Source organism: Castanea sativa, chromosome 4 (assembly GCF_040712315.1).
Source record: "Castanea sativa cultivar Marrone di Chiusa Pesio chromosome 4, ASM4071231v1".
NCBI classification, from domain to species: Eukaryota; Viridiplantae; Streptophyta; class Magnoliopsida; order Fagales; family Fagaceae; genus Castanea; species Castanea sativa.
The window spans coordinates 44125666-44197754 of NC_134016.1; the positions used below are offsets into that span (position 1 = coordinate 44125666).

Consider the following 72089-nt stretch of genomic DNA (forward strand, 5'->3'; position numbering starts at 1 on the left):
GTCAGAAACGTTTACGAGAGAGAGAGAGAGAGAGAGTCTTTGTTGTTGTGTATGGGTTGGTTGGTCCAGTGGGAAATGGATTGTGAGAAGTCAGAAGGTGTTTTCTTGCTTCGTAGCGCACGTGCGAGGCGAAAGGAGTCGGTCTAATTTATTTTTTGAGGTGGAAAGGTTGGGATTCTATATGGGCCAGTTTAAGCCCACAAATCGTAATACAATTAAAAGGAACCAAAAAAAAAAAAAAAAGTTTATACCTTATTTCAAATTAGGTCTTTAATTTTTAGTTTTGTTAATTATTGTCTTAAAATTGCTTCAATTCCATTCATCTTATATTATTATAGAGAGTAACAGAAAGAACGACAAAACTAAAAATGAGAAATTGTTGTTAAAACTTAACTAATTATGATATATATATATATATGGGTTGTGTTAACAGGTACTGTAAGGTGCCCGTTAATAGCAATATTTTTATATTTTTTCTGACAAAAGTTTTTGTCTTTATTCACTTTTACGTCAAATTTTTAACTTTTTAAGTACCATATGATCTTTTTTACTATTTTTCTGTCATTTTTCTTGTCATTTTTCACCTTAACAAGCATTAAACTTAACAAATCCCTATATATATATATATAATTTTTACTTTCACTCTTTAAAATAAAATAAAAATCTCTCTTTAAATCAAGCTTTCTCTTCAAATTAATTATAAAGACGTTATAGGTGAAACCCAAAAGTTTTATTAATGATTTCTTATTCTTGTTTGGACGTTTCTCCATCAAAATATTAAAATGAATAATAAAAAAATAAAAATAAACATAAGTTATAATTTATTTCATAAATTTTTAATTTAAATTTAAAAAATTAAGAATTTAAATAACAAAAATAAAGAATATATGACTTAATATGAAACTTGTGAAGTTTATCTTCATTTATCCAAATTTTTCTCTCCCTACTTCTTTGTAGTCTTAGAAAGTAAAAGAAATCAACTTGCATTTTTTTCACGTAAAATTCAAACTTCTCAGATCTATGGATTATATTGTAGTAGGATTTTTTTTTTTTTTATTCATGCCTGGCTCTTGTCACAATCCACCCATTCTTATCTCATAATTTTTTTCATACCTTCATTCCTTCTTTTCCCTTTCCTTTCCTTATTATCCATTTTTTTTAAAAATCCAATATGGATGCTTCAACGAATGTGTTATGGAAAAGTTTCACCTTTCTAAAGAAGATAAAGAGGTTTGGCCGTTAGCTCTCAGGAAGCGGCTCTCTCTAACAACAAGCCCAATTTAGTCTTCTATCAAGCTACAAACCAATAAAGACTTTAACAAGGAAGCTTTTAAATCCACTCTTCAACAACTTTGGTGCTACTCACATGGTGTAACTATTAAAGAAGTTGGGAATTATTATTTCTAGCCATCTTTGTTATGGAGGAGAACATATCGAAATTCAAGACAAAAACCCTTGGTCTTTTGATAAAAATACATATTTTATCAAAACATTTCAATGGTGATCGTAGCCTAGTAATATTCCTTTCCAATGTTCTCCTTTCTGGATTCAGGTTTTTAACATTCCAATTAAACATATAAATAGAGCTATTGGTACTCGTATAGCTAATGAAATCGATACTCCTCTTATGGTGGATGCCCCTAACAATAGTCTAGCTTAGGAACCCTTTCTTTATATCCAAATTTATATTGATATCCTTTGATGAGAGAAAAAACTGTTTATATTGAAGATGTAGAAGAAGGGTGGATCTTTTTCAAATATGAGAGGCTACCTATCTTTTACTAACTTGAAACTTGAACAATTTTCACCCTAAACTCCAAGAACTTTGGGTATGAAAAGGTGCCAAAGTGATAATCATACTATGACATTATATTGCAAATGCCAAAATATAATAAGATAATACAACAATAATGCTATCTGTTTTGTTTTGTTTTTTTTTTTTTTTTTTTTTTTTTTTTAAGGATTAATGCTATCCTTTGTGCCCATATCGTATTTCAAACATCCTCCCCAGCCATGGTCTACGCATTTAAAAAATATATAATTAAATAATTCCAATTTCCAAATACACCGTACAATTATAGAGGCTTCTATATTTGTAAGTCTAGCCCCTAAATCCAGTCGGCCCTACAAGTAACAATATGGGCTTAATATATGGCTTACGTTGAGTTATATTAACAAGTACACAAATCTGTGCCCATTTGCTTATATATTCCTTCCAGCCCAAGTTATTGAAGGCAAGATACAGACCAGCCCAATTTTTTAAAATTTTAAATTTTAAATAAAATAAAAATAAAATTCTGTGTCCATTTGCTTATAGACTATATTCCCAAGAACCAGAAAATTCATTGCCTACCAATAGGAAAAAAAAAAAACACCCAGCAATTAATATATAAGAAATCGCCAGCCAGCCAGTTATCAATAACAAGCAGAGTAATATAAGAAAATCAGATGGGCTAAGTGTCTCAGGTAGCTAGGCTAGGTTGCCCAATTAATGTGCCCATGAAATGGAACCTCAATGATAATTGTGCCATCCCCTTAAACAAAAACTGCTGGATTGGAACAACAAGCAGATACATGCATGCAAAATTTCCTTCTAGTGCTTCAAAGCTTGGAAGTTGGAACCAACTTAACACCAAAAATAGTAGTAATAGAAAGAAATACACAAGGAATAACAATTAATTTATTTCAAAAGATACAAGTACCCACGTACCCCAACAGAGAACCTTAGAGCATCCACATTGAATAGGGCATATGGCAAATGTAAGCCCAATTTGCAATTGAAGCCCAAAAATAGCACTCCATCGATTATGCTAAAACCCAACAATTGCAAATTTTTTTGCAATTCAACTACAGTGTAATTCTAAATGTAGAATACACTGTAGCTGAATGGTAAATGAAAATAGTATTATTTAATTCTCTCTCTCTCCTCCTTTTTATTAAAAAATTCCTATTCTTTCTCTCTCCTTTCTCTCTCTCTCTCTCCCGTTATTTCTCTGATCTCTGTTCCTTCTCTCTTCAGTCTTCAGACCCAAAACCATCTGTTCCTTCTCTCTTCAGTCTTCAGACCCAAAACCCAGAAACACCACACCACGGCGAGACACCACACCACGGCGAGCCACCACACCACGGCAGATCGGCCTGGCTAACGGCGGCGACGTGGCTTGGTTTCTCTCTCTCTGGTTGACGGCGGCGACATGCATCGGCTATTCTTTCTCTCTCCTTTCTCTCTCTCTCTCCCGTTATTTCTCTGATCTGTTCCTTCTCTCTTCAGTCTTCAGACCCGAAACCCATATTTCTCTGATCTGTTCCTTCTCTCTTCAGTCTTCAGACCCAAAACCCAGAAACACCACACCACGGCGAGACCACACCACGGCGAGCCACCACACCACGGCAGATCGGCCTGGCTAACGGCGGCGACGTGGCTTGGTTTCTCTCTCTGGTTGACGGCGGCGACATGCATCGGTGTTGGTTTGGATTGATTGGGTTGGATTTTTGGAATGCTGTGTATTTTTGGATTGGCTTGCTGTGTATTTTTTTTTTTTTTTGGTGGTGTTGATGATCGGAGAGGGTGGTGTGGATGGTCTGGGTTTTTTTTTTTTTTTGGGGGTTGTGTTGTTTTGGTTGTGGTTTTTTTGTTGGTGTTGACAGAGAGGGTGGAGGTGGTGTTGTTGTGTTCATGGTGTGGTTCTGGAATAGAAAGAAAAAATAAATAATGTGTTTTTATAGTAGATGATGGTGATTGTTTGATATATTATTTTATTGGGTAGAAATAATATTTTAATAAGTAGGATAGGAAAATAAAAGTTTGGATGTGGAAGTGTTGTAAAATTGTATTGTATAATTGATAAAGTGATTTTTTAAATGGTAAAATAGGATAGAATTAGAAAAAATGAATGTGGATGCTCTTATAAAGAAACAGTAATATAGCTTTACATGCCCTTTCATCACTTGCACCATTTTTATTCCACCAAAAAACTCTTACCCTGTAAGACAGACTTGTAAAACACCAACAAAGGCAAACAAAGCAAAGACATAAAGCAAAACATAAAAGATAAAGAAACCCATTTCAGATCAATAGCCCACAAAGGCCTCTCTTTCTATGGCCTCCAACTTCTCCACTTCAGTACCCCTACGCTCCTCTTGAGTCCTTCCACTGCCTTCTTGGGTTCTAGCTGTAACCTATCTTCCAGTTTCCTGTGCTTTTTCCTTCACATTGTGGCCCATCTCCCTAGCTCTCTAATTATAATAACCAACCGTGTCCTGCACCAGCCGCTTTGCATAATCCATGTGCTCCGGCACCCTTGTTTGACGCAGATAGTTAGCTATACAAGACAGTGAAGAAAGCCCTGTGATTCCAAAAGCTCCTGAGGTTAAAAATCCAGCCACGGCCAAGCCAATGACTATTGCTGCTGGGACAAGAACAGGGCTGAAAATCACAAGCAGTGGGGTTGAAACAGCTAGGCCTATGAGTGTCCCAACAATGTGAGACCAGCAAAGATGAGAAGAAAGCCACCAATGGGTAAGAGAGTCACAACTGCTAGTACTTTTGAAGCTGAAGGACCCTCTTGATTATTTTCAGAGAACATGCCTTTCATGGCATCACCGGGGCGTTGGTGGTGTTGCTGTTGTGGTTGATAGTGATGTGGCTGGTGGATCTCAGCCATTGTTTAGGGGTTGCTTTTTTTAAGCTTTTTGGTTTGTGGGATTTGCAGTGTTTTCAAAAATTGTGTATTGAAGAGGTGAGTGAATGAAATGGAGCTAGGGGTTTGAGAATTTTATGGAGAGGGTGGGTTAGACACGTGGGGATCAGTCAGTACACTTGTTTGATGAATGGGGTTTGCATGGGAAACATGTCGGTTAAGATGGATTTTGTTGTTGGTTTCTAATGGGTTTGGTGATATAAATGATGATGCTTATGCAATTTTGGAGCTTTGTGGTTGTGGCAGGCCGGCTCAATGCATGATGCAACGAGGGCAACCGCCTAAGGCCCCCAAATTTAAGCAATAAAAATATCTTTTTTCCATTGTGAGATTAATTAGGCCTCAAATATTAACTAACAAAAGTAAAAGGAAGCCCTCAAATTTAAGTAATAGAGATTTTTTTTTTATCATTGAGAATATTAATAAAGTCTCAAATATTAACCAATAAATTGAAAGTATAATTAATTTTTATATAAAAAATTAGAAAAAAAAAACATTGAATGTGCAACTAAAATGTTCGATTCTTTATGTGAGTCATTAATCTCCCACGCCTAGAATCTGAAAAATCACACTCTCCCTCTCTCTCAACAAAACAAAACAAAAATCAAAAAACAAAAAAATAAGAATAAAAATCAATCTCAAACCTCAAACCTCAAATATTTTTAATGAATTGTTGGAGAGTGACTTTTTCATATGTTTCTTAGCAGCGCATTGGACCCTCCTCTCCGTTGAGCGTTGCCCTCCTTCAGGTTTTTGCACTTCTCTAAAATGTCTTATTCTTGCTTACTTATGTCATTATTTGGTTCTGGCTACTTTGTCTTATTTTCTCAGAGTGTTTACTTGGTTGTTTGATATTTAATTGCTTCACTGTGAAGCTTTAACCTTCTGACAAAGCATAGGCGTGTCAAATTGGGTTGGACTAGGGTCCTTGGGAAATGTGGTAGCATAGTAATCTCCAACCACTCATCACTACATACTTATCTCTTAGGGTTTTTTTTTTAGTCAAAAAAAGTTTTAATTTTTTAAATAAAATTTTACGTTCAATATCTTCTTTGTTTCTATGTATATATTTATATATATTTTTTCGGTTTCTTATTATAATATTCTAATTGTTAACAAAACAATTAATTTTGTGAATAAAAAAATGTATAAATAATCAATTATGCCACAAAAAAATAAGTTGATTAGTTATATTGAAGAAAATATTAAGGAAACTTGAATACAAAATATTTTCCAATAACTTTGTATCTTAAAAGGCAGGAAATATATATTTAAATAAAAATTGATATAAAAGGTTAAATAAAAATTTTATTAATTAAATATTATGATATAAGAAAAGGCCCCATATAACATTTTTGTCTTAGGCCCCAAAATATATTGAGCTGGCCCTGGGTTGTGGTCATCGGCTCACCTCTTAGTAAATTGAACCGTACGGTTTAATGGATCAAAAGTGATGTTGTCGCACTGTGAAAAAAATACACATGATGATCTTTCTGATGGACAAAAATTAAATTTTTAGATCTTAGGTAGTAAAGCTTAAATCCATAATGTGATAAAACTAGAATTCACCAAAAAAGAAAATTGATAAAAGTTAGTGTTTATTGATAATAGTCTAATTTGCTTTTGACGACTATAAAACTTATAAATACTAAGAAAAATGTCTAAAACCTTAATTCGCACTAATTACATAATTAGGTGACAAAGTACCAAAATTTACCAAAAATAGCAAAATTGAGTTAAATGCAGAATCATAAACTACTGATTTTAAGGATCGTTTCAAAACAAGCGAGACCTTATTCTGACTTTTAAGTAAAAAGTTATTAAAAAACAAAAATGACTATAAACTGCATAATCGCAGTTTTCGAGGCTTAAATTGAGGAATTTGCCATTTTGAGAGGATACCTCATAACAAAGCAATGACTATTGCTCAAAGGCCATTTCACTTCAACTTGTTAAATTTCATGCAATTCCAACTTTGTCGCCCAAATGATTTCTACTAGTATCTTTTTGCTTTGCGTAATATTAATTAGGTGCTCTTGAGACTCTAGAAATGCCATGATGGTATGTTCTACATCAAAAAGAACTTCGATGTATTATCCAAAATGTGATGTTGGTCAGCACCAGCCTACAAAGAAAAATTCACACATATAACTTAACATTTGAGATTGATGATGCAATAAATTGTTAATGAGTTAATTGTTCAATCACATAGTCGCTAAGGGTATCTAAAAAATGAAAGACTTACAGAGTGCACCAGTGTAGTGCCAACCAAAAACTCTTTGAAAGTTAAGTTAGCAACTCAATGATTTCCAATGACTCTAAAAGTATGAGAGAATTGGAAAATTCTATGTACCTTAGAGAGGAGAGATACTTGGTGCTTATAGAATGGTATAAAGCTAACCAAGTTTTTGTGAATTTAGGCTCTTTCCTTACAAGGTACATGCATAGTGGCATAATGGAGTTAATATCCCGAGATCTTGGACCTAACTTCCCATACTTAGAAGATATAAATGTCTAAAAGGATCCTTAAGTATGGTGTACAAGTTCTTTCTATATGGAGATAGTGAAGCAGAGGATATGCATGTGGCTTGGAGGACTAAGTGTAGAGGAATGTCTGTCGAGCCATGTTCGTTCGTCGCAATGGTGTATAGGATGAGTGGGTGTAGGATGGATTGAATTGCAGGGTACTAGGCATGGATACCTGATGATGCTCGCGTACATGATGATCTAGTGCGAGACATGATGACTCTCACGTGTTTAGTTTATTTTGTCTTGATGAAAATATTCCCTATCAGAGATAGTACTCAATCTTGATATTGAAAGTTTCACCGATTTTTTTCACATTTCAACTAAATGAGTGAGATATGAAAAATTCAGTTAATTCTTTTTGTGTATAGCATGACTGTAAAAACGCAAAGAAATTGGTAAAGAATCAAAGAAACTTTCGGTGTCAAGAAAATTGGCATTGGGTGGCCAAGCTTTGGCATTGGATGGTTGATTTAGGTGTTGGCTGGCTAAGAATCGGAGTTGAGCAGTTGAGTTTAGTCCTTGGGTGGTTGATTTTGGTTGTTGAGTGGTTGAGCTTGGCCATTGGATGGTAATTTGGCCATAATGTGGCCAATCTTTGTATTTGAGTAGCCAATCTTGGTTGTGTGATGGTGATGACCAATCTTAATAGAATTAATGGTCGTCAATCTTTGATTGTTAGATTTGGAGTGTGTGGTTGTAAATTAAAAAATAATAAAAGTAAATAAGTAGTTTTTTAGTTAAAATTTAGCGAAAAATGCTGATGTGATTTGTTGGCATTTGAGCCCGTTGGCAAGGCCCAATAGACGCAGCCCACATGGGCAGCCCATTGCCTTAAGAGTTTTTTATGTGCACACTATATAAGTGCACTATTCCATTTATTTCAAATGATCAAACTTCAACTCTATAGACATGATAAATCAAATTTAGCCTTACTTATTCACTTCCTTCCCTTTTGTATCAAAAATTGAAGTGTCATTCTATCTTTTGGTTTGGCAAATCATTAAATTAGAATGAATAATAATCGATACCTTTCAGTTAAATTCTTCTGGGCTTGAGCAAACTTGCTTGAACCCTTAATACTATGGTATTGGGTAAGCTTGGGGGCTTAATGTTAGAGCCCAGTACCGTAGTACGTTTGTGTATTTTGCTTCGTCCAGGTATATATGCAGTGTGGGCTGCTTTGGTGTATGTTTTGGCCCAATGTTAATCAAATATTTGAGCAATTCGATACTCGCTAAAAACTTAAAAAAGTTTTGAAGTGTCACGTGGTGAAGTATTAGGTACCTAATCAATTTTGATGTAGCCTGACTGACGCAACATCTAGTGATATAACATGATGTAACTCTCGTTGTTAATGTTGTCTCTTTGTCCAAAAAAGGGAATTTTCTGTGTCTTCTCTGTAAAAAGCTAGCAGGATTTGAGTTGAACAGAAAAAAGAATATTGCTTAGAATTCCGATGTGAAAGGCCGTATTCCCAGAACTCAAGAAGAGAGGAAAGTGATTTATTTATTTATTTTTATAAATAGTATTTCCAATACATCATGTCCACTCTTCCATCATGACAGTGTGTTTAATCCCACAGCTTCGGGCAAACATTTTTGTTAGTGTCCACTTCAAAACAACACGAATTTAATTCTAAATTGTTACTTTCATAAGTTATTATTAAACTGGTTCCTATGTGCAAAACTGCAAATCCTCAAATTTTAGCTAGTTAATTTGTAGTGATTTGGCTAAGGATGGTAGGACAATTTGTTTTCCACTTTTGACTTTTAAGCCTCACAATCTCAACCTTATCATAAAATAAGCAAGGAAAATGTATAGGTGAAAGAAACATTGTCAATAAAAAATAGAATAAATATATGGTTGTAAAAAAGAATAAACATTTGTTATATAAAAGAACAATTGTGCCTAAAAAATGAGGTTTAAAAAAGTTATATCTCCATATTATTTTCATGTTTAAGTGCTTTGGTAATCGAATACTAATTTGTCAAAAAGTATTGCATAGTTGATAATTAAGAATTAAGGCATTGCTCAAAGAAAAAAGCATATGCATTTCTTTTTAATCAGTAGTATTAGTGAGTCATTTTCATCAAGTAAGAATAACCTTAGCTCTATAAACACTTTGTGCATGCATGATTAGATCCCTCCTCTCAAGTTCAAGGGTCCAAAACTAATCAGAATATGATACTTATTATTTGGAACAAAATCATAATCTTATATCTTCCTAACAAGATCCTTGTGTAATATCTTCTTATATAAGAAATGATTTTGTTAATGTGTGCACTAAGGGCACACAATAATAAATCACTTTTAGAAATATTTTTTCGGAAATTGAAAAAGTATTGACAGCTTATTCAATTTTCGAGAAAATATTTTCAAAAATAGAAAGTTTAATGTGTACTCTAAGGACACATATTAATCAGACCCTATAAAAAATGTGTATTTGACTTCATGAAAGAATCCTCAAAGGTAGAATATGTCTTTAAAAAAATGGGTCATTTCTTTAACCCATAATCTTGTGTTTCTTTATAATCGCGTTGATAGCAACGATCATGGCAATAATCATTGGCAATCTGACGAAAACTACTTTATGTATAAAATATTAAGGCATTTTTATCATAAAAGAATATATAAAGCAAAAAATATATATATGAGAGAATCACTGGTTTTTAGCCACATAAAACTTGTTTTTAGAACTTGGGCATGTGACCTGGTTCAAAGACTTTAGGTGCCAGTTTATTAAAGTATGGGATGATCAATTGATAAAGATTAGAGGACAATCTATGTTCATGAGTCCTCTAGTTGAGTATGTATATATATATATATATATATCTAGAAGTTGTGAAGTTTGAATAGCTTTGATATTACAAAATTAAACATGAAAAAAAGCATATCCATTGCTAGATTTGAGTCATGATGCACTCGCGGCGCACAAATTGTTTGATGCATGTATATCATTACAATCAATATTGGCATGATTAATTGTACATTTGTTCATTGGATCTGACTTTTCCTTTGATTTAGATCCTAACTCATTAATTTTCTGCTTTTCTAGATATGTTTACATTATCATATGCATAAATGCTTGTTTGACTTGGTTTTCTCAAGGGAGCAACGTTCTTTTCAAATATCTTCCCCCCTTTCAATTCATAATCAAATTTAGAAATGGATTCAAAATGTCTTTGATGACAGAAAGAAAAAAACTTAGGTAAGGCAAAAACGAGTTGTTTTCATGTGGGAAGACAATGACTTGGGCCCATTAGTTTGTCAAGAAGAAATAGGAGGACTAGATAGCTAGTAAGGGCCTTGCTCGGAAAGGAAACCAGCAAATCTTCCTCTTTGGCTCTCTTTGCACTCCCACTGAGTTTTGTGTCCCAATTGGACCTTTCTTTTTATTTTTTTATGAGATTTTAACCCTTACCTTTACCTCTCACATCTCACAAACACTTAACTTGTAAAGTAACTATTGCATTAAAGGTGCATATTGATTATCCCAATTACATCTTAAAGGTGAAGTAAATAGTTATGTTTGTAAGGCCTATAAGGGTTACTAAAAATATTTGCACTATATTAATTTTACAAATTGGCGTATATCAATTATTAAAAAGTAATTCAAACATTTAATATATATATATATATATATATATATTATGTTATTAAATTAACATCAATCACATTTATTATTACATCAATTTGTAAATATTATGCAATAAAATTGGTGCTAGTTTTAGCATCTTCCGATGCAATTAATTTTTTTTTTACCTTTTTGAGATATGTAGAAGGTGGGGGAGAAGATCTGATGCTGCATATAATAAGACTATAAAATATGTGATTACCACTTAGCCAAGGTTATTACTTAAATCCAGAGAATTGTACTGTTACTCTTAACGAAATTTTAGATTTTTCTTTTTCTTTTTATTTACTTGACAAATTTAGTCACACACAATTTGATTGGCCTCTTAAGTCCTAATCTTGGCGGCGTTCCCATATTTATGAAGGAAGGACTATTTGACCCAAAGGTTAATTATTGGCAATATTTTAAATGTTTCCAATAAACAATTTTTTTTTTGTTGAGAAAATCCAATAAACAAATTTGATTCCAAAATCCAAATGCTATAACAATAACGAGTCACTTTAAATTCAAATATGGCATATGCATCATTTTGGATATGTTCTACCGTACGTCACCGTGGGTGTAAATGATGAGTTACATGAACCTATTATTAGGTTTGAAAAGTCTATATAAGAATTTCCTGAAAGATAATTTATTTTATCGAACCATTGGAGAAATCCTATGTAGTCCTACATTCGTTCAACTTTTTTATGCTTTGAAGCATCTCTCTTTTGTGTGCATCTTCTATCACATTGAATTTGAAAAGCCAATTTCCAAAGTAATATCAAGAAAATCTCTCTTGAAAGAGAACAAAAATAATATAAGGATAGTAATAAATTTTTTCTCACCGTTGTTCAATAGATAACTTGTCCCCAACCTCCCCTTTCCTAGCAATAAATATAGCCCCCACGTACTGAGAGTTTCATGTGTACTAGTTAACCAGTATTACATAGAAGTACTCTTAATTGGTGATGAGAACAACAGTGACCTTGGGCCCAATAGCATGCACAGACAATAATTGACAATCATGGATTTAGTTATATTTCACAATAACAGGATGAAGGAAAAATATAGTATATATATATATTTTTTCATCCTTGAAATATAGTCTATATTTTGTTTTCTAGTTTAAAATTAAAAACTCTCCATATTTGAAAATATTTCCTTGTTTTTTCATTCTGTCCACTTTTATTAAGCTTTTTTGTTAGCGTATTTACCAGAATATATATATATATATATATATATATATATATATATATAATATAATATAATATCATCAAGATTCTACTTTTTTTTCTTCCATCATACATATGGAAAATTTTAATGGAAGAAAACAGAAAACAGAAAAAAGAAAAAAGAAATATTAAATATTTTAAATTTTCAAAGAGAAATAGAATTTTTTAGCAAAAAAGAAGGCAAATAGAATTTAAAAAAAAATATTTATTTAAAGACAGATATTGACATTGTTTATATTTCATGAATGAAAAAGAAAATTAGTAGTAAAATATTCAAGAGACTTATTAGGATTGCTCAACTATACTTAATCCAATCAAAACCGTCCAACCTAACTCGACTCGATTTTGCATGGCTTTTGAGTGAAGTTGTAGTGTCTTTATGTTAAAGTCTCTTTCCCTCTCCCTTGTGTGTGTGTGTTTGTTTTTCAAAAAAAAAATTTGAGTGAAACTTCAAAAAGTAATGGGTTTTAATAAATAAAACCAACTGGATTTGGGTCAAAATGTCGAGTTTTGATACAAATTCATAAGTAGAACTTATCCTAGAAAATTAGATTGTGAGGAGAGGGTGCCTAAGAGTTTATATACACATAGTTAAACTTGCATTTAAGCCATGTGAGATACTTGAATCGTAACACATACCATCATGCTCCATAGTCGATGACACTAAGTTGATGGTAACCTTTTGTTGGGTGGCTCCACTCACCTATATATTAGTTATTCAATGGCTTAGAAAAACATTTTAATCTAGCCTCTAAGTCTGCCTCTCTAAGATTTGACCATAAAATCACAACTCATTTGATTTGGGTCAATTTGGGTCATATGTCAGGTTTTTTATACAAACCTATAGGTAGAACTTACCCTAAAAAACCAACTTGTGAGGGGAGGGTGCTCAAAAACTTATATACACATGATTATGAGACACTTGAATCGTAACATAGATACCACCACGCCCCATAGTTGACATCCATGACAACTTACTCAATATGGTGGTTGACTTTGATACTAAATGATACAAAATAACCCATGGACAGCTTGCAAGGAGAGGATCTCTAAGGACTTATATGAACATGCTTAAGCTTGCACTTAAGCTATGTGGGATACTTAATCCTAATAGTTTCAATCAAGGAAATCCAACAAACCCAACTCAATTTCTCGAATGATTTTTAAATTTTTATGCCATTTACGTGTTTGTATATATGTTATTCGCTCTTCAAAATTTTCACTCCTCATGATGGATACTTTAGTCACCTTATTTCCATTCCTTTCCCTATTTGATTAGCTCCCGAAGTATCCAGTGTTTTAAACACCTTGCAGTACGTGCATATAGGTTATGTACAACAACTATTTGATTTGGGTAACTCTAATAGATAGGGAATTAAAATTAAAGTACAAAAACAAATATATATGTGCTTTTAAGGTAAAAATGTGTTAAATTTAGTTTAACTTTACTAAAAAATTACATCAATGTGATTGGTTTTACATTAACAATTAACAACACAATAAATAATTTTCTTAATTACTTCTTTATTTTTGTTTAAAAGATAACACACCAATATGTAATATTTATATAATAAAATTTGTAGAATTATTAACATCGATCACTCTTTCACAGTTTAAGTAATTATTAATATATATTGGATACCCGTGAAGTATAACTAATGTGGTACTCCATACTAATAAAAGAAATCATTTCATATAAAAATCAATAGGTTAAGGATATACAAAAATTTACAAAAATTTCACACCCCCAATTTGCACATAGACCATTGAAAAAATAATTTTAATTTCTGATTTTTTTTTTTGGATAGGAAAATTTCAGATTGAATGAACTAAGTATAAGATGATAGAAAAATCAAAACTATTATCAAAATAATTGTGAATTTTTAATTTTATCCTAACTTTATTGTATAAAAGTATGACATATATAAAGTCATCATGAATATGTTTTTGGGTAATGTAAATTGTTTTTATTAATACCACCTACCACATCAACTGTGCTCTATTTGTTGAAGGATATAAAAAGCTCCAATTATATACACGCCGTGCCATGAGTTGTGTCAGTGTAACTGTTGTATACTGCTTACTTTAAATATTGGGAGGGAGTGTAGAGTCCATGAACATCAAAAACATCCAACCTAAAAGAAACAAATCCAAAGTCTCTTCTCCCTGGATTTATTTAAACCACACGAGGGTCTTAAAGCATTTCATGTGGGGGCATCAAATAGGACCATTGATCCTGTGTTGACCTGTTGTGTTTGTCCTTTGTAATAACACTTCTGCCTGCCTTGTTTACCTGCTCTTTGCTTCTTCTCCACGTTTGTACAGAGAAGAAGGTTGATGGGTTTGATAGATTCTGAATTATATGCAGTGACTATGGCAACACTCAGAGAAAAAAGCCCCACAATATATTCAGAAAGCCATGCTTCTTTGCTCTGAAACCCAACAGTAAAGTAAATATCGCTCCTTATATTTTTAGGGAAAAGTATGTGGATATGACTTTGTGAAAGTTTATGAGTTACATACATGTTATTAAATTGTGTCGAATAGTATGGTAAAGTGTCTGGTTGTAAAAAAAAAAAAAAAAGTATTTTTATATAGCCAAAATTAAGGAAGTTGCAATATTTGTTTTTGGAAGATATGGTTGGGAAAAGGAGATCAGATGATTAGATTTGATGCACCAAAATTTCCAAGAAAGAATAAGGGGAGGCTTTTGGTGATCTCGAGGAAGAAGGGTGAGAGAGAGAGAGAAAGAGAGAGGTGATGAATTGAAGGACAGTGGATGTGACTCCCACTGGGAACTTCTGGCAGACCAGATCCAGAGAGCCATCCTTGTGAGAGAGAGAGAGAGAGAGAGAGCAAAAGAAAGAGAACAGTTTTAGCTTTACTTGATTTTATTATGTGTGTGTAACAGTGTTTGTGCATTTGTGTGTGTCTAAGAGAAAGAAAGAGAGACTGACAAAAGTGAAGGAAGAAACAGAAGCTAGACTTTGGCCTGTGTTTTATGATGATGATAGCTTTGTACTGCAACAGATTGTAAGTTTGTAAGGATCAAATGAATCAAAGAGAGAGATAGAGAGAGAGAGAGGATGAAATGAAAAGAATTAGACAGTCGAAGAATTTAAGGATAAAACACACACACCCCCCTCTCTCTGTCTCTCTCTCTCTCTCTCTCTAACTCAATCTAATCATATACTTCTCTTTAGCTTAAAGCTTTTAATGATAGAATGACGGCTTTGAAGGTTTGGATGCAACCCTTTTTCTGGGAGTAAAGAGAGAATATGCTACTGACCTTGACAGACTATTTTTTTGGTTTTAATATTAAAACCCTAACCCTATTTATCAAGAAATAAGAAACCCTAACACTGGTTTTACCCTTTATTTTTGTTGAGTGGTTGGTGTTTTTAATTAGTTCTAATTCATATTTTAGAAAGGTACGCAGTTAAAAAGCTTAGGAAAAGGTAATACACGCTTTTATTGAGCTCCACAATATCTTAAGTAACACATGCATGCATTAGAGTACTCAATATTACAGGTAAAGTATATAGACGCATAAGAGTGTGTGTCACAGAGAGAGAGAGAGAGAGAGAGAGAGAGAGAGAGAGAGAGTTTTACAGTAGAGTAACTTTTTGTCTAAGGTTTCACTGTTTTGTCTGGAGAGTGTTGGAGGATGATAATAGTGAAGGGGGTGAAGAAGGAAAAGCTGAAAACCCAAATGGCAGAATCAACTTTATTGATCGGAACCAATGAGGGCAGGAACGCAACTGTGTGACTCACTGTTTAGGATATTTGCGCCTATGAAAACAAGAGGTGGAGCTGAGTTTCAGAAAAAGAACTATATAACTTTCAGGAAAAACAGATTCAATCTCTATCAGTGCTACAAGATAAAAATAATAACAACAATTCAAAGAATTTTGAATTCAAGCAAAGTTCAAAGATACACTGCAATTCATACCATCTTTTTTAATTTTTAGTGATCAGCAACAGTAGATGTTTTTATTGAAAAATAGATATATAATTTTTTTTTAAAAGAAAACTTTATAGAGGACCAATGGTAGGTTTTCTACTCTGAAAATATCAGTGATTTGCCATCATAATTATTCTTTTAAGAAGAAAGTTACAGAGATAAATGAGAATCAGTATAAATTATATGGTCAAGTAAGTGCAACTTGGAGTTGAATTGAAGACATAACAGTGGTCCTCAAGAACAAAGTAGAAACAAAGGTGAGAATATATAGGGTAAAAGAGGACTATGCCATAGACTTAGGCTAGAGAATCCTCTTTTAAGAACAACTAATATATATGTTATATGTAATTTTATTATTAAACATAAACAGTTATGACAAAATAACATGTTTACTTGGCATGCGCATGCCTTGAGTGGTAACTTATAATGACACAATAAGAGATCTAATTCATAGCCACACTGTCTCTATGTTCTACAGTCTTATTTAGGTTCCAAATCCCACACTGGAACACCCATAAAACTAGGGTGCTTAATACTTTAAGTTCTTGGTTTTATAGCCCACCAAATAAATTACTAGGAAAATATATAAGAAATACTTAAGTGATCTAGCTAGGAGAGTACTTACTCCATGTGCCACTAGCTAGAAAACCAAACTAAATATATATAACACCATACCTAGAGGGTACTTCTTCAGGTCATGATGCCCCTAAAGAGAGAAAACCCTAAGTGGGAATTCCCCATTTGTGAGAGTCTTTAACTCTTAGTTCACATATGTCCTTCTCCTCCTCCTCCTTCATTCATATCCCCAGAAGGGTTATCGTTCCATGGAAGAGGATAAGAAAGAGGGAAAGAAGGTGTTTGATAAAATGTCCCTCCTGCTTCATTACCAATTCTTCTACTAAACTCAACTGGCCTTGCTGCTCGAGGAGGCATTGGTTGAACTGGGTTATTGACAATCCCATGTGGTGGTGGTGGAGGCAAGGATGTTGGAATGTCATTGCAAGCAAAGCGTATTAAATCAGCATTAGCTGAATCAAGTTCCTTTTGGAGCCTCTGGACTTGTCTCTGAAGAAATGAGATAGCACCAACACAGCCATAAACTGGGTCCCTTATTCTTGCCTCAGCCTCATAGGCAAGAGAGTTCACTGCATCCTCTCTTTGGTGAGGGAGAAGCTCATTGAGGAGCTTAGTCACATTGCTTGCACCAAAGATCTTGTGGACATTGGCAAATTTTTGGGGCTCCTCTGGTGGGAAATAAGGTGCAAATATGCAACCTGGCATGCATTTTCTCCTCAAGAACTTGCAGGCGGCACAGGGAGAATTGTAGGAGCTGGATGAAGCCATTTTCAACTGCACCAAGATAATTAAACCAAACCCATTAAGAATTTTTTTGTGAGTTTTCTTTTTGTCACTTTAGATTAATAGATTCCTTTTTTATTTATTTTTTAATTAAAAAAATAATATTAATCTTTCCCTGTGAGTGATTGCTTTTTTATAGATTTCAAGTAGAATTCAATGGCAACTCTTGTTTTTTTCCCCTTCTATTCTTTCTGTTACATTAATAATTTTACTTATTGGAGTCAAACAACTTCTGTTCTAGGGTTATCCAGGATAATTTTAATTAGTGAGGAAAATTTAGCAACACAACTTGGAATTTTTACATGCTTTCTCTAGTTGGACCACAACAGCCAAGTCTTAGTCACAAAAACCTATAAATTAAACACTAATTTGAAGAAATTACTAAGAAACCACCACTCTCTCTCTCTCTCTCTCTCTCTCACACACACACACACACACACACAGCTATTAAGAGTCATGCACACCTGCTTGGACCGGTAAATTATCTCTCTTCCTGATCACTCTGATAAAATCTTTCTTCCTTTTTCTCTTTCAATTTTAAAGAATCTTAACTATAATTAACACTATACACACAACCATATTTCCCGGACCTTCTACTTGGCTCCTTAATTTTCTTTTAAGTCTCTCACTCTAAATTTGGAAGAACTCAGTAGCATGTGCAACTATATTTAGAAAGTAATGATATCCTTTAGAAAATTTGTTGAATATATATAGGATCTGAGTGGTGCAACTTAGTAGAATTTTGCTCACACAACTTAGCTTCAATAAGGTATATGAAGTATGAACATAGCAAAGCCCTAAACAGAGGGATCTAGTATCTCTTTAGACTTTAGCTTACCCAAAAAATAAAAACAGGAAAAGAATTAGTAGCACAGAAAAGGAATAAAGAAACTACATATGTTTACCTGTTTGTGATCTAAGTGATCCTTTGATCAAATGAATAAAAAGGAAGTACCTTTTCCCTCGCAAGAGCTATTTCAAGAGCTGTGCTTTGTCCTTCCAAGATAAAAGTAACCTTAACAAACCAAAGATGTGAGCATTACAGATTTGATAAGTTTAGCCCTCAATGGGAAAACCCTAATTGGAAGGAGGCAGAGAGAGAGAGAGAGAGAGAGAGAGAAAGAGCTGCAAATTCAGTGACAAAAAGTAATGGGGGATGAGGAGCAAGGCAAAGAGTATTTAGTGGATGGAGAAGGGAATGGAGGCAAAAGACAAAGGTAATAAATGGAAGGTACACTAAAAAAGAATAATGACTATGACCTTGCATCTAATAATAATATCAGAGAGTGGGGATGTCTCCCATTCTCATTCCTTCCCATTCTCATGCATTGACACAACAGGTAGTTTTTAACTTTAAGAAATATAAAACTGATTAACCATAAACTAATAGCTTTAATCAAAATAGGACTTTTTGTTGCAATATGCACTTGTATTACAAAATGAAAAAAGAAATAGTATAATACCTTACGTATATGATTAAATACAAGTAGAAAGGAATAACCAATAGCTGTGTGACTTAATATTTTAGTTGCATGTCTTTAAGAAAGCAAGATCTTTTGTCCACTATTTTACTTTCACCATATGTAATTCATGTACGTATTTTAAGCCAATTGTAGATAATGTAATAGCGGATACATCATTAAATTTGTAATTTTTTAATCTAACCCAAAAAAAAAAAATAATAAATAAATTGAGATGATTCTTTTCCGGTTCAAATCCCTATTGAAAAATAGGACCAATAGAAAAATAAAGAAAGGAGTGGCTAATGGGTATAGAAATAGCACAATCATGTTAACTAAATCATAGAAATTTACATAATCATTCATGAAAGTCAAACTAGGATCGTTTGATCGTTTCATTAATACATGGAAATAATGCAGAGTCCAAATTTATGTATTTTTGCTCAAAATCAAAGTAGGACATCATAGGCAAATAAGCTCAAGACCCATTCTCAAAACGTTTTAATGTAAAGCATTAGTGAGATCTTTGCAAGCCATATAAGTTAATACTACCCCTTTAATGTTAACAGTTAGAGATTAATCAATATCATCAGTGTCCATGGCTTGCTCATAATTCTAAATTAAGGAACCATCTATTACACTTACTGGTTCATGCATGAAAGAAAAAAAATTCAACTAATATGATTTAAAACCAACCTCATTAAGGAAGTATTATTAGAAAATCATTCAAAAGTTTAAAACCAAACTCATTTTCATGTAAAAAAATTATGATTAGAAATTAAGGTGGATTAACACATGAATTGTTAAGAAAAGTCACTTAAAGGTGACATGAGGGTTAAGATAAAGATCCTGGGGATTCAAATTTTGATAAGCAAAAAAAAAAGTCTAGACAAGAATGAAAAAGATGATACTACTCACACCACATGAATCTAGCGGGTATACAATTTTCTTATCCATATGGAAATCATTTTAACATAAGCTGAAACCCTAACATTCTGCAATTATATATCTTTTTCCTTTAAAAAAGCTAAAAGCAAGCCTTGACTACCAAAAAAACCAAAAGCACATAAAAGAAATGATGGTAGACCAATGCAGTATGCACCCTAAAGGAGATAGAGCGGGAAGAGAGACAGACATGAAGGCTAGAAAATGTCAAAAAGATGGACATGTTGCTTTTTCTGAAGTTTTTTCTTGTGAGACATGAACATGAACATGTGGCAGATTTTTACTAGCTAGAATGACAAGAAATTTTCATAAATAAGGGACACTAGTACTTACTACTTAATGCTAATGGCGGGGTTTTTCGTGTACTTCTTTCAATGATGGTTGAGAAATGAAGGATAACAAGCATTGATTGAGCAAAGCGACTCATCCTTCAACTTTTAGGCAAAAAAAGATTTTGAAATCAAGTAGGAAGCATCAATTCCAAAAACTTAAAAATAAGTGAGTGAACAACACTCTAATTAAAAAGTACAAAATCAATTAACAATTTTGACTAATCTTATAATTAATTAATCACGTGTTCAATATTAATGCATATGTTTTTTTTTTTTTTTTCTATATATTAATAGCTTTTGTTACATATACTTTAATTACCCTATCCTTATTTTCTTTTTTTTACAAGTTTGAAAATCTGTTTTGAAGCAGAATGATTCAATTATTTAGCCTAGCACTTCATAGATCTCATTCTCAATTTGATTGTGGGGTTTCTTTTACACCTACTCCTATCAAAATCAAGTTTAAAAGTTAAAACCTTTATAGGAAGAATGTTTGATTTGAAATCAGTGGACATAAAGCTTTTTAGGTGATTACTATTAGCTAGACTCAAAATATGTCCTTTTCAAACAAGGGTGATTTGTTAGGTATTCTTTTTTCCCCTCCCAATATTCTTATTATTTGTTTGTGTCTGTGTGTGTGGCTATAGAGCTTACTTAATTACTTGTATGCTGAAACTGGACAAAAATTCAGCTTTATCTCTAGTGTAAAATTTGATGAACATAAAAACGAGCATTCTTTCTAGTGTATTTTTTTTCCTTAATTAATTTAACAAATAAACAGGATCATTATAAGAGCAACCACATTAGCTCGTGTAAAAATTTCATTTATTTTACACAAAAAACCTCATTTTAAAATTTTACACATTCATTTTTACAAATCACCCACATCAGTTCATTTATCCCACCACCTCTATTAATTAAATAATAATTTCCTGACTTTTTTTAATTATATATCGCCAACTACCGCGCGCATTTATTTATTTTTTTGGTAATTTCTCTCTCTCTCTCTCTCTCTCTCTCTCTCTCTCTCTCTCTCTCTCTCTGTCTCTTCATTTCTTCTCTTCATCATTTCTGATTCATGTCTCTCTCTCTCTCCTTCTCTTCATTTCTCTTTCGCGCTCTCTCTCTCTCTCTCTCTCTACCCATCTCTCTACCCATTTTCCAGCTCCGATCTTCGATCTACAGCACCGATCTCCGATCCCTGCCGAGCCCAGCCGCGATCTTCGATCCACGCCGAGCCCAGCCTCGATCGTCGATCCACGCCGAGCCCAGCCGCGATCTCCGATCCTCGCATCGCCGAGCCCAGCTGCGATCTTCGATCCTCGCACCGCCGAGCCCAGCGCGATCTCCGACCCACGCCGAGCCCAGCCGCGATCTCCGATCCTCGCACCGCCGAGCCCAGCCGCGATCTCCGACTACCGATCCCAGCTCCGATCTCCGATCCCCAAATCCACGCCGATCCCAGCTCCGATCCGCAGCTCCGCCAACCAAAGCATCGTGGGTGTGTTTTTGTATCTGTGTGTTTTTTGAGTTTGTTGAGTTTGGATGATAATGAGTTTGTTGAGTTCGTTGAGAACGGAGAAGAGAGAGGAAAAATGGAGCGAACGGAAAGAATAAAATAATCCATACACGAGCTACAGTACTCGTGTATATTTACACGGTACTGTAGCTCGTGTATGGATTTTCACATTTTTAGCTATTTATACACCCACTGATGTGGGTGTTTTTTTGCATAAAATGTGTAAAAATTGTACTTTTTTTATTTTACACAATTTTGACTGAGCTGGTGTGGATGCTCTAAGCGTTCTATACTGACATGTACTGCCTCCCACAAACAAAAAGTTGATAAGACTCGCATAATGGGGTATATTACAATTTACAAGAGCAAAACACACCATATTTGACCTAAATAATCCACTAATGAAAATTGATAACAATGACGAGAGACATTTCCTTACGTGTTGTTTTCTACAACACCACCCATTCATGAAATGTCACAAACCCTCCTAACAGTTGCAACTTTTACCATAGGCTGTAATTAAGTATTTGTTCACCAAGGGTCACAAAATTTTACATTGTTATGACTTGAAATTAGCGGAAGCAAATTCACACAAACAATAATATAAAATAATCATACAAAACAATATTTTTTAACGTGATCTGACCAATTCTAAGCCTACCTTCACAAGCAACACCAACCAAAATCCACTGTCAATATAAATTAGATCCACTTTCAATCAAATCACACAAACCAAATTCACAAACTCACACAAGCATAAACAAAAACTCCCAGATACACAAACTAACTCACAAACCTCACACACACAAACTCACAATCCCAAAATCCCAATACATCCAATAACTCTCTCAAACAACAATAGATCCACTCAAACTACTCTTCGAAGAAACTTTATGTTTTTAATTGTAAGAATCTTTTCCTCTCCTCATGTGTGAGAGGACCCTCTAGCAAATATAGAACTTTTTGCAACAATACATATTTATAAGGTTACAATTTTATTTTTTGATGGACTAGGAATGCCCAATTACTTCTTTAAGAATTAGGTTTAGTCTAGTCCAATAGTTTTAGTCTAGCTCAATAGGTTTAGTCATTAGGTTTAGTCTAGCTCAATAGTTTTAAGAGTAACTAAAAGAAGTAAGACATTATAAAATCTGTTCATAACTAAATGAGATATTTACTAATACTTGGTTTGCAGGGTTCGTATCAATAGTGGATCCAACTTTGTCGTGATGGAGGTGACAACATGATTGTGACATGTACATGGCAATGTAATTTATAGGCTAACAAAGGTTAAGGTAGTGTCATTGATCACTGAATTGGTCAAGGTTATGATGGCAGTTAGTTGCGGTAAATAATTTGGTAAAAAGTTAAATCTCACTGCTTTATGAAAAAAATTCTAAAGAACATATATATTGGTGAGTCTTCATAATTAGTGAATCTTAAGCCCTACTAAAGAAGAAAATCTTATTGCTTGCTGACTTATTGTGGGTAAATTGAACTCTGTTGTAAAAGTGGGTATAGTTTTATATTCATATATACTAAAAAAACTGTACAGAAAAGATTCTTTAAGGCAGGTTTGGCAAAGAATTCATTAGTGAAACAAGAAACCAGTGGGTTTTTGCTTTCATTTAAAGCAATGACTGTCAATTACGGGATGGCTTAGGAAGGATTTGCAATGCACAATTGTGCCCACAAGAAAATATATTACTTTAATATAGTTGCCTTCTAATTAAAAATATAATCAAAAGCAACCATCTAGGGACCCAACAGGGCTCACAATCTGACATGGGGTAGCTCAAGTACGGTTGGAATATATATAATTATAGTTGCCCCTGAATTATACCAAATAAAAACACTCGCAACAGTGCTTGCATAATAAATAATGAATCATATTTTAACTAATTAAACTCAAAATTTATTTATATTAATTTATGTAAAATTGTGTAAAATTAAATGGTTATTATATACAATGAAAGTGTAAATTTACCCTTACATATATTTTTTATATTTTAAATATGAAAGATCTATATAAATAAATTTACACATGGACACTAACTATTCTGCATTTAGTTTTTTATTCTTTCTTTACGTATTTTGATAATAAAAGAAGAAAATAGACACTAATTGTTATGTATATAGAAAGAGAAGTAATTAAAAAAATTAAGAAAATTTGATATTTTAATGAAATATAGTGTAAAATAGATAATTTGATGTGTGGTGTTTTAAAAAGTGAGTATGTAAAAAATAATTAAAAAAGTAGCTCTTAATGCTTATACTAATATAGATATAAATTTTTAAACGAAGCTGAAATGAATTCTTTATGTACATGTATCAATTAGGAATTATGAAATTCACAAAATTTAAAATAAAATAAAATAAGAGCATCCACATCAGTGTATCTAAAATCATGTATAATGCAAATTTTTTTCAATTTTACACATTTTGGGCTACATCAGTGTATCTAAAACTGGGTAAAAACGTGGAAACTCATCCCCGAGCTACAGTACCGTGTAAATATACACGGTTACTGTAGCTCGTTTATAGCATTATTTTATCATTTCCGTTCCCTCTTTTTTTTTTTCTCTCTCCTTTCCGTTCTCAACCAACCCAACTAAAACTCAACACAGACACTTGCTCAAAAAAGAAAAAAAAAAAAAAACATAGATACACAAATATAGATCGGCGCTTGATCGAAGCGGTCGGAGCTTGGATCGGAGTGGATCGGAACTCGGATCGGTGCTCAGAGCGACTGGATCGGAGCGTATCGAAGTGGATCGGTGCTCGGAGCGACTGAATCGGAGATCGGATCGCGCTCGGAGCGACTGGATCGGAGCTCGGGTCGCGCTCGGAGCGCTGGATCGGAGCTCGGGTCGCGCTCGAAGCGCTGGATCGGAGCTCGGATCGCGCCCGGAGCGCTGGATCGGAGCTCGGATCGCTCGATCGGAGCTCGGATCGCGCTCCGAGCTCGGATCGCGCTCCGAGCGCTGGATCGGAGCTCGGATCAAGAAGAGAGATGATCTGGGTAGAGATGATCGGAGCTCTGGGTAGAGAGAGAGTGAGAGAGATGATCTGGGTAGAGAAGAGAGATGATCTGGGTAGAGAGAGAGTGAGAGAGAGAGAGAGAAATGAAGAGAAGAAATGAAGAGAAGGAGAGAGAGAGAGAGAGAGAGAGAAATTAATCAGAACTGAAGAGAGAAGAAATGAATACGCGCGTAGGTTAGTTGAGAGAATTAATAAAAAAGTGAAAAAATTATTATTTAATTAATAGATGGAGTAGGATAGATGAACTGATGTGGGTAATTTGTAAAAATGAATGTGTAAAATTTTAAAAGGAGGTTTTTTGTATAAAATAGAGGAAATTTTTACATGATCTGGTGTAATTGCTCTAAGAAAGAAGGAAGAAGAAAGGGGCCGCCTAGGCGCCTACTATACATTGCAATGCATCTTTAGTGGGGGAGTCGAATAGACTACTCTAGGCTCTAGCTAGCTAGAATTGTCAGTGGGACCTTCACAATAGGAGAGAGGTTACCCTGCCCTACCATTGTTGTTGTTAGTCCTTATTGCTAGCTCCGACCATTCTTTGTTGCTCCTGTCCTCTACTCTTAGACTATTCCCTCCTTCACCCCGAGGACAAGGGTTTCTGTGGCCAGTGGAAGAATCAAAGATGAGACTGAAAATATGTCTCAGCGTATTCAAATTTTTTTTATGTCTTTATATATTTTTCGTTTTGAATTTCAATAATTAATTCTTTTTACATGGGAAAACAGCATTAACTTTGTTCACATATGGTCTTAGACAACTTCAATATTAATTTAGAGTTCAGCAACTTGCACTTTTCACACCTAAAGAGCATGTTTAGGTGCACATTAGTGTTTTGAGCTTTTAGTTAATTACAATATATAGTACGTTAAAGTTTCGAATTTATAGACTTCTTTCCCCAAAACCAAAAAAAAAAAACTCCAGAGCATGTATATATATAGCTCTTTTTGGTTAGCTACACTTTTTGTGGGGGTAAATTTTGGTGAGTTAGCTGACACTAGCAATTTTTTTTTTTTTTTTGGGGGGGGGGGGGGGGGTGTTCTCTAAAAGCTCCGTAAGGCTCTGCTTAACTCAAAGCCAAAAATGAGGTTTTTATCTTAAAATTTCTACATCTAAAACTATACTTTCTATAGCAATACCAAACGAACACAAAGTTGATACCATTAACATTTGTATGACACAAAATGCATTTGTTATCTTTATTTATGACAAATTGACAGTTAAAATGAGGGATGGGAAATCCAAATCCCTAGATGTCTTCACTCGAATATTAGAAAATGCCAATTAAACAACAAAACTTTTGACTCTTTATTGTTAATGATATAATATAATAGTGTAATGATATAGTATAGTTGTATACTACTTAAAGACAAACTATAATGACTGTTAATGGAATGAACCTAAAGTTTTTGTAAAATGGAACTAACAGAACCAAGTTCGTTCGTCTGAACCTACCTAGTTGTAGCTCCCACCTGAGTACTCTTGTGGCGAAGGAGCGACTTGCAGAATTCTTAGCTGTCCAACATCCCCCACGGTCTCATCCCCTTATGATACGATCTTAATGGCATCTTCCTTCAATGGGCTTGGTTAAAATCAATTTTGACGGGGCCATTTTCACCAAGGAGCACATATCTGGCATTGGGGTGGTGATATGTGACAACCAAGGTTTGGTACTGGTGATATGGATGATATCAGATTTGGGGCTGGGTTTTTTCATTAATTACGTTACTCTCATGTTAAGAGAGAAGGTAATAAGATTGCTCATAATTTAGCTAGGCATGCTTTATGTATTTTAAATTTTGTTATATGGATGGAGGATGTTTCACTACCTTTTCTTTCTTTTGTTCAAGCTAATATTGTTGGCTTTTATTAATAATATGCATTATGTTCCTCCTAAAAAAAAAAACCTAAAGTTTTTGTAAAAAAAAAAAAAATTACAACTTATGAGTTATGACTATATGTTGCCAAACCAAATTTGACTAGGATAAAGATAAGTGCTATTATTACTGCTAGTTTTATTATATAAATCTTAAAAACTCATTTTTAACTTTTCAAAACACAAAATATTATAATTTACTTAAACCAAAAAAACATTAAAATGTACCTCATTATTGATCTCTCCTATAATGAAGGGTTTAACTTACCTCTAGTACTTTTTTGAATTGGACATATCTTTTTGTTTCAAATATACAATGGTAAGTGGCAGTAGATTTCAATCTTCACATTTTATTTAATTAGTGGGTGACGTGAGTCTCTCATTAAAACAAAAATGAGATCCCAGTTAAAAAAGTACTAGAGGTAAACCAGACTCTATAAGGAAAACTTGGATTCTCTATAATAATTGTTTTTTTTTTTTTTTATCATCAAGCTATGATACTAATTGATTTTTGGTGTAATAGGGTTTGAACCACTGATTTCTTATTTGATAATAAGAGATTTTACCAATTAAATTAATTATAATTCACATTTTAAAAAAAACCATAGTAAAATTGATCATAGTTTTAGCATTTTTCTATCATAAATAGATAATTTGCAATGTACAAAAATAGTTCTCTATGAGTCATGCTGAATTATATTTTGAAATCAAATACTTTCAATCTTGCCTGTAATATGTCTACAGGATTGATTGATCCACAACTTCCACCCAATTAATTTCATCAAGATAACTGGCACTCATGATTATCCAATTTATGGAGATCTAATGACATCTTTTTAGTGTTTCTTATGAAGGCATCGAGAGTTTGAAACTTCGAAACCCCCCTCCCAACTTAACATATATATCAAAAAAATAACTCACTACCATGTTTGACATAAGAGTGTGAGCATGTTTAAAAAGAAAAACTTGTTAGAGTATAGAATAATATAAACAAATACTTTACACAAACTATTTTTATATATGACATCTATAATTGGGTGCATAAGCAAATAATATATTCATGCAAAAACATAATTCAAAATTAAGAGTAGATTGTGCAATCATATTAGCATTATCTCAGTCTGCTAATCATGATTACTGTTTAGTTCTATTTTAGGGTTACGAACAAGAAAAGCAAACATACCCAGACTCACCGACTGGACGGTCTCTGATCACGGTCAACAACATAGGATACAGCCATCGAAGTTTTTTAATAGCTACTTTGTTTTTTCCTTTTCTTTTCTATTCAATTTGGTACTTTCTTTTTCTTCAACTTCTTTTGTTTAGGAAAAAGTAATACCGAGAGACTGCCATTTTGGCACGCCTGAACGGTTTTCCAAACACATCCATGTGGTTCATGGGGTCACTTAAAAGGGTATTATAGATAAGACTAATTAAAAGATTACAAGATAAACTAAATTAATTTAGAATAAAATTAATTGGCCCAAATGATTGGAATGCACACTAGGATTTGTCATCATTAGACGGGGTATATTAAATTATATTGAAATGCTACGTATGATCGATATATCTTCGTATCTTCTAGATGTGTGGTACATATATAACATATCATATGGAACTTCTATATATATAAGTGTAAAAAAGAAATAAAAAGTGAGACAAGGACATTGACACACACTCAAATACACATCAACATCCAACAACCTTTACATGATCATATGATTTTGACATGTCTGTTGTTGTTATTATTATTATTATTATTTTTATGTTTTCATTTTGAGTTTGAGGATTGTCAGATCCGAAGAATGTTGTGATTAATGCAAAGCTAAGATAGGATAAACTGATCGAGTTGGGGTTGAGGGTCTATTCTTGTACTGAGGTTGAGTTTTCATCCTAAAGAGATAATGTAAACATTTCATTTTGTACCCTGTGTCCACAATTAAGGCAAGGTGTTTTAGACTATAAACAAATTTTTTTTTTTGAGAAATGACTAAACATTGCTTTAGTATAGATCTCCTAAGGTTTAAAAAAGTAACAAAAATTTGTTTTTTGGATGGCCGAAATGTGTGAGCGGGGGGCGACCATTGTGGTGGACCTCATGGGTGTGACAACTAGGGCACTCATCCGCTAGGGAATGTTTGATTGAATCATAGCTACTGCTGTCCGGAGTGACCACAGATCTCACCATAGCCCCACGAGAAGGTTAGTAGCCTTGGGCTAGCTGCAGGAGGGAATTCCCACATTCCGCCCATTGGGATTCAAATATGGGACCTCAAGCAGTGCTGCACTCTTGCGTTCGCGCCAAGACCACTAGACCACCCTTCTCGGTGGTAAAAAAGTAACAAAACTTCATGGTTTCAAGAATAACAATTTAAACACTCAGTTTATATTAAATCCCAAACATAATACAATTCCACTTAAATGGGTCAAGGTAATTTATTACTTTTTGAAAACCTCGAATTTAATTTGTTATTTTTAGAATTCCAAATTTATCATTTTTTACATCATATGATTTGTCAAGATTTTTGTAACTCAACTAGCACTTTTTTTGTGTTTTCATTAAAATCATATGATTTGTTAAAAATTTTGTAATTCAACTAACACTTTTTTGTGTTCCTAATGAAAACGTCCAAAATTCAAAAAATTCCTCTCTTATTATAACTATCAAATTTATAAAAAAAAAAAATCATATAATTTAATTTTTGCTACATCTTTAAAGTTAAACTACTCGGTTTAGAATTTACTTTTTTTTCTAACCATTTTTTCCCATGAGAGGGAGGGGTCTGGATTTGAGAAGACATATGGTTTTGCAGAAGTTGCAATTTTGGGCCATTAAGATTAACTTTACTTGCAAACATAAAATGGTTTACTTAATTTGGCAAAGATTCGAGTCCAAAAATAAAATTTCATTGGCAAAGATTAGAGAACCCCTAGATTTGCAAAACTGCCAAAGCCCAACAGCCAGAGGTCGCTTTCTAGGCTGACGAGGTGAAAACCATGAAATTCTTTGCCCTACTCAACAAGATTCTGATTCTCATTCAAAGAGGGACCTCATATATCAGACCTATATTCGCCACAACCTAGGCCTCTTCATGAAACCATTCAAGAAGGGGAAAATAAAGGTAATACGCAATTGGTCACACTTTTCTCTCTTGATTTTATTAAAAAACAACAGTACATCTGTACTTGTACTTGTTTTTTTCTATTTGGAATAAAGGAAAAGAAAAAAAGGAACATCAACTCCCAATGTTTTTTACAAAAATGACCGACCTCCATATGGGGCTTCAACAATATGTGTTAATTTGGGCTCAAACCCAAAAAAACCTTGTTAGCTAAGCCCAAGGATTACCCATTTTCAAACTTCCAATTTTGGACCATGAGACTTGGTGGCATATTTTTTCTCTTTTTGTACCAACTTTGTAAATAATTGCTTAGACAATCAGGTACAAAGTAAAGCTCAGAAATCACCATCATGGCAACGTGGCTTGAGCCATTCAAGTACTGGTATAATACACAGACACAAAGACATGCAAAATGCAATTTCATGAATTGAAAGTCAACTTGAATATACAAGCATGCTATAGACAAAGTAGATTTTTTTTTTTTCCCAAAGGCATGAGTTAAACTTGTAAAAAATGAAGGGTCCGGTTAACACTTTTATGGTAAAAGCTCGGGGTGGCAAAATTTGACACGACCCGCGAACCCGACACGACACGACACGAAATTAGCAGGTTATGGGTTGAGGCTTAACGGGTTCGTGTCATATTCGGGTTGACACGACTAACCCGTTTAATAAATGGGTTGGGTTAGGGTTGAACACATAGAACCTGTTTGACCCGTCTGACCCGTTTAATTAAATGATATTTTACCAATATACCCTTCAAACTCTAGGTATATAAACTTATTAGTTGTTGTGATTTATTTTCTTTGACATATTGTGATTGATTATTTGTGATATTGGGATATGCTTTAACTTTGAATGATTATTTGTGATGCAGTTACTCGTTAGTTCTAAATTTTATATTAAAAATATTTATTTGTTTGTTTTTTCATTAATTTTTATTTTTCATTTTGATAAAATCTGATAAACAGGTCGACACGACTGACCCGTTTAATAAATGGGTCGTGTTAGGGTTGAGAAATCTTGACCCGTTTAATAAACAGGTCGGGTTAGTGTTGACCTATGTAGTCGAATACTCATGACTTGACACAACACGAACCCAACACGCGAACACGAATTGCCACCCCTAGGTAAAACCATCTATTTATGGTAAAATTTTCTTTGAAATTGAAAAAGCTGTCAACACTTTTTCAATTTCTGAGAATTTTTTTTTTTTTTCCAAAAATGAATAATTATTGTGTGCCCTTAGGACACACATTAGCAAAATCCAAAAATGAAATGTATTTATCAGCAAGATAGCACCATTAAAGTTGTCAGCATGTGGTCCAAGTGAGAGTAACTCAAGTACAAATGATTAAAAGAACAACAGCTTCAAAGGGTACCTGGCTGATTTATCAAAAAAATCATACAAAAGTTGAACCTGGCTGTGGGTATTTACATGAAAAACTACCTTTAGGCCAGGGGTTAAAAGAATTTGGTAATTTAGCTGTGAGTTATAGCGCTTAGCCGATCTCTATGTTACTCGATATATTTTGAGTGGGTTGCTTATTTCCAGTAGCTTGTTTACATAGTATTTATCAAAAGATATATTTTTTTTTTTGGTAACTTTTATGTTAAATGTTTGACAAAAAACTATATTTAGATTATTTGAAAAAAAAAAAAAAACAGAGACAAAAACTTTAATCTTTTAAGCAAAATCACAACACACTCCTGGTAGAACAGGAAAAGATCAACACAATACTCAACATCTTTAACAATAAAAAGATGCCTTAAGTCAATTAAACCATGTATCAACCTTTTTGAGTCTTCTGGAATAGCCATTTCTGTCTATATCCAGAGACATATATTATCTGCCTCATTATGCGCTTTCAAATATGGAGTCTATCACAAAATACATAAGGTAGGAAGAACAGACTCCTTAAAATAGGATGGAAAGCATGGGTACCAAGTTGAAGGTATATAGGAAGGAGAAGTTCATGAGGTACTGAATCATAATCTTTGTTCCTACAGGGCTGATTACTAGATCTAGGCCTCAAAATACATGCCATGAACCACTGAGCATGTAAGGAACAAACCAAAAAGGACAACCAGAAGTGTTAGTCCTTAAAAGAGAAATGACAATTGAATGAACTTACTCACTGTAAAAAGAAGAATCTGTCATCTGTCTCTGCAAGAAAACAAACAAAAAGACAAAAGATAAATGAAAAAAAAGGCAATCTTTGCTTTAAAATAAAGGATTTTACTAACTTGTGCCCTAAGGGCACACAATAATATACCATTTTTGGAAAAAAAATTTATCGGAAATTGAAAAAATTTTGACAGCTTTTTCAATTCTCGATAAAACTTTTTCAAAAATAGATAGCTTAATATGTGTCCTAACACATTAACCGGACCCTAAAATAAAATCAATTTATAAGACTAAGGTCTACTAAGTGTAGAAGACCAGAAATACTGTGCTTCAATTGCCCTAGATTGGAAATGTACAGCTTAAATGCAGTTTTCAAATAAAGGTAGTGAATGGCAGTGTGATATTGAATGAATCAATCAGTAATCAACCATTTAAGAAGGAAAAATGTAATATGCAATTGGTCTCTCCAATAGCATGACTGCATGAGTGAAATTATAAAATTTTCTCTGTTTATTTCATTAAAAACCCAGATTACATCTGTACAGGTACCTTTTTAAAAAAAAAAAAAAAAATTTAAATGAGAACATCAACTCCCAATTTTATAAAATAAGAAAAAAGAACATCAACTCCCAAAGTTTTACAATTATGACCAACCTCCAGATAGGGCTTCAACAATACGTGTTAATTTGGGCTCAAACCCAAAGCCTCGTTAGCTAAACCAAAGGATTACCCATTTTTAAACTTCTAATTTTGGACCATGAGGCCTGGTAGCATTTTTTTTTTCTTTTTTTGTACCAACTTGGTAAAACATTGCTTGGACAATCAGGTACAACTGTACAAGTAAAGCACAAAAATCACCATCAGATTGCCTCGTGGCTTGAGCCATTCAAGCACTGGTAAACACACAATAATACAACAGAGTACAGACACAGGCTTACAAAATGCAATTTCATGAATTGATAGTCAACTTTAATATCCAAGCATACTATTGCCATGTGCATTTTTTTTTTCTAAAGGTATGAGTAAAATTTGTACAAAAAGAAATGTATTATCAGCAAGATAGTAGTGCCGATGCTGTCAGCATGTGGTCCAAATGATAGTAACTCAAATACAAATGATTGAAAGAACAACAACAGCTTCAAAGGGTACCTGGTATGGGTATATACATGAAAAACTACCTGTTGGCCAGGGGTTAAAAGAATTTGGAACTTTAGCTGCTAGTTATAGCACTCTATTTTACTCAACATATTTGATAGAATAAGAACAGTTAAACACAATATTCAACATCTTTAACCATAAAACAATGTCTTATGTCAATTAAACCATGTATCAACCTTTTTGTCTTCTTGAATAACCCGTTTCTGTCTATATCCAGAGACATATTATCTGCCTCATTATGCACTTTCAAATATAGTCTATCATGAACGTACATAAGATAGCACGATCAGACTCCTAAAACTAGGATGGAAAGCATAAATACCAAGTTTAAGGTATTGAATTGTAATCATTCCCACGGGGCTGATTACTAGACCTAGGCCTCAAAATACAAGCCATGAACCACTGAGTAAGTAAGGAATAAACCAAAAAGGATAACCAGAAATGTTAGTGCTAAAAGAAAAATGACAACTGAATGAACTAACTCACCAAGAAAAGAATCTGTCATGTCATCAGGTGTCTCCGCAAGACAAACAAACAGGAGGCAAAAGATAAATGAAAAAAAAAAAAAAAAAACTTTGCTTAAAATGAAAATCAACTTATAACACTAAGGTCTACTAACTGTAGAGGGTCAGATAATGCAGTGTTACTACTGTGCTCCAATTGCCCTTGATAGGAAGTGTACAGCTTATATAGAGTTTTCAAAAAATGATTTTGTTAATGTGTGCCTTAAGGGCACACATTAACCGGACCCTTCAAAAAAAGGTAGCAAATGACAGTGTGATATTAAGGGAATCAATCAGTAATGCCAAAGTTCATACTATATCACCATTTAGGACTTGAGAATTGAGATCAACTTCCACAGCTATCTTTGGTAATTATGCAGCATTTATAAGGCAAAATAGGAGTATAAATGGTGAACTAAGCATGAACAACACATGCATAGTAGTAAAAGTACCTTGTGCAGCTTAGATGCAACGGTCAGAAAGGAGTGCAGTCAAGCTGGGAGACAAATTTGAACAAGTGGTTTCTGAGTCACTAGCATGTGTTACCTCAGAATGTGTATCACATCCCTCATAGTGCAAGGGATTCTGCATTTGTGGAACATAATTCCTGATAGCTCAATTATTCACAATTCCTGTATCAATCATACTTGGCATCAATTATTCTTGTAGTGGTCTATGTGATGTGGAATTCTCCATCAAAATATATGTAAGCCAATGAAGATTACAAAGAAATAATTCCTTTGTGACCTACAATGACTTCCATCAGAAGAGATAAACTTAGATGTAGATGAAATTTCTGATCCTAAATCTTGATATGGAACCCAAAATTTATCATGTCCTTCAAGCTCTCAAACTGATGAACACATAATTTCAAAAGCAAAATCACTGTATCACATCCTTCAAGCTCTCCTGGGGTAGAAACTAGAAACATGAAAATATATTACAAAGTTTCAGAAATCGATCACAGATATTTCCTCAATCTAGCCATATAAGCCCATTAGTTAACAATGCTCTTCAAAATTGTGATATCAATATGGTACAATCTGTTACATGGACTCGCATGTAGAGATTATATTGTTTAGGTATAAAAAATTTCTAATCCAAATGTCTTAGGACAGGGTGATTTGGCTGAATCTTCAAAGCTTCAAATTTTAATGTCTGCCATAAAGGTCTTATCACTTATGTAACTCATCTTGCTTTCTATGGTTACTCCAGTTACCTTGAACTAATCCCAAAAAAGTTGTCCAGGGGAACTTCTGGTCAAGTTTGAATGCATTTTTTCTTCCTTTATTGGACTCCTCAAAATGTCTCAGAACAGGAATCACGACAACTGATATTGATTCATGTCCAGCATCATTAAATCGCTCATATTGAAACTGTCCATGTGACATAGGGTATAGATTTTAGTAAAATTAGTCAAATCTTTTGAAAATGGGTCCGGTAACAAATCCGGTTTTGGAAAAAATTTATCGGGAATTGAAAAAGCGGTCAAAACTTTTTCAATTCCCGATAAAACTTTTTCCAAAAATGGTATACTATTGTGTGCCATTAGGACACACGTTAGTAAAATCCTTTGAAAATTTATGAATGATTGTGGATCTCAAGAAGCTGAGAACCAATTGACAAACTTTTGGACCTGCAGAATCATAATAAATACTAAATACAACTGCAGTTATATTGGATAAGCATTTTGATGTAGGTACAAAATAGAAGCCAATAACAGCGAACCTAGTTAGAGTTAAATACTTAAGCATATAGACAACAGCTTGAGCCTCTATCACCACGGCATTGATTCAATAAAAATATATGAATTAATGTTTGCTGACAGCAGTGCTGGTTTGTGTATGGAAAGATAGCCTACTGCAGCCAGTAATGTTTGTCCCAAAACATTAGTAATGCACAAAACAGGATGCTTTCAGCCAGCTAATCTACATTAAAGTTTATCCGTTGTTATCTAGATTATCTAAAGAGAGGTAGGCAGAGACTAGGATGATTCTCTTTTTTTAATTTGACATTCCAACTCCAGAGATTATTTATAAGGATTCTTCTTGTCACACTAAAATAGCCATATAAGTAGAGTTTTATATGATAATGTTTGGGCTTCAACTGCAATCCGTTAATCCACACTGTAAGAAATGATAGAACAGAAAATAGTAAGAAACCCTCACAAATGAAGAGCAACAAAAGCCATGGAACACAAAACCATTTTGGAACATCTAACAGGGAACAAAATTACGCATCATTACTGAAAAAATGTAAGTTTAAAGCAATTTAAGGATAAAAAATATATATTTAAGTAACATGATTAAAAGCTCCCTTAGGTCAAACAAAAAACACTTTTCAACTTCAATTGAAATTATGGCAAGCTCAAATGTGCTTGATATCTTTTTCTTTTCTTTTCTTTTTTTTCCCTCAGGAAAAAAGGAGAGTAGCAGTTTCAATAAACAACATGTGCACCATGCTACACCAGAAGAATTGCAACCTCAAGTTCAAACAGCCTATAAAATCCTGCTTAGCTCATCAGGAGTGAATGGCCACAAATTTTCTATTAAAAATGTGCAAAGGTGCGCTGAAGTAGGGATTAGAACCCTAGACCCCAGCCTCTTTTAGAGGCTTAGTTTCACACACCAACTAGGCTAGCTGGCTTAAATGCGTCATTGGTTTCAATGTTTTGATATTTATTTCACTTATATATATATATGATTAATAGTTTTCATTTTATTGTATCACCTCTCTCAATATATTATTAGTTTTTACCAATAAATTTGTATAGTTTGCTAAATTTATTTGTGCATGAAGAAATATTCTTTTACATGTGAATGTCCTATCTATAATATTATTTTGAAAATGTTCTTATTTTTAATTAAAATGCATCCAATTTGAAGAATTACTAAACAAATTTTTCATGCTTTTTTATGCATTTTTATTTTCTATTAACCTTATAAAAATTGTGAAAATTCATTTGAAATTTGTATAAATTTCTTTAGATATATAATTTTTTGATAATTTTGATACTTTTTTTATAAACTTAATACATTTATTTGTATTTTAAATAGTTATGACATCATCAAGGTTCGTTTTCCAGTCAAACCCTAGTCCAACTTCAAAAACTTTAAACCTCTTCATTTTTCGGTTTTGAACAGTTTGGTTTTAAAACATTAGTCTTGGATTACCCGACAACAAACATGTGGGGTTAGTTGCTCACAAATTTTAATGGTAATAGGCAAGTTTTGAACAGTTTGGTTTTAAAACATTGGTCCTGGATTACCCCAACAACTAACATGTGGGGTTAGTTGCTCGTAGATTATAATGGTAAGAGGCAAGTCCACAAGACTCTTCTCTAGGAAGGTTTCATACATTTCTATATATAACTATATATAAAAACCATAAAATCTAAAAGATGACAAGGGATATTACCAAGGACAACCATCCAATCAAACAGACAGCTCAACAAAGATTTTTTTTATGACATGAATACGATGTTCAACACCATCAAACTTTGCTAAATTACCCCTATAACACACATGGAACGCCTTCAATATCTTATTGCTTCTATGATGATTATATTTCCCTCACCAATTAAATATTACTAAACATAGTGGGAAAAAAGAAAGAAAAAAGAGGTAGAATAGAGTATTCTCTATCTGTTGCACCTTGACAATAAATTTGAAAGCAGAATATATCATAAAGATTTAAAAAATAAACCATGTAAAGCAACGAAAAAATAGAAAAGAAAATTGGTCAATATGTGTACTAGGACTCTTGAAAACTTTGTTGCCCAAAGCAAGTTTTTGCTTTTATTTTTTTGCTTTCATTTATTTTATTTTATTTTTTTAATTTGATAGTTACAATAGGTAGGAGAATTTAAACCCTAGATGTCTCTATTGAAAATGCCAGGAGTGCCAATTGAGCGACAATGCCCTTGGCTGTTTGTCATTTAAATAATTAATTATGAACCAAATAATCTTTAGAATCCTAGTTACAGTTAGAACCTTGCCTGGCCTATAGAATCTCTGTAACTTGCAAATACAACTCTTCTACCTCTAATGGGCACTCAGCTAGACAAGACACCTGGGGCCAAGAGATACTCAACTTGGAAATGTAGCGTTCTTCCTGCAAAACCACCCGAAAAAAGGGAAAAGAAAGAAATCCACAACCACAAAAAAAAAAAAAAAGCATTATAATCATGAAAAGCCAGCTTTTCAACTATTATATCAGAACACTGCCTTGTAATTATTGAAATTCCAGACAATTTGAGGTAATGGACAGATCCCCCTGTTGGCAATTCATGAGGGATACTTCCAACATGCCCACTTCATGTGCATGTACAACAGGATTTTGGGCACTGAAAAATTAAATAAAATTTACTACCTTGAAAAAGTTAAGAAGAATGCATATCTTATGCATTTTATTTTCATACAGAATTTATTAGGCCTAACTTCCTTGGTTTAAAATAGTTGGTGCTCAAGGATGCATGGTATACTGTTTACAATACCACAAGTATATTTCACTTAATCAATAAATTCAAATCTCATTTCTTCTGCATAAACGGATGAAGGCACAATCTCACAAGTACGTGTATATTCTCTTGTAGTATACAAACAAAAACAGGAGATCCCTTCGCAATGCGTGTGCATAAGCATTACATAGTGAAGCAACCAACCAATTGGAATGTGCTATTGAAGCTAAAAACTTGTTACATGCATGGTCAATGTAGAACAAATGCTGTTTTCATATCAGATGCTTGCCAGAAGTTGATTCCAAGGGAATTAAGCACACTAACACAGAGCTGCCATCAGGAATAGGAGACTGAGAGCATCCTGGTCCTTTTGGATTAAATGCCTATGGTGGCATTCCTGGAGAAATAGGTAACCTCTTCGCAGTGATGTATGTGGCTGAAGAGAATCTCAGTGAGAGATGTCTCTCTAATGTGAAGATGCAGGCCCTTGGAGCTTGTGTTAGAAGCAAAACAGATCTTCAACCAGGTAATTTTCACCTTAGAAAACTCAAAAAAGAAAAGTCCTTAGAAAAAGACTCGGAGCTAGCTTGACTCAGAAGGGCTCACCGTGTTTAAGAACTTTTTCCAACACAGTGTGTTTATCCACAGATGATTTGTAGAAGATTTGATCAAGAATTTATACTTTTTCCAACAGTTGATTGCCACTGGCTTCAATCCAGCTAACACCAGGCATTTTCTTCAGATCTCCTGTCATATCACTCCTCACCTTCTGCACATCATCCCACCTCCCATCGCCAGCATATATTTTAGAAAGCATGATTCTATAAGCACTTTTCTCATGAGTATCATCAAAAAGCTGCTGAGCAACAATTTCTGCCAGCTCTGAATTTCCACAAGCATCACAGCATGATAAAAGGGCCCCCCATATGCCACAATCTACTGGTTCTGGCAGAGACAGGATAAGATTGTAAGCCTCTTCTAACTCACCATCCATCCCAAGGAGTTTTACCATGTAAACATAATGCTCAGTTCTAGCTTGAATGCAAAATTCATCTTTCATTCGTCTGAAAATTTCCCGGCCATCTTTGACAAGGCCACCATGGCAGCAAGCACAAAGGAGAGCAGAGAAAGTAGATTCATCAGGCATTAATCCTTTCTCTAGTATCTCTTCAAACATTTCAAAGGCCTGGGAGGCAAGTCCATTCAAACCAAGGCCTGAAATTACAGAATTATAAGAAACTATATTCCTCTCTGGCATAATCTCAAATACACGAATACCCAAGCTCACAAAACCACACTTCAAATACATATCTACTAGAGAAGAGGAGACCATTACATCCGATTCAAATCCGTGTCTAAGTACATAACCGTGTATCTCGCAACCAGGCCCTACATTTGCAAATTGAGCTACAGCTGCTAGCACACTGGCAATTAGAATGGGATCTGCCATCTTGCCCTGCATATTGAGTTTCTTGAAGAAAAACAATGCCTTCTCATAATCTCCAGATTGAGAATATCCAGTTATCAAAGCAGACCATGTAACTAAATCTAGCTGGGATAAATTACTGAAAACTCTATATGCGGAATTCATGCACTTACACCTCGAGTACATGCTCACAAGTACACTACCTATATGAGCATTAAAATCAAAACCACTTTTCAAGCAAAAACCATGTATTCCTTGGCCAATACTCAGCAAGCTGGAAAATGCTAAACCTAAAAGCAACCCAACTATCGTATATCCATCTGGCTGCGTCCCCTCATTTCTCATTCTACTGAACAGCCGTAGCCCTTTATCCCAAAATCCATGGCAGCCATAACCAGAAATCATAGAATTCCACATAACCAAATCCGGCTCAGGTATCCCATGAAACACCATAATGGCTTCATCAACAAGGCCCAGCTTTGAATAAGCTGTCACAAATGCACTACCACAAATGGAATCCAACCCTAAACCAGAAACTATTACTCCTCCATGAACAAGTCTTAACGCACCTAAATTAAAGTTCTCAGAGCACACACGTATAATACAAGCATAAGTAAAACAATCAGGTCTAATTTCAGTTCTGAGCATCATCTTAAAGAGAGATTGTGCTTCACAAAAGTTTTGGGCTTGCGCACATGCTCGAATAATTGAATTCCAAAGAAACACACTTCGGTGGGGAGTTTTGTTGAACAGGTTACGAGCAGAACAAATATCATTATTGATAGCATAGATCCTCACTATTCTAGTTGCATAAAATGGATCATGGTAGAGGTGATTCCTTATGATTAAAGCATGCAGTTGTTTGGTTCTTGACAGGGATTGGTAAATCTTTGAGAGCTCTGAGTGAAGAAAATGGTGATGAAAGAACATGTCAATTAATCATTATTTTGCTATATGGGCTGTGATAATTTTACTGGGAAGTGGAATTGAAGGAGAAGAATTGATATATAAATATGCAAAAGGAAAGAGTAGACACTCTCTGGCTGGATTGGGTGATTGAGCCATAGCCAGACCTCAAACCCAAAAAGTCCCACAGGGTCTCATGGTTTTAGGCTGTAAGAGTCAATAGTTCTTGTGTTGAACTAGTATTATGCCATCATACACTAACCCTAACCCATACCATCATTTTAACCACTATTGACAACCATTGGTGGTTTACAGCCGTTGTTGGGTGGTTTATAGCTGTTGTTGATAGTAGACACTGATATGAGGTATCATAAAATTGTTTTCAAGAACATCTTGAGGACTGAGTTCTCCAAAGAAGATTGCACGACAAAAGTCCTTGAATTCTTCACTGTGGCAAAAACAACAACAAACCAATCAGCCCAACGAAAGGAAGGGGGCACTGCCAAAGAAATCAATCTTTCCTTTTTTGTTTTCACAAACCAATCAACTAGCCCATGTTTGTTTTCTATAGTAGTATGTGCACTGAACTTTTTCCTTTCCTTTCTATTTCAAGTAGTATTATAGAAACCTAAACTTCTTGAAGGTTTACCACATGAAGTTGCAAGAAAAAATGAAATTGTTGTTTCAAAAGGCCGGCCACACATATATGGGGATTGATAAATTCAGACCCACAATGGGATTTTGAGTAGAAGACACAATCATTCCAAACAACACAACACTACATCTAAGGTTTCACTAATTCTTGAACTTAGAACAGAGACATTCAAAACTTCTTCTTGTTATAGCGCCCTGTATTACAGGGCTTAACTCGCAAACGATTATTTGTTTCGTTGGTTTAAACTTTGTGGAACAGAAAAAAAGAAAAAAGAAAAGAAAAAGCAAAGGTCTGTATGCCAATTGTGAGACTATTAATCTTCTCTTACTAATTCTCCAACTCCCATATCTTATTCTTATACAAGCTCTACATTTTCACTTCTATGGTTCATCTTCAACTGACATTTGTTTGTGTTGGTTGAACAATTACAAAAAGAAAGCATTTTTACAATTGGAAAAGCTGGCTAGGAGTAAAAGGAGAATGACCCAGTAGAGGAAACCAATTCAATTATGTATACAGTGCATAAAAACTAAGAAAGATGTGATTTTTGGGAAAAGAAAAGCAACCCCAGATTGATTAGAAGTAACCATAATGTAGAGAAGGGAATGGATTTTGGAGAATCATACCTTGAAATAAGTAGCGGAATATGCAGTGGTGTATGTGAAGATTTATTGATTACTGATTACTGATTACACAGCCTACACTCTACAGGGACCAATTCTCTCTTCTATTCTATGACTGAAAAATATATAATAATGTTCATATCCGTGAAGATAAACGTTGCTTGAACTGGGTTGACCCGAACCCGACCCGCATCTTCATGGTTTGGGTCAGCTCGCGGGTCACACAGAATGACTTTTTTAAATAATAAAAAAAAAAAAAACTGTTTGGGCTTTCTTTTTCTTTTGATCTGAGATAGAAATTTGAAATTATTCTTTTTTTTTTCTTTTTTTTTCATAAGAAAACTGAAATTTTATTATGAATGTGATAATCTAATTACATCATGGATTCTCTTCAATCCAAGCCGTGAAATTAATCTAATTTAAGTGTAGTTGCTAAGTCATTACTGCGCGTTGGTGATCTTGTTTTGGCTTTTTAACTTTGTGTAATTACTATATTTTTTTTGTGTGTGCAGTAATAGGGATATACATTAAGAACTAAGAATCAATCACAGAGGGGCTGTTGCAGTACAGATTCGGTTATAAATAGATCGGTAACTCAGTAAAGTAATGAAGCAAAAGATGAGACATCTTCATAGGTGAAGAGTCTAAAACACAAAAATCTTGCTAGAGAGAATTACTGACCAGAGCATTACTAAAACTTTCATTTCTTACTTTTATTTTCAAATATGGGACATCTTTTTTATTTTTTATTTTTAGAAACACACACGTGCGCGCGCACACACACACACAAAAGAGAGAAAAAAAAAGTTTTAATACAAAGACACACCACAACTCCACTCAAAAGTTATAGTAAATATGTGACATCTTCATATATAGGATTCATTCTTAATGCGTTCGAGACTCGAAGTATGACTTTAAATAAGCTTATTTTATTTTTGTCTTAATTTGGGATAACTTATTTAGGACACTTTATTTTAAAATTGAGAAATGATATGTTCACAACATTTTCACAATATTTTTACAACAAATCCTAAGTGGCAAGTTGTTTCTGGTTGTTATTGTTGGAGCAAAAAAGTAATTTTCTTGTTAGGTTCAAATTTGAACCAATAACAACTAACCACCTGTGATTTGTTGTGAAAATGTTGTAAAAATGTTGTGAACGTAACATCTCTTTTTAAGATTAGAACATGTTTGACATATTAGGTTTTAAATAAGTTGCATTGAAAAACATAATAGGTTGCTAAAAGATTTCTAATTCAATTAGTACTTTAATGTTTTCAACGGAAATGTCTATATTCAAATCTCTTATCTATGATCACTGCACACCCTTGGTGCGATGGTCACTACACAAGTATAAGTGCTTGTGGGGTGTGAGAGCAAGGACCGAGGTTTAAATCTCCATGAGGGAGTTTCACATACATATACACTTAGATTATGTTAGAGTAGAATTCTATCTTGTATAAAAAAAAAAAATCCCTCATCTATGAAACACTATAATTATCAAATTATCAAAAAGAAAGTAAAAACACTATATACTAGAAAGCATTAAAGCCACATAGAAAGTCATGTGAAAAACAAAGGGGAAAACGAAACCTGTTTATCTAAAGAGCTTTAACATTAATACGGGACAAAAAAACTAAAACCTAGCTTTTTTTTTTTTTTTTTTTAACTGAAACTTATATTATTTGAAATAAAGCTGAGATAAAAAGTAAAGTGAGGCTCGCAAACCGTGGATAATTTAATTAAAAAGCAAGCTTATAATCAGTTGCTAAAGGCACAAATCTTTATTGTGTACATCATATGAAACTGGCTTTTTAATGATGCCCCTTTGAACATGCACTTCCTTTTGGAAATGAAATCCACGTGACAAAAGTCAGAGAGGTGGATTCATATAATCTGTGGGGGAGGAGAGGGCATATGAAATGACTGTGGTTAGTCATTGACGGGTGAGGGTGGAGGCGACAAAAACCCTCTTAGGCTCCTGAAGGAAACTATATTCTTGCTGCTACTAATGTTTAGACCTTCAGAGTTGCTTTCTCTTAGAACTTTCTTCATTGGGTCATCTCTACTGTCTGATACATGCCATAAACTCTTCCTGCCACCTTTTCGCGTGCCAAAGATAGATCATATCAGGTTAGAAATTATATATCCTAGTCTCAAGGTTCTTCATATATATATTTAGAAAAACTGTAAAACCTCATGAATCTAGCTTAATATCTACCATAGCATAAATCTAGAGGGTCATACTCGTCAACGTGACAGCAATGAAATTGAATATATATATATATATATATATTATTATTATTATTATTATTACCATAAGAAGGTAATGCAGAAGTTGCCGGAAAATCACCCACAAGAAGCAACACTGCCACTACTGCTGAAATCAACTTTTGAGGGAAAACTCCTCATGATGAAAAGCTGAAAACAAGAACTTGTAAATAGCCAGTAACTCAGTAAGGATGAGAGATTGAGATAGCCAAGAGCTAGATTTAAAAGGCTAATGTAATAAGACGGAGAGACGTGTTATGCTATGCTGCTAAGCATATTATATTATTTTTAAGGTTAGGTAGAAGAAAAATTAGATATGGTTGGGTTTAAATTTCCACAAGATTGGCTTTGAGGTACACGTTTCTTTCTTTTGTAGAAGGAGTTGTTACCACTTGGACTAATAGAAGAATATGCAACAAACATACAGTAACAGTAAAAGGATGAGTGAAGACTAGTCTTGGAGCTGTGCTATCCTAGCTAACTCTCTATCATAAGAAAGAATTTTGGATTTAAATCCCCCCTCCAGGTTAATGGAAGACTAAAAAATAAGAACACTCAATAAGGAGTCACCCATGCATGACTAAAAATTCGTTTGGGACTTGGGAGCGTAGCCTAGGAGGGAACTGAAGCATTGAGGAAACAATTCCTCTTATATGCGCTTAGGGATGGTAATGGGGTAGAGTGGGGTCAAAACAGAGGTGCCTCAACCTCAAGTCGCCCCATCTTCCCTTCGGGCAGGCTAGGATCGGGGTGAGTTGAAGGTATTTTCTCAGTTCTCATGAGGTGGCTTCAACATTAATAAGGTAAAAATAAAATAAAGATGGAAGGTACATTAATGGAATATGTATAAAAATAAATTATAAAAAAAGACATAAAAATTCTTAATTACATGTATAAAATATAAATAATTGAAATATACACTAAATAAAATACATACATACTGTTGGGAAATTTTAGACCCCGGTTAATAGAATTAACAAGTTTTAAATCCAAGTTGTTAATTAGATTTATTATGCATAAAACTTGTTAAAACAAACAAACATCAATATCATGTCAAAACTAAGTGCAGCGGAAAAATAAATAAGACAAGATATGATGACCCAGGAAAACCAATGAAACCAACCAGTTTCACAGTAAAAAACCTGGGGGTAAACCTTCCCGAAAAGCAATTCACTATAGTAAAGAGAAGTTTAGATCTAGTACAAAACCTTTGTCCCTAGACTCTACAATCTCTGTAGATGAACTCACAGCAGAAACCTTCTACCGCTTTAGATTCTCTAAACTCTTCAATATATGAACACCACCCTTTGATGCACGAATCCCAGTACGTGACTAACTAATTGCGCGGATCCTAGTATGCGACTTCAATCACCAACTAGAGAAGAAGATGTTGGTTGCAAAGTTCTTCACTTCATCAACAATAAAGATCAAGAAGCACTTGGTTACAAAACCCTAAGGCGTAAAAGACGCAGTAGCTTCTTTATGAGAGAATAAGGCTTCGGTCACATTTTTCATAAGTTCTCCTTGTATTCTCTTATGTGACGGCCTCTAAAATAAGCCTTATATATGCTTAGGGTTGTGAGAAAAGAAACCCTACACAAATACAAAAGTCTGGCCCAAAAATCAGATCTGAAAATTCTGATTTTCGTAACCTCGATAGATAGCATCTGTCGAGCAGCTGTCCACTAGGTATCCAGCAGCTATCCCCAGGTGTCCATCAGGTGTTCAGCTTTAGTAAACACCTTTTCTTCACTTGTTTCTTAGTCCAACCTTTATGACTTTAGTACTAGATTTGAACAACATGTTCTTTGAAGTATTAAACACATCTTAGGTCTACTAAATATAAGTAAAGTGCGTTTTGTCAAATGATTAGCCAACTACATAAAATATGTCCTTAACACATACATATATGCACACAATGAAAAATAAATGTTAAATAATACATAAAATCTTAAATTTAGCAAACCAATGTGCAAAGATGTGGAATCGAAATTATTCTTTCTTGATTCTCAAAAAAAAAAAAAAAAAAAAACTTCTTTCATGCAAAAAAGGGAAAATTCATCTTTATTTCTTCTTTATTTTTATTTAAATTTAAAAAATGAACTTTGGGTCTAACCGTTTTATGGTGTGATTTGCGGAGAAATATTTTTTGGTAGTGAAATCTAAACACTTTAAATGTCAGGTAAACTTTCAGAACTAACCTACAAGCGAAGATCAAACACGATATTCTACAAACCAATTAAACAGAAGCTCTCCTCAATTCATCGATGAGTTTCCCCTTAATTTGGTTCCAGCTATAAGTTACTTATTGGCAACCTCCCCTTTTGTGCTTTTGTTTCGTAGTCAAACAAAAAAAAGCAATCAAACTCTGTGGGCTTTACAGAATAAATTACAAACTTCAAATTTCAAACTACCAAGTTTCAAGTTTCAACACCAAAAATATACCTGAAGTTCAAAATTAACAAATTTGTCATTAATAACAAAAAATAATAATAATAATAATAATCATTCCAATTCTAAAGTTACAAAGATTTTGAAAATGTTTCAATTATATTAAGATAATGAAAAATGTCGAGCCATTAAAACTTGAAAGTCCATTACAATAGTTGATAAAAAAAAAATGAAAGAAAGAAAGTCCATTACAATTTGATCTAATGCCGATTCTATCCCATTAAAGATATATTCTACATTGATCTAAATCATCTTTACTATATAAGATCGTAGGATCTTAGGATTCTAAGGTCGATAATCTGGATTTTGAAAACCATGGTCATAATTAAGCTCCATGCATGCACCATTCTCCTACGATTAATCACGGTCAGAGATAATAGACCACAATATATGAGCTATCAGTCTTTGAAAGTTGAAACAAAACGAGCTAGAATGACTACAATGAGAGCGAGATTAAAAAGATTCTCCTAATTAAGTATGTGTCTTTTGACTCACAGTTTTGTGATTCACCCATTCTAGCAATCAATGGAATTGGATGTCCAAAGAGAAGTGGTATATCACAACTGTTTGTTAGTTTCACAATAATTTCACAACAAAGTTAGATGATAAACTATTATTGGTTTTCATATGAGCCTAATATTAACATCACATTTATATCCATCATTAACATTTTGTCATTTATACTTTATTGTAAAAATGTTACACTTGTAGCTTTATTGTTGTTCAAATTCTTGTCTCATATCTCATATGGTGCCTTTAGCATTTTTTTTTCATGTAACTTTGTTAGTAGAAATATATTGCTGTATTTTTTTTTCATTGATTTGTAAAAGATATAATTGTATAAGTATGATATTTCATAAATACAAAAATTTTAAGATAAAATTAAGCATTTTATAGATAAAAAAGTTATTGATCTGTAATTATCATGAAAATTTACAAATATAAATAATTAAGACAAATGTAATTCAATAATAGAATTATTAAAATACACGCCCTTGAAAATTTTATTAAATATTATAACATTACTTATAAAAGTTACACTTTATTTCTCAAGTACAATAATTTAGTAATTATTCCTCTCACATTAATGGTGTACCTCAACATAAATTTACTTAGAAAAAACCACTATCACTTTAAACTAGGTCCACGATCTTGGCTTAAAGTCAGAACCGATAGATCATGGAGAGAAATGACACCTTGATATGCAATTAGGAAAACTATAAAACTTCGTCTTCTTTTTTTCCTTCTTATTTTTCAAGAGTCTTTTATGTTACAGATGCTAGTTGAAGAAAGTAGAAGGTCGCCTAGAAGAAGAAGCTCTGAGCTAACATGATCAAGGCTTATGTGATATTCGATCATTAAGGTCAGGTGATTTGGGACGATAGAAGTCATATCGAAGTCTTCGGCCTCTTTGGACTGAAGCTATTATCTTGCCATTAATTTTCAGACCTTGAGAGTTGTCTTCTTCAATTTGAACTGAAGCTATTGTCTTACCATTAATGTTCAGACCTTGAGAGTTGTCTTCTTCAATAAAAACCGTCTTCATTGAGCCATCTTTACTGTCTGATATATGCCAACTCTTCCCACCACCTTTCAGGCCAAAACATGATAATTATAAAATCTCATTAATTAATTCAACAAAAGAGTGTTTAACTGTCGAATTAGGGGAAATTATTTAATGCATTCAATATGTTATGCAATCCTCTCACATAAGACTTTTTTTTTTGAGATTGTCATCTCACATAAGAATTCAATAAACGTCACTATAGTGTAACTGTATATAGCTAGAGTCCACATTCACTTGAGAGTTTTGAGAGTGAGATATGGATTGTTCGGAATAATTTCTAATAATCTAGTTAATGGTCATACTCATATACTATATGACCCTTCAGATTGAGAATTGGTTCAATAATACCATTCAATACCATGCATTTTCAATAGTTAAGATTAAAAGATTAAAAAAAAAACCTTTTAAGCTTTTTTCTTTTATCTTTTCATATTTTAACTTTTTTAATCTTCATCTTTCTAATAAAATGTGGTATTGCATGGTGCAATAGCCAGTACTTTATAATCTAGGAAAAAATGGCTGAATGCCATTTATTTTTAAAGTACATAGCAAAACATCATTCTTTCCAAAGTATCTAGCAAAATACTTATATTTTAAAACTCAATTTTAATAAAATTAAGTTCTACACAAAACTCAATATTCTCAAAATTGAGTTATGTGTGTATTTTTAAATAGATCTTGACATTAGTAATGTCGAGTTCCACTTAAATTTTCAAAAAAAAAAAATTAAGTGGCAAAATATGTATAAAACTCAACATTACTAATGTCGAGTTTCACCTAAAACTTAATTTTGTTAAAACTGAGTTTAAAAAATAAAGACATTTTGTTAGATACTTTGAAAAGAGAGGTGTTTTGCTACATGCTTTAAAAATAAAGGGCATTTAACCATTTTTCCCAAACCCTTCTCATATTAAACCTGATAGCAAAGAAAAGCTATTATTAATTTACCATGAGGAATTGGCGCAGGAATTGCTGGAAAATCACCCAGGACAAGGAATAATGCCACTGCTGCTGCCATCAACTTTGCTTGAAAGCCACTCATCTCGATCGGAAAGCTGAAAATGAATACTAGGAAGTAGGAGAATAGGACAATGAGAGAGCAGAAAATGAACATGATTTAAAGGACAGGTTGAGTGGAGTCTCACTCGAATACACGATATCCTTTTTCCACACGGAGAAACGACTTTCCGCTATCCTGGTCTTTCTATGCATCCATTTGAACAAGAATTTTTTTTTTTTTCGTTCATATTCCACAGAAAGTAGTGCTTGGTTTGGTTTGTTTGGTAACACTTCTATGAGATGGCTATCTCAGTCATTGACTAATACTCTTTGTTCAATTTATGTAGTAAAGAACGGTTTTCACTTTCTTGTTTTGAATGAGTAATGCTATAACAAATTTTACACCTACGAAGTTGGCAGGCTATTATTGATTTTCATAGTCATGTAGGTCCATATTATTGACTCTTTACTATTTATTATTCATTATTATCAACTTATTATCTTAGACAATTAAATATAAATTTGTTGTCAATTTTGCTATGCCTCTAAACTTATTAGACTAACATGGGCACGGGAGCATCATCATGATACAAAATAGTAAGAAATACGTTAATTTTCATAATATTTTATATAATAGGTTCTTCTTCTTTCTATTTGTTTGACTTATATTTCATCCATTTTAGCAGTCAATGGAATAAGTGGCTGTCCAAAACCTTCACATAAAGCTGCCTTTGGCATTTCTTTTCCATGTAACTTCGTTAATAGAATTATTAATTAAAAATGTGCTACGTCCACAATATTTTTATAACAATTTTACAACAAATCATAGGTGGTTAGTTGTTATAGGTTCAAATTTGAACCTAACACTAAGATTACTTTTTTGTCCCAACAATAACAACCAGTAACAACCAGCCACTTAAGATTTGTTGTAAAAATGTTGTGGACATATTATTTCTCTATTAATTATATTGAATTTTTTTTTTCAAGTTCCATTAATCTTAATTTCCATTATATTTTTTTCTTACACAAAAAATTCCGGTGAAATTAAAAAGCTCATTATTTAGTTAATAAGGATAAATTGCAAATTACACCCCTAGAGTTTGAGGGTATTTAGATTTTACATCCAGAAGTTTTAGAATTTAAATTTTACCTCTTAAATTATAGAGGTATTTGGATTTTAGACCTTGAAATTTCAGAATTTAAGGGTATAAAATCCAAACATCCCCAAATTTAAGAGGGTAAAATTCAAATTTTAAAACATTGGGTATAAAATCTAAACATTCCCAAATTTCAGGAGATAAAATCCAAATTTTGAAAGTTCATGGTGTAAAATCTAAACACCCTCAAACTTAAGAGTGTAATTTATAATTTACCCTTACACACTGCATTCCTTTTTAAATCCCTTCGTTTCTATATATATATAAATTACTCTATATAAAAAAAATTACATAAGAGAAATGGAATATACGAAAAATATATTCTAATGTAAGGGGAGGGTGTAGTCCCATGCTCAATAATATCACAATAAATATCTCAACAAGGAATGGGGAAAAAAAGACAAAAAAAAAAAAAGAAAACGAAATTGGCTTGTTAATGAGTTGCCAAGTTTGAACATCAACTTTTCTTTAGAAAAAGGTGGTTTGAACATGAACTTCCTTTTGGGAATGACCTCCACAAAACAAAGATAATAATTAGGAAAAGTATTTCCTAATAATCATAGAATCGGTGGGGGAGGTTCAGGTACATTCATTGATTTCCTTCCATTCTTGATGGGTGAGGGTGGTGGCGATGAAAATTCTCGTAGGCTTCGGAAGAAAACTATTTTCTTACCCTTGATGTTCAGACATTCAGAGCTGCCTTCTTCTCTTGGCACCATCTTCATTAAGCCATCTCTACTCTGAGTCTCAGATACATGCCATAAACTCTTCCTGCAACCTTTCAGACCAAACATATAGATCATAACGTAGTGTGAGAAATGATCTAAACCTCAAGAATTTAACATAACATCTACCATTGCATGATATGAAATGTGCAAATATAGAGGGTCATAGGACTTCTAGCATATATATATATATGAGCCTTTCCATACCGTGCATGAATTACAAAGAAACGATTATTACATCAAACCATTAAAGTGATACTTAAAGTTCAAATAATACCAATCAATTATAAATTAATAATGATTATCTCTTCTTATAAACATTCAATTTTTTTATTATTAAAACATTAACTCTAAGTAACCGCATGAAACTCTGTTTGGTTCTCATTTAATTAGTCAATTTTATTATTTTATTTATTTATTTAAACATTTTAATATTAAAATGCATCCAACAATACTAATTATGACAATGAAAAACTGTTATTACCTGCAGAAGTTGCTGGAAAATCTCCCACGAGAAGCAATATCACCACTGCTGTCATCAACTTTGGCGAAAAATTGGTCATCATGTAACTCTGAAAACAAGAACTCGTAGAAGCAGCCAGTTATAGACAATGGGACAATGAGAGAGACAGATTAGTGCTTCTCACTCGTAGAAGCCAAATTTAAAAGGAGTTTGGAGGTAAGAGTAGACTGAGTAGTGCTTCTCACACGAGGATTACGCGTTATGCAATCCTGTTTCTATGCATATTATTTTATAAGTAAATGTTGTTGCACACTTGCACATAAGAGACTTAAAGTCACCAGTTCTGTCGTTTGGGGCGAGTGTGCAAAACTGAAACTCTGTGTATTAGAGTGTGTATAATAAATATCACTCTTATAGTCTTATTTTATTATTTATTTAAGGCGTGATAGTGAAAGAGTTTTGTTTCATAGTTATGTTCAATGTATACACAATTTCCATAATTATATATATATATATATATATATATATGCATTAATCAAATATGCTTGGGTTTCAAGTTTCTACCATGGTTGACTACTTTATTTTGGAATCACACGTCTTTAGATTTTGTTAAAGGGACTATCTCCACTTTAGGGACCCGCTTTGACTACAAGAATTTGTAGTTGTAATCACGCTCCGTCCATGGAGAGCTTTTTTTTTTTAATTTTTTTTTTTTAATGTATATTGGAAACATTTGACTCATTCTTTTGTCAGTTTTGTGTAAGTTGTAAATTTGTAATAGTCCAGAATCTTATAGTTCAACATAAATAATGGTACATCTTAGTGATTTTAATGGAAATTTTCAGCGTTTAAATTCTTTATTTTTCTATGTATTGAATTATTCAAAAAATTTGTGAATTTATGATCTTAAAATTAAGTTAAAAATGTATTTTTAGTTCTATAAATAATAATAAAAAATACAGTAAAACTCATTAATAATAATAAAAATAAAATAAATAATAAAATAAATTGACAAAAATAATTCATATTAAATGTACACAAAAGAGGGCAAAACCAGATTTTAAGGAGGCAGTGTGGAGTCACGGACAAAGAGATGCCTAAGCAGTCCTGTTTTTATGCATATTATTTTATTTATAGTTGCAGGGTTTAATCCATTAAATTACTAGGAGGTTAACTTTGATGGTACACTTTGAGGGCGTTTGGATTGAAATTATTCGGGCTGCGTTTCTGCGTTTTCAGAATTTTTTTTTTTTTTTTTTTTCAGCCGTAGTTGTTGACTAATTCCTCATGAACAGTGCATCCGTGCACTGTTCATAGACCCACAAATTTTACTTTTCAACAACTTTTTCATTAAAAATGAGTCTCACGGTACTATTTACACATTTAAAAATTATTTTGCTACAGTGTTTTCAGTTTTCAGTTTTCAATTTTCAGCAATAAGTTCTATCCAAACGGCAGTGTTACTACTTGTGTTGACTTTTGTTGAGAGAGAGGCAGTGTTACTACTTGTGGACACGCTTTGACTAAAAAGAATATGCAATCAACGTAGGGTTGGCACCCTGCAAGTTGCAACTAAGATCCAAAAAAGAGTCCATGCATCTTCGGAATAAAGGAAAGGAGTTGGAAAATCCTACCATTCCTACACAAAAGTAGCTGATCTGATCAGTGGAAAAGGGGGCAAAAACCAATGGGTGCAGTGCAGCGAAAAAACCTTACTACACCAATACCGTCTTTCAATGTATCAATGTATGGTACGACCAATTTTGATTGTTTAAGAAAGCCATTAACGAGTGAAGAATGTAGGGGTGTTTGATTTTGGATTTTGCTATTGCCTTTGCCACAATCTCCTATGAGCACAAATGAACCATGTTACCATATGGCGATCCCTAGGAGATTGATGAGAAGGTTCCGATAGTTAAGTCAGAAAATTTTCTGTGAAAGAATATTGAATATGATAATTCTGATGTTTTTCAGTATAAAGACCTACCTCTCATTAGGGATTGGATCTTTCTTTATATTGGTTCCACCCTCTCTCTTTCTCTCGTTATAAGGTCTCTAAAATTTGATATTGGTGATTTAATCCCTAACTAGTAAAGTTTCCTCAAGAACATCAATTGACCAAGCTTATTTAATGTAGATTAGTCTTTGGAGCGTATCATTAAACCATAAAACTGACATAGCAATACGTTACTGGATGGTGTAAATATAGAGTTTTATAGGAAGTCTTTATAGTATTGAAACCCTATATTTTTCATTGGAATATATATTCCTTGATCTCATAATTTTTTTTTTTATTTTTTATTCAATTTAGGACAACTTATTAAGGACCTTTTTTTTTATAATAAAAAAAAAGTAGAACATGCTTGATAAGTGATCAGGCTTTAAAAAATCTCCACGTGGTAATTCAAAAGGCCGTATCAAAACAAACAGGAATAAATAGACATTAAAGCCACATAGAAAGTACCTACGGAAAAAAAAAAACTCTTCATTTAGAGAGGCAAGTGCGTTAACAGCCTAAAAATTAACAAGTTATTACATCAAAAGGGAAAAAGAGGGAAGGAAATTGGCTTGTGTTAATGATGTGCCTTTTGAACATGTACTTCCTTTTGGAAATTAACGGCATCCACAGAATAAAAGTCAGAAACATGGATAATCATGTAATCTGTGGGGGAGGAGCAGAAATTATACGAAACGACCGTTGTTGGCTCTTGTAGGTTGAGGGTGGAGGAGGTGGAAATTCTCTTAGGCTCCTGAATGAAATAATGTTTAGAACTTCGTCAGATCTGCCTTCTCTTAGAACTGTCTTCATTAGGCCATCTTTAATGTCAAATACATGCCATGGATTCTTCCTGCCACCTTTTTCATGCCAAAGATAGATCATTGCGGGTTAAAAATCATCCAAGCTAGTCTCTAAGACCTTACTACAATTAGAAAAAACTGTAAAAACTCATGAATTTAGCTAAATATTTATCATTGCATGAATCTAGAGGGTCATGTATAGCACTTTTAAAATACATAATATATATGGTCCTTTCATACTCAATGTGATAACAATGAAAAAACTATTATTACTTATACCATAAGGAATTAACGTAGAAGTTGCTGGAAAATTACCCACGAGAAACAATACTACCACTACTGCTAACATCAACTTTGAGGGAAGACCCCTCATCATCATGGAAAGATGAAAACAAGAACTTGTAGATAGGACAATGAGAGAGCTAGGAGCTAGATTCAAAGGGTTAATGTACTAAGAGGGAGAGACGTGTTATGTTATGCTGTAAGTTTTTAGGCATATTATTTTATTTTTAAGATTAGGCAGAACCGCAGAACAGAAGAAAAATTAGATATGGTTGGGTTTAAATTTCTGCAAGGTTGACTATGAGGTACAAGTTTCTTATTTTTGTAGAAAGTATTGTTACCCTTACAGATTTATGGATCTCCCAAATTAAAAATCCTAGCTATGTACTTGCATTTTACTACAGTGCTTCACATTTAGAGATGCATTGTTCATTCTCCAAATACTTATTTTATTCATTTTTGTGTTTAGTAACTGAAATAATGAAAAGTGGGGAAATTAATAAGAATAATCAATTAAAGATATAATAAATTTTGATGAAATAGGGTGTAAGATAGAAAATTAATAATGTTGGTGTTTTAAATAGCAGTTAGCTAAAATTAAAATAAAAAAGAGTAAATTTTTATACTAAAATAAAAAGGAAATTTGAGGAAAACCAATGTAAATGCTCTAACAACCAACTCCCAAAAAAAAAAAAAAGTAAACATAGTTCTAAAGCATCATTTTACACTCTCTCAAGGGATCCGGGTCAATGACTATCAAAATGAGATTCAAAAAAGTCTTCTAAGTATGTGTCTTTGACCTAGAATTTCGCCCATTTTAGTAGTCAATGGAAGACTGGAAGTGGCGGTCCAAACCTTTGTCTCAAAAGTTGCCTTTATCAGTTCTTTTCATGTAATTAACTTTTTATTTATTTATTTATAATCTAATAAATAAATTGGGAATTTAAATGTGATCAATATCTCTATTAGAAATATAAAAAAGTTTTGAATATAAATCTAATATTTATAAAGTTTTTGAATTTTCTTTGTACTTTTTTTAATGTAAAAGATAGCTTGATGTATTTTTTTTTTATATTTAAATTCCATTTTATTTTGGGCATCCAACATTCCTTTTTCAAATCCGTCTGTTTCAATAAATAATGTACACTAAGAAAAACGCATCACCTTTGAAAATTAACCAAATGGCATATTAAACACATGCAACAACAAAAAAAAAGGAAGGAAGAGAAGAAATTGGCAAGTAAATGAGTTGCCAAGTTTGAACATGAACTTCCTTTTGGGAATGGCCAGAAAATGAAGCTAAAAGTAATAACATAGATAATAATCAGGAAAATAATTTCCAGATAATCATAGAATCGATGGGGGAGGTGCAGGTACATTCATTGATTTGTTTCTATTCTTGATGGGTGATGGTGGTGGCGATGAAAACCCTCTTAGGCTTCGGAAGGAAACTATTTTATTACTCTTTATGTTCAGACATTCAGAGCTGCCTTCTTCTCCTGACACCATCTTCATTAAGATATCTCCACTCTCAGTCTCAGATACATGCCATAAACTCTTCCTGCAACCTTTCAGACCAAAGATATAGATCATAACGTAGTGTGAGAAATGATCCAAGCCTCAACTGTAAAACCTCATGAATTATAAAGAAACAATATTATAACATCAACCAATTTAAATGAAACTTAAAGTCCAATTGTTATGTGATATCAACCACTTTGTAAACTAACTAACAATAATAATGACTCTCTTCTTATCAGCATTCAAATTTTTTATTTATTAAAACATTAATTAACTCGCATTTTATTCCAATTAACCACAGGAAACTCTGTCTCGTTCTCATTTAATTAGTCAATTTATTCTTCTCATAAAAAAATATATATATATAGTCAATTTATTATTAAGTAATTCATTTAGTCATTTTAATATTGAATTGCATCCAAAGATACTAAATTATGACAATGAAAGAAAAGCTATAATTACTTGCAGAAGTTGCTGGAAAATCTCCGAGGAGAAGGAATATCATCACTACTGCTGCCATCAACTTCGACGAAAAACTGCTCATCATGGAAATCTGAAACGAGAACTTGTAGAGGCCAATTATCTCACACTTTCTATTGTTATAAACACTAGGACAATGAGGGAGACAGGAGCCAAATTTAAAAGTAGTTGGGAGGTAAGAGTAGTGTCTCTCGCACGAGGATTACGCGTTATGCAATCCTGTTTGTATATGCATATTATATTTAATTACTCATTTATTTGTTGTGGGACAGAGGAAGAGTTAGATTTAAAAATATTGTTTCACAATTCACATTTGATGGTGTACTCTCCATACACGTCTATATATATTTTTGCTAAATTTAAAAAAAAAAAAAAAAAAATTCTGTGTAAACTCATCAACCTTATATCACACGAAATAATGCCACGAATACCACCAGAGTTTTGATGGAGTTATCATTATAGATACAACTCATTTTATTAAAGTGCTTATAATTTTACACCACACACACACACACACACACACATATATATATATATATATACACACACACGGAGTATTATTTTATTGACTCTACATTTACAACTTGAAATTAATGATATACATGCAAGTACAACTATCATATTGGCATATACATTAATTAGGTATGCTCGGGTTTCAAATTTGTACCATATGGACTACTTTATTTTGGAATTACACTTCTTTAATTTTTATTTTGACTACAAGAATTTGTAATTGTAATTGTGGGGACTAAAAGGACCTAAGTAAGTATTTGGGCCTCGGGCTTTGTTGATGGGCGTTAGTTTGTTTTAGACTAAAAACCTCTTAGAACTGTAGCTCGGCCCATGAGTCGAGAGTCCGAGAATTCATCCGAGGACGAATATCTCCTCGGACAGATCCATGATGATCCTGGGATTCACCAAAAAGATCAAGGCAGAGTTCCGGAAAAACCGTTGGTAAAGAGGGGGATTTAAGCACCCTCCAGATGTAACGGTGTGAGGAAAATATCTTAGAAAAAGGCTGCTACCTCCACATTAAAGACCCTGCACCTACCTTCTTGGCCACATTAATGGGGGAGTGACCCCTGAATAGTAGAAGTCAGCCTTCTTGCTATAATTTAAAGACTTCCAGAGGGTGGTGGATGAGACAGGTGTCTAATAGGGTGATTTGTGCGACACGTGGATAAAGAGGGAAGAAGAAGAAGTATTTAAGGAGGAAAGAGGGCAAAGAAAAGGGGGAGACAAAGAAGAAGAACTGTGACCTTTGAGGGAAAAAAGAGAAATAATATATAATTTGTCCTCGGCTTACATCCGAGGAGGTTTATTTTGCCCCGTTCGTCTTTTATTTGTAAACACTGTAATATTTTAGCCTATTCATCAAGTTTTAAATATCACTAAATTAGATTGCGAGCCCGCACTCTACAAATTTCATTGTTTAAGGCTCATTGGGCCTGAGCCCATGTGTGTTTTTGGGTCCAGGCGCAATTGTGCATTTACAGTAATCACGCTCCGTTCATGGAGAGCTTTTTAAGAATTTTATTGTAAACATTTGACCCATTCTATTGTGTTAGTTGTGAGTTTGTGATAACGTAGTTCAACTGGAATAATGGTACTTCTTGGTGATTTCAACATAAACGTCAATACTCAAGATTTTGTTATATTTTATATACCCCTGATATTGTTAGCTAGAAACTATTTGGGTAAATTACATATTTGGTCCCTATCCTATACACCATATTTCAATTTGATCCCTAACCTTTTAATTGTGTCAATTTGGTCCCTAATCTTTCTTTACCGTGTCAATTTAATCCTTACAGTTATCTTTTGGATGAAAATTAATGACATGTCTAATGGCCAAAATAAAAAATTAGCTTCTGTTGTTGTGATAATAAACTAAAATTTTATTTTGGCTATATGCTATGTAAACAATTTTCATATAATATATAATGGCAAAGACTAAATTGACACGACATTAAAAGGTTAAGAACCAAATTGACACAATTGAAAGGTTAAGAACCAAATTAAAATATGGTGTAAAAGTTAAGGACTAAATATGTAGTTTACCCAAACTATTTTGTTTTGGATAATGTTGGAGCATTTTAATATTAATTAATTAAAATGAATAAATATTATAACATAAATGTGAAGATGTGGGAGTGAATATAGAAGATGAGGAGTTAGTGAAAATGTTTAATTCCACGTTGAAAATGAGAGAGACTATTTTATTCTTTTTAATTGTGGTGATTAATGAGTTAATATGAATTGAATCAGATATTGGTCTAGATACGTACACAATGAAGAGGTGAAGGGTGGAGATTAATTTGAGTAATAATTTCGTGAGGCCCATTGAGCCTATAAATAGACTCATTCAGACCCGATGAAGGTCTGCACCGGTTACAAAGTTTAGCCAACCAAGAGCTTGAATCTTCTTAAAGAGAGCAAGTGTCGCGCCTCAGTCTAAATAGTGTTGTGTAATTTTTCTTCTTTAAAATAATAATATTCAGAAGTATTGTTTAGTTTCTCGTTATGTTATTTCCATTATTATTGTGTTTGCACCAACAAATAATTTGGCAATTTCTTGCACTTGGCTTGTTCCTTCTTATTAATGCATCCGTATTTACCAACAAAAAAAAAAAGGGAAATGTCTAGAATTCAAGTAGCCTATTTTTTAATTATTAATTAAAAAAATGTAAATTTGTGATCTTAAAATTGAGTTAAAATGTGTTTTTAGTTCAAAATGTAAATTACATCCTTTAATTTTGTGTGAATTTTCATTTTCATCCACAAAGATTAATTCTTATAATTTTTAGTCATAAATTTTAGTATTTAGTATTTCTCTCAAATTGATCATTCCACTTATTACCGTTTATAAAATTGTAGTTTATTTTTTTTGGAGATAAAAGATAGAATTTGTATTAATAAACAAAGGAACCAAATCGTATACAGAGTAAAAGGACTTAATAAAATTGTTTAAGTGTAGAATATCAATGTCATGTCACATTTGTAAATAAGAAAATTTGTAACGAAAAAAAACATCATTTGTTTAAAAAGAAAGAAAGAAAAAGGTGCACGCGCGTGCACCGCGCGCGCAGGTAGGGATTAGCTAATAGATTAGTTAAAGTAATCATCCAAAATAAATTAAGTACAGCTAATACACATTTTCCGTAGTCAAATATTCCTTGTCGACGTGACAAATATTGTCATATAAAAATATGAAAGCAAGAACAGTGTGGAATTTTTAGGCAATCAATTGCCAAACCAATGTACAAAGACAAGGAATCAACATTCTTATTTATTTCATTAAAAAAAAAAACATTCATCTTTATTTGTTTATTCCTTTTCATAGGTAATCAAGTTGTTTTAGATCGGATTTCGAGTGAAGTCTAATTGATAAGATGTGGTTTCTAATTGATAGTCTCGAAAAATTTCTTATTTTAATTTCATGTTAAATTATTGATTATTTTAAAATTTTTAATTTTTTACCAATAGGTTATTCTAAAATTTAAACTATTAAAATATTATATATTTAATTATTTAATCACATATTTTTAGATCAGACTTCAAGTGAAGTCTAATTGATGAGATGTGATTTCTAATTGATAATCTCGAAAAATTTCTTATTTTAATGTTATGTTAAATTATTGATTATTTTAAAATTTTTATTTTTTACTAATAGGTTATTCTAAAATTTAAACTATTAAAATATTATATATTTAATTATTTAATCACATATTTTTAATATGTCAATTACCCTTTAATAATAATGTACATTGTACATCATAGAAGTACGCATCAACTTTAAAAACTAACCATATGTGCACATAGACTGATAGACCTGAACATGGTTTTTTTTTTTTTTTTTTTTTTTTTTTTTTTATGAGAAACATATGAAATTTTCATTCATTGAAATTGAGCTACAACAAAGAGGAACAACAACAGAGGAAACAGACAAACAGCTACACTCCACACTCTTTAGTTATTATATGCTCCACAAAACTTGGACACACATCTCTCCAAACTTGTGAGGTACCTGTGAGTCTAGCTGCCCTTGAAAATTCATGGGCTGCATTGTTGCCGCTCCTTTTCAAATGCTGAAAGGAACACCAAGAAAAAGAGGAAATGTTCTTGATGTTTTGCACAATGTGCCCAATATCACCACCTAACTCACCATCATTAATAGCTTGAACAATTGAGAGAGCATCGGATTCAACAATGGCATGGGAGATCCCTAAGTCCAAAGCAAGAAGCACACCTTCTTGTAGCGCGAAACTTCAGTGATCTCAGCAGAGAAAGGGGTAGAAAGAATTTTGCTTGATGCTGCAAGGAGACAACCCCGAAAATCGCAAATGGCCACACCAATGTAAGAAGGGCTGCCATCTAAAGCAACGCCATCGGTGTTAATTTTGAAAAAACCCGATGGAGGGGCTTGCCAAACCGATGGGGAAGGGGCTGGAGAAAAAGCAGGGAGGGAGCAAGCATCTTTAAATTCACACAGCAGTCTATTCGCCATATCCCAAACCTGACTTGGAGTAGAACCCGAGTCCTCATGTATGGCTTGGTTGCGGTTCTACCAGATGGACCAAGCCACAGCAACAAAGAGATCCAAATCAAGAGGGGAGCCTTTCTCAATAAAATCCAAGACAACATCCACAAAATCTCTAGGCAAGGAGGTTACTTCAACAGGACAATTATGCCATTGAGCCCAAGTCAATTTGGCATGATCATAAAGGAAAAGAGCATAGGCAGTGAATTCCAAGGCCTTATCACAAATTGGGCAGAAACTAGAACAGTGAATACCTCCATGGCTTATATTAAACATGGTTGGGAGGCCATTTACACACGACCTCCAAGAAAAAATTTTAAGCTTTTGAGGGATTTTTAGACACCAAATCCGCTTCTAAAGAGAAGTTCTAGAATCAAAAGAGGAGCCTTCAGCCTTCTCAATCAAGTCCACAAGGCTTGAGGCAATGTGATAAACACTTTTAACAGTAAAGACCCCCCTTTTATTGCCCATCCACATGAGGCTGTCTTTAGGAAGATTATAATTGATGGGAATTTTTAATATTGTGCTGGCTTCAAAAGGAAGAAAGATGGATCTGACCACATCTACTTTCCACCACCTAGTGTCATTATCAATAAGAGAGGAAACCATTGGGTAATCATTAAAATCCGATTGAGGGGTGATCACTTTGTGAGACGATGGAGTTGGAAGCCATTTATCGTCCCATATATGAATTCTTCGCCCATTACCAACCCTCCACCTTGTTCCTTTTTTAATAACCTCAATACTATTATGAATGCTCCTCCAAGTATAAGAGGGGTTGCTTCCTTTCTTAGAATTAAGGACATCATCATAAGGAAAGTACTTAGCTTTAAAAACCCGAGCCATCAATGAGTTTGGATTGTTGAGAATTCTCCAACCTTGTTTAGCCAACATAGCAAGGTTGAAAGCTTGAATATTCCTAAAACTCATCCCACCATGAAGCTTCGATTTACACATCTTCCTCTAACTTACCCAAGCAATTTTGTTCTCATCGCCTCTTTGCCCCCACCAAAAATTCCTCATCATATTTTCTAAATCTTTGCTCAAGGATTTAGGGAGTTGAAAACAGCTCATTGTATATGTGGGCACTGCTTGGGCTACCGCCTTGATAAGGATCTCCCTCTCGCCTATTGAAAGAAGTTTCCCTTTCCAGCCAGCAAGCTTTTTTGCCACCCGGTCCTTTACTTCCGCAAACACTTGAGCCTTGGATTTTCCAATTATAGTAGGCAGCCTGAGATATTTGTTATGCCTGGAAACTTGCATAAGGCCAAGGATATCCAGAATTCTATCCTTTTTCTCCTGAGGGGTGTTTGGGCTGAAAAAGATAGAAGACTTGTCGACATAAATCTTTTGCCCCGAAGCCGCTTCATAGCTATTAAGAATATCAACAAGTTTCTGACACTCTTAGTCCTCCACTTTGTAGAAAAGGAGGCTGTCATCAACGAATAAGAGATGGGTGATAATTGGGCAACCTATACCAATGGACATTCCGCTAATCTGATTTTCACGGGCTGCTTTATGAATAAGCGCTGAAAAGCTTTCAGTACAAAGGAGAAAAAGGTAAGGGGAGAGGGGATCTCCCTACCTAATGCCTCTTGAGGGGGTGATGTTTCTGCATGCTTCACCATTGATAATAACTTAATAAGAGACAGAAGAGATGCAAAGAATAATCAGGTCCACCCATTTTTTGGTAACGCCCATTTTCTCCATAACAACTTTGATAAAATTCCACTCAACTCTATCAAAAGCCTTACTCATGTCTAACTTAATTGACATATAATTATCCATCCCATCTACTTTGTGATTTAAATAATACATGAATTCAAAGGCCACTAGGACATTATCAGAAATAAGATGATCCGGAATGAATGCTCTTTAATTTTCAGTAATAATACTTGGGAGGATTGGTCTGAGCCTATTAGTAAGGACTTTTGATATGATCTTATATGTAGTGTTACAGAGGCTAATTGGGCGAAAATCAATCATTTTGGAGGGCTGGTTGGTCTTTAGAATAAGAGCAATATTGGTTTTATTTATATCGGTTATGGGCATATTTGAGTTCAAGACGTTTAAGACCATATTTGTGATACTTAACCCTACAATGTCCCAATACTTATGAAAAAAGATTGCGGACATACCATCGGGTCCAGGTGCTTTAGTTGGATGAAGCTGCCGAAGCGCCGCAATGACTTCCTCTCTTGTAAAGTCCTTGGTGAGCTCAACATTCATGTCTTTAGTGACACACCTAGGCAATGCATCAGCGACCTCATTAATTCCACACGGAGAGGAGGTGGAATAGATCCCTTCAAAATAAGAAATTGCAGCAGCAACAATGCTTTCCTTGCTCTCACACCAAACACCGTCATCATTCCACAACCCCAATATGGTATTCTTTTTCCTTCTCTCAGAAGCATGGGCATGGAAGAATTTAGTGTTTCGATCCCCTTCCCTATACCAATGAACCTTACTACGCTGCCTCCAAATGGTCTCCTCACTATCTTAAAGATCATTAACTTCCCTTCTAAGCTGGTTAATTTCAGCCCCTGTAGTACCCTTGTCTTCAATGGCAAGTGAATTAAGAGCCCTTTTTTTCTCCTGAATTTTCTTTTGAATATTGCCCACCACATTCTGATTCCAATTAGTGAGAGCAGCTTCACATCTTTAGAGGTTTGATGCAACCCCCTCTGGAGTAGCAGCAAAAGTACCAGAATTCCAAGCTTCTTGAATGATTTCCCTACAATCTTCCCTTTTGACCCACATTGCCTCAAAATGGAAACGGCACTTCCTTTTGCAGCCTGGGGAAAATGAGTTGGTAACGAGTAGAATACAATGATCAAAGGTTGTGTCAACAAGATGATACACCTTCGCCTCCTTAAAAAACTCAAGCCAATCCGAGGTAGCCAAGGCCCTGTCCAAACGCAGAAAAATTCTGTCACACCCCTCTTGCATATTACACCAGGTAAAATCAGGGTCACAGTACCCTAAATCCTTGAAGCCACGCAAATTTACAACCTGACGGAAGCTATCCATTTGGCGTTGAGAGCGGAGGACACCCCCTGCTTTTTCATTGATAGAAAGAATTTCATTAAAATCACCACAACAAAACCAAGGAATATTAAATTGACTATTAAGAAGAGAGAGGAGTTTCCAAGATTCTTCCCTGAGATGGGGCTTTGGGTGCCCATAAAACCCAGTGAACCTCCACAAAAAACCATTGTCTGACTCAGTAATTACCGCATCAATGTGATGGTTAGAAAAACTTTTAATTTCCAACTTAGTGTCACTGGACCAGAGCAAAGCAAGGCCTCCCCTACAACCTCTGCTAGGAACAATTAATCCATTCGGAAAACCCAACCTGTATTTTACTATCTCCATGCGTCTACTCCTAATTTTTGTTTCAGAGAGAAAAACTATTTTGGGATTCCAACGCCATATATAATCACGGAGCGCAAAAACTGTCCGGATGTTCCCAATTCCCCGGCAATTCCAACATAGGGAATTCATTGCTGCCGGCGGTGCTGCTCAGCAGCCACCGCCGATCTCTCTAAATTGTTTGGTGCTTCATTTTGGTGTGAAGTACGTAGCTTCTTCTGTGGGTTTTTGTCACTCTCTATTGAACGTTCATGCATGGCTAATCTTTTAGTACCCGAAAGCCCAGTTAAACTCTGTGCTTGCATATTAGCATTTTGAGGCTTCTTTCCTTGGACTCTAGCCACTTTTTTAAAATGCCCTCTCTTTGGGCTTAAGTGGGTATATGTGGGCTCATTTTTAAGAGAGGGGTTTCTTATATGCTTTTTCTGGCTGGATGACTTTTGGGCCTCAGATGGGCGTATATTAGAGCCCACAATGGGTGAGTTGGCTTCTACATCCTTCTCTGACTCTAAAGACTCGTGGGAAGCACGTGGGTGCACCGTAGTAGTGGGTGTTGGGCTCGAGGGACGTACCTGAACATCATGTCCCTGGTTCTCTGCTGACAGCCCGATTGATTTGCTGCATTGTCCCTGATCGGCGTTGTTGGGACTGGTGAGATTGGACATAGCTATTAAGTGTCTCTTTTGCTCTGTTCTTAGCTTCGCCGGATTATCAGACATCAGAGTGTGCCGATCACCAATCTCTTCATCCATTCTTTCCTCCATTCCTCCGTTGCTAATAGCTTTTTGTTTTTCAAAACCTCCCTTAACACCTCTATTTGCTCGGATCCAGTCCCCATATTGCCTCTAATTTTCAGTTCTACCTTGATTCCCAGAGCAATGTTTCTCATCATGACCCAAAACACCACAGATAAAGTAGAAATTAGGAAGCCTTTCGTATTTGAATGTAACCCAACATTTACCTCCTTCCGAGTTGACAATATTTGCACCTCTTCTCAAAGGCTTATCAATGGGTATATCCACTCGTATTCGCAGAAATTTTGCTTGTTCCGCTAGCCAAGAGCGCCTGTCTGATTCAATATACTTACCCAACTTACTACCGAGATCCTTGCCTACTTCCTCTGTCATACTTTCAAAGGGAAGACCCCATATTTGAACCCAAAACGGAGAGTGGGTAAAAGAGATATTATCAATTGACAAACCTTTTCTCCATCTACAAAGGAGCAGAAGATTGTTGTCAAAATTCCAAGGACTGTTTCTCTCTACCTACTCCAATTGATAGCTGGAACTGAACTTGAACTGAAAGACATTTTTTCCCACATCAACAATCCTAAAGTCTGATCCCAACTTCCAAGCGGATCTTAGTGTGGATTTAAGAGCTCGTGTGTTTTGATGCCTATCTGCTAATAGTCGCCCAAAGAGGCTCAACGCACACTCTTCCAAGAGGTCTGATCTGCCTGCGGCTGATATAGAGATTTCTTCCTCTTCTTCCTTTGTGAGTTGAAGATGCTGAAACCCATCGATGATTACTTGATCCATTTGAATGAAGAGTTTTACCCAAGCGTTGTGGGCTATTGAGACCCAGAAAGAACCTGAAAAGAAAGGGAGAGAAGAGTTGTGTTGAGGCAAGAGAGAATGGCTTGTTATTACTTTAACTAACACCTAAAAAAATAAATAAATAAATCAAACTGCCTTCTTTATGAGGCACTAATTAAGTTTGAACATTAAACTTCCTCTTAACACAACGAGGTCAGAAACATAGATATTCATCATTGAATAATCTGTGGGGAAGGTGCAGGCACAGCCAATGATTTTTGTGGATTTTTGAAGGGTGAGGGTGGTGGCGAAAGATCGAAATCCCCGTAGGCTCCTGAAGGAAACCATTCTCTTACTATTAATGTTCAGACCCTGAGAGCTGCCTTCTTCTATTGTAGCAGTCTTCATTGAGCCATCTCTGTTGTTAGGTACATAAACTCTTCCTGCCACCTTTTAGGACAAAGATATATAGATAATTAGAAATTAAAACCACAAGACTAAGGACCTTGATATATAATTAGAAAAATGTTATAACTTCATGAATTCAACATAGTGTGGAGAATCATAAAAGGACTTTAAGTACTGACCCTTTTCAATGTTTTCACATTCAATAAGAGTAATAGCAATAAAAACTATTATTACCATTAGGAAATGAGGCAGAAGTGGCTGGAAAATCACTCACGAGAAGCAATATTGTCACCACTGCTACCATCAACTTTGCTAAAAAAATACTCATCATGGAAAGCTGAAAAGAACTTCCTTGCCTCTCAGTTCAACTTTGTTATGAACACTAGAAATCTAGGACATTGAGAGAGCCCAAAACAAGATTTTAAAGGGGCAGTGTAGAGTCACGGGCGAAGAGATGCCTAAGCTGTCCTGTTTTTATGCATATTATTTTATTTATAGTTGCAGGCCAGGTTTAAAGTATTAGTCCCTGTTTGGCAAGTAAATTCTAATACACATTTTTACATTTTAAATAACACTTCATACTTTTTTATGCACTTTTTTACCCACAGCTATCAAAAATACATACCCAAACAATATTAGTCAAACTCCCGACCCACTTGGAGGTTAACTTTGATGGTACACTTTGTTTGACTTTTGTTCAAGGAGGCAGTGTTACTACTTGTGGATACGCTTTGACAATGCAATCAACGTAGTGTTGGCACCCTGTAAGTTGCAACTAAAAAAAAAAAAAAAAGAGTCCATGCATATATTGAACAGCCACTGGTATTTATTTATTTTTACCCCTAATGAATAACTTGAAAACAACGATGGAAGTTTGATATGGGGGGAGACGAGTTTGGCTGTGCAAACAATGATTATCTTGCTCAGGAAAACACTTGCTTAGATGAAGGTGGAGATTTTGCGACTTGGGATGAAAATTGTTCGATGGAATTTGAGTTTAAGTGTACATTTGTTGGAATTTGTCTCACACCTTCATCTAAGCAAGTTTAGGTGAAATTTTAAGTTTAGAAGCACAAAAGAATATAAAATAAGTGGAAAATAATATTTTACCGACATGGTTTCGTTGTCTCATATGTTACGGGCTGGCATGGTATTGCTTGGGATAAGCTGCAGCAACAACTGTAACCCATTAGAATGTTAGGAAAAATTCTATATAAATTGAAATAAATTTCAGCAAGAACAGCGAAAGCATAATCACACCAAGGGCGGTTTAATGTATTTGAGAGTTTAAGGCAAAAACTGAAATTAAGGCCTTTTATATATTTAAATATGATTTTTTAAAAATTAAATATTACTAAAATTCTATTATCTTGTTTTAAATGAAAAATTATTCCTAATTAACATGAACGATGTAGATTTTTTTTTAAGCCTCTTTTTCTCCTCAACGTGTCCAACACGCCTAAGCCAACTAACCCCAATAAATCCAAAGCCAGCGAACCTAATAACTCATTTTTACAATATTTTTATAACATTTTCACAACAAATCATAAGTGGCAGGTTGTTACTGGTTGTTATTATTTGGGCAAAAAAGTAATCTTAGTGTTAGATTCAAATTTGAACTAATAATAACTAACCACCTATAATTTGTTGTAAAAATATTGTGAATGTAGCACCATTCGCTAACTTTTGTACATGATGAAGAAAAGTTAAGAGACATGAAAAAGAAGCTCATTAAATGAGTATGTCTATTACAAGTGGGCTGGACCCGTGGTGCAGTGCACCCAACATAGAAGGCTCTTTTTTTTCTTTTTTCTTTTTTTTTTCTTTTTTTTGAGAAAAAACATAGAAGTCCTATTAGATTTAGATGTTTGTCTAGAAATATTAGTTGTTAGTTTTGAATAATGTTACTTTGTTTTCGTGACAAAAAATTCTAGAACCATAATTAATTTCACACTCATTTTCTTAACTATTTAATGTAGTTAATGGTGAGTGGTGTGAAAAAAAAAAAATTGATGGATTCATGTGAAAACGAAGAAAAATTATTAGCACTAATGTTGAGAGGTTGGTTTTTCCCCAAAATAAAAACCACTGTGTGAGTTGAGCTATGCCGAGTCTCAATTCTGTCACCATGGCCCCAAGAGGCCGAGAGGATTTTAACAGAATAGAGGTTCACACGGCCGGCAGGAAACTGCAGTTGTTGAGTATACGTCCCCCTCCCCAAAACCCAAAATGAAGGTTCGATTCACCTGCCATGAGAGATATAGATGCAAGCGCAAAACAGCCACAATATGACAACTAGTAAGTAACAAGGAACACTTAGATAGTGTGTACAAGTCCATTGCATACGATTAAACAACTTATTCTTCACCTTACAATATTTTGCTAAGGGACTACTTATCAACATAACAATTGGATACCAGATCAAATGGTGTTTGTTTTATGGGTAAATTGTTTAACATCAGTTAAAATAAATTAAGAGTTTCTCGTATGATGATATATACACATATTAAGAGCTGCATTTTCATATTAAACAATACCTCAAGGAGGTTTTGTTATGGTAAAAAACAAACCCTAGGGTTTAAGTGTTGTATAATTAACAGTTTGTACATTAAACAATATCACAAGAGGATTAAGTGTTACACTTAAAAACTCAAGTTGGATTTGTGTTTTTATAGTGTTAGAAATACTGAATAATTGTATTTTTTTTTTTTTTAAAGTAATGTAAAGTTGTTATTTACAACTATTTTGTGTTGGCTTGAATTCCGTGCCAAATTTGATTGTAATTTTGTTCAATCACGTTTACCTTATACTTTATGTGGGATTTCATTGTATGGGTTGTGCGTGAGAGAGAGTGTGAAGACTCAAGCTTGCATTGAAGAAGGAGTGGTTTCCGTGGGTATCTCACGAGTAAACTTCCTGCGAAATAAGCTACGTGAAGAGCACATAACTGGAATGCGAAGAGTTATGACAATCTGGTGACAGCTGGTTTTCGCGAGTATCTCGCAAGTAAGACCTTCCCGCGAAATACCCGCGAAACATTCTGTTTTACTATTTTGGCTTATCTACTCCACCATGTCTTCACCCACACTATATATACCCATATTACCCACATATTGTGAGGAGTGCATTTTAAAGAGAAAAAACCTAGCATACACACTTAAGAGTTAGAGATTGTATACCAACAATCCTCTACACAATCATCTACACAATCCTTTATGGTTTTCCTCATATTCCTACCTCTCCATATCATATCCATATCCTTGAGAGGTTGATAGCCCAAACACTTACTACACATAATTTGAGTGTCAAGTGAGGTTTTGGTACTGCTGGGAAGTATTGGAAGAAGCCAAGCTTTGGTAGCTACAATCTGGCGCATTGCGGGATCCGAAAAGCTAGACAAGACACAGTTCTGAGAAGCCTTGTTGGAGTAGGAGTTTGGAGGGTTTAGGTGCACTGGGTAGATTAGGCTTGGAGGGTCTCTTGCTATTTGTGTATCCCAACTTGTTGTCTAGTGGATCGATTTACCGCTTGGAGGGCGGCAAAGAGGTTTTTTGCTGAGTTCTTCGGTTTCCTCTTCAATAACACATCGGTGTGTTATCTTGTGTTTGCATTTCTCTTCCCTACTCTTTTAGCTTTCATTTTATTGCTGATTTATGATGAATATGGCTTAGAGTAGCTTTATTGTTTGTTCGCTCGCATTTACTCTTTTACACACTTAGTTTAAGTTAGAGTAAAATCAATCGAGCCGTAATCTTTTAATTTGGGGTCTAAACAGCTCTTGTGTTTTTAACACAAATTCGAGCTTTCAATTGGTATCAGAATGGGTGCACTTGCTGTGGTTTCATTACCTAAGTTTGATCCTAGACCCCTTTTATGATGGATCGATCACAATCGCTCAATGCTCCACCATTCTTTGATAGGAGCAATTATGCGTTTTGGAAAGTCTATATGAGGGCATTCCTTTGTGCTATAGATGAGTGCATATGGGATTCCGTTGAGAATGGGTATGTTAGACTCACGACAGCCAAGTCTAAATGGAACAAGGTAGCTCTTGCTTTGGCAAATGCCAATAGTAAAGCAATAAATGCTATCTTTTGTGGTGTGTCTACTAATGAATTTCACAAAATATCACATGTGAAGACATGCAAGGAAGCTTGGATGATTCTTGAGACTACTTATGAAGGTACCAAGAAAGTTAAGGACACAAAGCTCCAAATGCTTACCACCTGATTTGAAGAGCTCAAGATGAGTGACGATGAGTCATTTGATTCATTCTATGGGAAGCTCAATGAAATCGTGATTTCCAAGTTCAATCTCGAAGAGAAGATTGAGGATGCTAAGGTGGTGAGAAAGATTTTGAGGTCCTTACCGAAGAGCTTTCGTGCAAAGGTCACAGCTATAGAAGAGAGGAAAGATTTGGATGAGATCAAGATTCAAGAGCTTATTGGATCTCTCCAAACATATGAGCTTGGACTGCCTTCCCACAAGCTAAGCAAATCACTTGCTTTCAAAACCATCAACAAGAGAATAAATGACTCCTCCGAAGAAGATGATGTGGAGAAGGAGGTAGCATTCCTTGCAAAGAACTTCTAGAAATTTCTGAAGATGAAAAACAGTGGGAAGTCTTTCAGCAAAGGAAAGTTTTCATCCTCCAAAGGTGATAGGAAGGAGTTCAAGAAGCAAGATAGGAATGACTCTCAATCCTCTCAAGGAATTGTGTGCTATGAATGCAATGGTCATAGACATCTGAAGAAGGAATGTCCCAACTTTTTGAGAGGGGAGGGTAAGGTGTTTGCCACTACTCTTAGCGACTCCGAAAGCTGAAATTCAGACATGGAAGGAGAGTGTGACAGTGATGGAAATTACAGGGCCTTCATGGCAATTACCTCTGTTGACTTTAAGGATAATTTGAGCAATTTGGTTGATGAACTTGCTGAGCATTCCGAGGGTGAGGAAGTTGAGGAATCGAAAGATGAAGAGGTATGCCAAAATTAAGGTGAGAACAACCTTCATGAAGCATATGATGCTTTGCTAGAAGATTGTAGAAAATACGCCAAGGTTGTGAACCATGCTGTGAGAAAGATGAAAGAAGATTAAAGAAGAACATAGGTGTACACTTGTGCAACTTAAGGAAGCAAAATGTGAAGTAGAAGGACTTAAGGAAGAATTGGTTGAAGCATATTCTAAGATCAAGTTACTTGAACTTGAAATTATCCAAGCTAATGTCAAGGTTGAGGTGCTGTCCTCACAAAAATCTCCACATGATAAGATCGGTTTGGGCTTTACCGGAGAGGGAAGCTCTAACAGCGAACCCAAGAACGAAGTGAGGTAACAGGGAACCCAAGAAAGAAGTGAGGTTCGTATTAGCCAAAAATGTTGAGAAACTCAAGGAAGTGAATCCTGAGATTGAGACCCCTGCTGCTGAAAAGAACCATTGGTGCAAAACCAAAGGATAAAGAAAAGTCATTACCAAAAACACAAAGAGGGCCTCAAGTGAAACATGTGTGTCATCATTGTGGCGTTCAAGGGCACACAATGCCGAATTGTTTCAAGCTTCATGCACTCAAGAAGGCTGACTCTATGCGTGGCCAAGAAAATTCAAAAAAAAAAAGACAAAAGGAGCACAAGCTAAGGGGGAAAGTGAGGGACATCTTATTGGAGACTTTATGGAAATGTTGAAGAATATGATTACACGATACTTTTGATGCGCTTCTCTACTTCATCCATCATTCTTTTATTCTATAATTTACATCATTTTCAATATCTTAATTTTTATGAAATATTGATTTAAGATATCAAAAGTTGCCTCTATTTAGTATCTCTTGGCTATCAAATCTTACTATTTCTTTGTCTCTATTTCTATTTTTACTAAACTTACATTTCATATACTCCATTTTAGTCCTATTTAAACAAAAATCTTTAAATTCTAAAGCCTCTCCCCAAATTTCTAACTTCGAAATTCCATGTAC

The 72089-nt window shown here is 34.1% G+C and overlaps 5 protein-coding genes and 4 long non-coding RNA genes across 10 annotated transcripts in view; all 9 read right to left on the reverse strand.

Annotated features, from left to right (window-relative positions):
- The window catches only part of LOC142630384 (AP-1 complex subunit mu-2-like), a 5402-nt gene extending 5326 nt beyond the window's left edge, over nucleotides 1–76 (reverse strand). The window contains exon 1 of the mRNA XM_075804372.1: nucleotides 1–76. This exon is cut by the window's left edge and continues 300 nt beyond it. The gene's annotated coding sequence lies outside the window, so the exon portion shown is untranslated.
- Nucleotides 77–16364: 16288 nt separating this feature from the next.
- On the reverse strand, nucleotides 16365–18643 carry LOC142630998 (LOB domain-containing protein 25-like). Of its 2 annotated transcripts, none has more exons than XM_075805053.1 (2): nucleotides 18306–18643; nucleotides 16365–17391 (listed from the first exon to the last, which is right to left on the reverse strand). In XM_075805053.1, the coding sequence occupies exon 2, from the start codon at nucleotides 17383–17385 to the stop codon at nucleotides 16807–16809; it is 579 nt and encodes a 192-aa protein (XP_075661168.1). In that variant the 5' UTR covers nucleotides 17386–17391; nucleotides 18306–18643; the 3' UTR covers nucleotides 16365–16806. The 2 variants fall into 2 exon arrangements, with proteins under 2 accessions (XP_075661168.1, XP_075661169.1); XM_075805054.1 differs by having other exon boundaries at nucleotides 18356–18642.
- Nucleotides 18644–31501: 12858 nt separating this feature from the next.
- Nucleotides 31502–35777, reverse strand: LOC142631985 (uncharacterized). Its single transcript, XR_012843705.1, has 3 exons — nucleotides 33934–35777; nucleotides 32475–32652; nucleotides 31502–31859 (listed from the first exon to the last, which is right to left on the reverse strand). It is a non-coding gene; the product is annotated as an uncharacterized LOC142631985 (long non-coding RNA).
- Nucleotides 35778–37887: 2110 nt separating this feature from the next.
- LOC142631984 (putative pentatricopeptide repeat-containing protein At1g64310) lies at nucleotides 37888–41663 on the reverse strand. Its single transcript, XM_075806394.1, has 2 exons — nucleotides 41554–41663; nucleotides 37888–40720 (listed from the first exon to the last, which is right to left on the reverse strand). Exon 2 carries the CDS (start codon nucleotides 40294–40296, stop codon nucleotides 38617–38619), a length of 1680 nt encoding a protein of 559 aa, XP_075662509.1. The 5' UTR covers nucleotides 40297–40720; nucleotides 41554–41663; the 3' UTR covers nucleotides 37888–38616.
- Nucleotides 41664–47235: 5572 nt separating this feature from the next.
- On the reverse strand, nucleotides 47236–48996 carry LOC142632207 (uncharacterized). Its single transcript, XR_012843753.1, has 2 exons — nucleotides 48788–48996; nucleotides 47236–47862 (listed from the first exon to the last, which is right to left on the reverse strand). It is a non-coding gene; the product is annotated as an uncharacterized LOC142632207 (long non-coding RNA).
- Nucleotides 48997–50323: 1327 nt separating this feature from the next.
- On the reverse strand, nucleotides 50324–51540 carry LOC142632154 (uncharacterized). The gene is made up of 2 exons (XR_012843742.1): nucleotides 51205–51540; nucleotides 50324–50773 (listed from the first exon to the last, which is right to left on the reverse strand). It is a non-coding gene; the product is annotated as an uncharacterized LOC142632154 (long non-coding RNA).
- Nucleotides 51541–53737: 2197 nt separating this feature from the next.
- LOC142633141 (uncharacterized) lies at nucleotides 53738–54409 on the reverse strand. The gene is made up of 2 exons (XR_012843813.1): nucleotides 54262–54409; nucleotides 53738–54039 (listed from the first exon to the last, which is right to left on the reverse strand). It is a non-coding gene; the product is annotated as an uncharacterized LOC142633141 (long non-coding RNA).
- Nucleotides 54410–60162: 5753 nt separating this feature from the next.
- On the reverse strand, nucleotides 60163–64309 carry LOC142632980 (uncharacterized). Its single transcript, XM_075807286.1, has 7 exons — nucleotides 63668–64309; nucleotides 63511–63600; nucleotides 62944–63277; nucleotides 61778–62169; nucleotides 60515–60829; nucleotides 60293–60353; nucleotides 60163–60176 (listed from the first exon to the last, which is right to left on the reverse strand). The coding sequence occupies exons 1-7, from the start codon at nucleotides 64307–64309 to the stop codon at nucleotides 60163–60165; spliced, it is 1848 nt and encodes a 615-aa protein (XP_075663401.1).
- A 713-nt stretch (nucleotides 64310–65022) lies between these two features.
- Nucleotides 65023–65715, reverse strand: LOC142632981 (uncharacterized protein At4g02000-like). The gene is made up of 2 exons (XM_075807287.1): nucleotides 65471–65715; nucleotides 65023–65389 (listed from the first exon to the last, which is right to left on the reverse strand). Exons 1-2 carry the CDS (start codon nucleotides 65713–65715, stop codon nucleotides 65023–65025), a joined length of 612 nt encoding a protein of 203 aa, XP_075663402.1.
- Between the last annotated feature and the right edge of the window lie 6374 nt (nucleotides 65716–72089).

What these genes read in the sequence shown, in the direction of transcription:
- LOC142632980 (XM_075807286.1), bottom strand. Translation starts at nt 64,309, where the DNA reads ATGAATTCCCTATGTTGGAATTGCCGGGGAATTGGGAACATCCGGACA. An exon ending in AGTTTTTTAAGGAGGCGAAG is followed by an intron (nt 63,601 to 63,667) that starts GTGTATCATCTT and finishes CATTTTCCCCAG; the next exon opens with GCTGCAAAAGGAAGTGCCGT. An exon ending in TCAAGAAGCTTGGAATTCTG is followed by an intron (nt 63,278 to 63,510) that starts GTACTTTTGCTG and finishes ATTTGGAGGCAG; the next exon opens with CGTAGTAAGGTTCATTGGTA.
- LOC142632981 (XM_075807287.1), bottom strand. Translation starts at nt 65,715, where the DNA reads ATGGATCAAGTAATCATCGATGGGTTTCAGCATCTTCAACTCACAAAG. An exon ending in AAAAATGTCTTTCAGTTCAA is followed by an intron (nt 65,390 to 65,470) that starts GTTCAGTTCCAG and finishes GCTCCTTTGTAG; the next exon opens with ATGGAGAAAAGGTTTGTCAA.
- LOC142631984 (XM_075806394.1), bottom strand. Translation starts at nt 40,296, where the DNA reads ATGTTCTTTCATCACCATTTTCTTCACTCAGAGCTCTCAAAGATTTAC.
- LOC142630998 (XM_075805053.1), bottom strand. Translation starts at nt 17,385, where the DNA reads ATGGCTTCATCCAGCTCCTACAATTCTCCCTGTGCCGCCTGCAAGTTC.